Source organism: Morone saxatilis, unplaced genomic scaffold, assembly GCF_004916995.1.
Source record: "Morone saxatilis isolate NCDOM2014 unplaced genomic scaffold, NCSU_SB_2.0 Contig5, whole genome shotgun sequence".
Lineage (NCBI taxonomy): Eukaryota > Metazoa > Chordata > Actinopteri > Moronidae > Morone > Morone saxatilis.
This window is the reverse complement of record NW_023340095.1, coordinates 12,782,974-12,841,138: the sequence shown is the minus strand read 5'-3', so window position 1 is coordinate 12,841,138 and position 58,165 is coordinate 12,782,974. Positions and strand designations below refer to the sequence as shown.

Genomic DNA, 58,165 nt, shown 5'->3' with positions numbered 1-58,165 from the left:
CCTAATTATATTGACCATGATTTCATGTATAAAAGAAACAAAAGGGTGAAACATCCAAGGGGGGTGAATACTTTTTATAGGCATTGTAAATATAGGGTTCCGCCATTGCTGCACATCTGTGCTCACGAATAAATCACATAAATGCTCAGACAGGTGCGACACAGTCTGTGTAGAAATTTGTAAAAGCACCTTTTTAGGCGCGAGGACATTGCATTTTTAGAGTTTATGATCATATTCTGAGGAAGTAACACAATTAAATTTGTGATTAATCTTATTAATTGTCCTACCATTACATTTTCAGTTGGTGACTTAATGATTATGGAGTGCTTTATTTTTTAAGTTGTCACCTCCTACACTGTTAAAAGTAAGCTACACTTCCCAGTGCGATCACTGGCAATGTGTAGTTCAATTGCCAATGTACATGAGTAGGTGGAGGAAGGCAACTAGCTGGCAGAAGCTGTTGTCGGACTCAGAGTGGGTGGCTGGATCTAGTGGAAGCAGGATGTACCACTGTAAAACCGAAACATATCAAACTTAAGAATGGTTTGTTACAAAATGTTTGTTTCAGTTTGCAGTTACTCAAAACCTCTAAGTATATCTAAAAAATCTTGGGACAAACTCGGAAAAAACTCTCTAGATTGACTCACTGTGATACCTTTCCAGAATAAATACATTGGATTTTAGTCTCATTATTTTCTGTAGCAGAGAACTCCATTGGCCATGACAACACACCTGCACCCAGCAGGCCACCTGAAATAGACACACAAATGAATAGCAGGTGGTATTTTTAGCTGGAATTATCACAGAGAATGAGAAACAGCTTAAGGGTGCCTGAAATACTGGACTGGCTCATTTTATTCAGCACAAATAAGGCATTTTATCCATTGCACTCTACCTGACCTTGTTTTTCCCCCTAATGCTAGCTGGCTGCAGGATGAGCAGCACTTCTCTGTCATTTTGTGTTTTTGTGGCTTTGACTTGTCTGAAAGGATATGACAGGAAAATAATGTTGGTGCAGCATTCTCTTCAACAAATCCATATAAATAGCCAAGAAAAATTCAGTTTGGTGCACCTGCAATGTCTACTGTGTGACTGCTTTTACTTTATCCCTCATCACTCACAACCTGGAAAACAAATGCTGCCTTACTACAGTAGAGCAGCACAGTAACCCAGGAACATAACACGTGACCATGTCTATGTGTATTTGAAGGAATACAGGTAATTAAAAGGTTATTCAGCGTTACCAAATTTTGCCTGATGCCCTAAATATAGTGCTTGGATGGAATCTACTCATAATTAGATTGACCAAATGAGTGTGATACAGTCATTTCCACAGTAAACGCTGAATTCACACCTCCCACACAAAGCTCATTATCACTCCAAGCAAGAGCAGCGTCTTTTCGTCTACTACTCTGGTAGAATGTGTTTCCATGCCTTAAGCATATCTTAATTTGTCCACCGTGGAGCACAAGCTCCATCTAGTGCTCAGTGAGGCACAACTGAGTGTGTTTTCAGCCATTACGTGATCAGACTTTTCAGCATTCAGCTCCTTTTTTCTGTAACTGTCTGTCTGTCTGTCTTCCTCACTGTGTTCCTTTTTCTGTTCTTTTTTAGGCTTGAGTCTCAGCTGATGTCAGATATTCACACCATCCTGCAGCTGCTGCAAAGACAGCCGACACTGGGACCTCCAGCCTACAGCACTGTGACTGCCAGTCCGGACTATCACAGACCTGCCGTGAAGGTCCAGCCAGTTGCTCTGACTGCAAGCCATTTCTTTAGCCATACAGGAACTCAAGTAAGGAGGTTTTAGAAGGTAGAGACTGTTTTACACACACACACACACACACAGAATGAGTTATTTTTGCACATATGTACATGAAGCATTGCATTATTTCTGGCAGAGCACTGATGCCGTGCATCAGCTGGCTTTTACAATCACCAATCAAATTCTCACCAGTGATGTTCGAGGAGACAATGAGGCAGTTTCTATAATCTTACAAGCTCCCACTGTTTCATAATGCTTTGCTCCTACCTGCCTCACACTGTTACTGTTGAATGTTGTGATTGATTGGTTTGTCTGGCACAGTGTTTGCCAGAAAGTCTGAACTATCAGAGGAGATAAACATTGAGCCATTGCCACATGTTTTCTCTGACTTACCTGGTAGAGCTGCTGCCCCATGTACCAAGGCTGAGTTCTTTCTGCAGCGGTTAAGGGTTCGAATCCAACCTGCAGCCCTTTGCTGCGTGTCATTCCCCTCTCTCTTCCCCCCTTTTCTGTCACTATCAATTAAAGGCAATAAAAGACCAACATATAAATAAATAAATAAATAAATAAAATTATAAATCTGGCAATTATAAATTACATTTTGACAAATCCTTTTACTACAAATAGGTTACACATTTGAAACAATGTATTGAATGACTATAAAATGTTGGATGAGATGAATAAACCTGCTAAATACAGTCAGTTTATCTCAGTGCGGGCAACTAAGTTGTATATATTCTGCCACTTTTCTTCTTAGGGCCCCAACCTCAAACTGGAGAGGACCATTCAGGAATCCAAAGACTCCCTGTCGAGCTTGGCCAACATGAATGCACCCATAGAGGACAGCCTTACAGCATTGCTTGTACAAAGACATACAGAGCCACAACAACAACAGCAGCAGCAACAACAACAGATCACAGGGCATCAACAATCTGCATTGATCCTTCTTCCAACTGAAACCTCCTCCACCTCCTCCTCCTCTTCATCCCCATCCCCTTCTGACTCCAACCTCAACACCACTGGACTCCACAGACCTGTCTCAGACCCAGAGTTTCCAAGGCCGTAAACCTTACATCTGCACAGTGTTCTAATATCTGGGTTGTAATGCTGTAATTACTAAGTAGCAGCTATTTATCAGCATGTTGGCACAGACATCTGTATTGTTAATTTGTAATGGATTGGTAATAGAAGTAAGATGTGTTTTTTTCATTATGCATGTGGATAAAATACTGTTCGCTGCAGTTAACAGTGTGTTAACAAACTGTTTTCTGCAGATATCAGTGTAATAACAATGGTTACATATTGTAACAGTAGTTCTATCAATACAGAAGCCCTCTGATGGACTCTTTTAGCATCATCACTCATCTTTACAGATAGATTCATATGCTCAAAATGTACACGCCCCAACCAATCAGGATGAACCTGTTCAACCACACATAGAGTGTCCCTGTAGGAGATTTCCTCATTCACTATGTCTACAGCTTCTTAACTAAATTCTGCTTAATCGGCAGGGATGATGGTTAAAGGGCTCCACCTGGTTGTGATAGAACTAGCACACCTAACTTTCAGTCTCACCCAGGCTTAGTTCTCTAATGGGCTCTAGTGGGCTCTTTTCCCTTTTCTTGTGACTCTGTTGCAACATTTTATGTCCCAGCACACAACTGGTCACACCAAGGATAGAGTCAGCGGTAAAGAACATCACATCTGTCCTTCTGTTTGCAAATCTGGTCTCCGTACATTGCACTGTAACACAAGCACCTGTGCACCAGTCGACCTACAATCAAAGCTTTATTAATGGACCCAGGCAGGAAAAAGTCCTGACAACTTTGTCCCTCCCTCCATCATTACTTGCAAGAAGAGATGACTGACCTACCTCACAAATGACGGGCCCCAATGTCCAGTACTCGAGGCATCAGTTCATCACAACATGTGGGTTTCTTCCTGGTGTTAGACTGGCTCCCGAACATCCAGGCCATAACCATCACAGCTCACCAGTCTGTGCACTAGATGGAGGATGGAGAAACAAACCAGGAAGTGCATGCACTGTATGACTCAAGCCAACTGCTCCTCAACATCCCCAGATAAGGTACCTGTGGGTGCTGAGCGTGCTTGGCAAGGATCCAGGGAGAGACCAAAAACACAGACTTATGGCTAAGACAGTCAAACAACTTTTTCTTGGTACTGAGCGAAGAGAAAGACGAAAGTAAGGAGAAAGCAAGGTAGAGGGGGCAGTAAAAGGCCACACACAAAGGTCACCCCACTGTACATAAGAGAGCTGGGGCGTCCAGGATAAACACTGCCAGGAGAATTCCTGTCCATTGACTAATATAATTGTGGAATGTGCTTTGCATAGTTAACAGTGATCATTTCTTTGGACAGGAATTTGCCACAACCCTGTCAAGCCTTTTCCCACCCTTCCATGCCTGTAGTCAGCAAAGAGAAAGGTTATCTCTCCAAAAAACGTGTCAACAGAGAGCAGCTACTGTACCACTCACTGCCAAAGTGGCCCTAGAGAATGGGCAATGTAATTAATCACTCAGCTTCCTATACTATATCCCGTGTAACAGCAAGTAGAGATGGAGGCCACGACTAAAGATTGTAAATGCTGCCACCAAGGCAGTCTGGCAGCTGGTGGTCAAAGACATGTTGTCCAGGCATTTTGCAAGTGCAACCTGAGACTTGGAAGCAAGAATGTGAGCCAAAGCAAAGAGCTCGTACTCCGTGTCCTCATTTCCATTGTACATGTATGAATACCTAAAGCATTAGGAAAATTATGGCACAGTGGCTGAAATCTTTGCATAGCACCTGACTGTGAGACACTGACAACGCCATAGGTGGAAACACATTCTGTAAATTTCCTCCACTGGGACAGAAGATCTTGCCGGATACTGACCACATGGACATCCTCAACAGTCACTGATGAACCTATAAGAGCCTGTTAGAGTCTAAAGCCTGAGAGCAATACATATCCAGACTACCACAGGGACTGAGCCTGCATATAAATTAATTATACAAACGATTTCCTGCAGCTAGTGTCGTGTAATACAGCATTATTACAAAGGTGTAAGAACAGTTTTCTTATCCTTAGGTATGCCTGTTTTCTCTGAAGTGTGACTCAGGGGTTATGGACAATTGCACTGCAATACACAGTACAGTATGAAGTATACTGTAGTTTTCTTCTTTAAACAATGTGCATTATTACTGAGGTCACTGACGTGCACCTACTGTACAACATTAAGCCAACAGAAGACACCATACATGCTTGTCCGGGCATATCGTAACAGGCAGATTTAAGAATATTCTGCTGTTATCCCAGAGCTAGGCCTCTGACAAACAAGTATGATGTAGGTATTTCTACAAGGCAGTGCATGTGTTATATATATGTGTGTATATATATATATATATATATATATACTGTTTTGCACTGCTTATGAGCCCAAAGTAGCACATTACAGTAAATGATGTCAGCATACTAGTTTCTTTTAGGATGCACTTACAGGGTGGGTTGGGTACTTACAGGGTGGGTTGGGGGGGTGGGGGGGGGGATTGGGGAACACATGGGAAGATAGTACTTGCGCATAAACAGGCCCCAGAGAGGGTCTTGTGCCTATACAACCAATCCAAATGCTAAGTCAGCATCTTCATGTATAACCGACATAACATCAACGATTCATATCGTTTCCCCGTACTGTTTTTGTTGGCAATGTACATTAAAGATAAAATGTTGTTAGACCATTGTTAGAAAATAAATACATAATATTGCCAGATGTAAAAAAAAAATGTATTTTTTTTAACTGAGTAAATTATATGAGAAAATATTTAGCAAAACAGTAGTACATATGTTTGATTTGAAGCTGTGGGAGCAATAAATGAAAACACACTCATAGTTGTATCACTGGTTTTCTCTTTTTTCAAAGACCATATAGCTGTCTTTACAATGAAAATACTACTGTTATTTATACCGTATGAATTACCCAGGGGGCTCGGGATGTGAAGACGATGAAAGGCCATGGATTATTGATTTGTGCATGCTTTGTTGTGCTTGTTGCTAGCAGAATTGTTGGGTGGAGGATGATCTGTTGTCAGAGAGCCCAGACCATCACCACCACCACCACTAGAAAGAAACTAACTAGTATAAATTGAGAGGATACTTGGGTAAAGAAAATTAGATATACATTTGGCTGTGAGTTCTATAATATAAATAAAATAACACATTTTATACATTTCTTTGAGGTGATTGTGTATATAATTGACTGGCATTGTTGTCTTTGTAAAAACAGAACTAGGCATGCCGTACACAACACTAAGCGGTGTTGAAAGAAGGATTTAGAGCCCATTGGCAAAACCACGATCAAGTACTTCAATATTACTCAGATTCTTGCACTTAAAATATTACACAGATAAAAGTAAAAAATGTATTTATCAAAAGTTGTTTCTTCGCTTTCATAGTCTTAAATTATTGATAAGATAACCTGCAGTGTAATACAATACAGTTCCATGTCTGATTACTGCCCTACGTTGCTGGGTATCCATAGCAATATATCATTATTCATGAGTTTTTAGTTTGTCTTATAGGTCAGTGTTGGTCGGCTAAGTTACAAGTGGGCCGAACTACAGTTGTTGAGTAATGCAGTGAGAAAAATATGTCCCTTACATTGAGTATTTCTGCTTCTAAATAAAAATACTCAAGTAAGTACAAATAACTCTTAAATGCCCTTCCAGTAACAATGGTAAAGAGTGAGAGGTGAGAGTGAAGGAGAAATCAATAATCAAATAATTAATAATCAAATCATTTTATAATATTATATTGATATAAAGAAAGATACACAAATACCTCAGTCATTATAGGTCACTGTTAGAATAACAGAAAACAGCTGAACATCTCAACCAGTTTCTTTAAAACGTGTGCAGGCCTTGTTGTGCATGCAAAGACCTTCCTACTATGTTCCCATACTGACACCTAGAGGCCAGTTTAATTAAGGGGAGTTTTTGGAGAAACGAAAGTGAAAGAGTTGAGTTTTCCTCGACTCAGTGAATCATCATTTTTGTTTCTGCTAGTAGTCCTTTAACCGACCTGGAGCTGTTGTACAGTGTTGTAATCAGTTGTATCGGTTAGGTGGGTCGTAATGGCATCTGATAACGATGAGGTGAACGTGGCTGTCATTGAAGATTTCAGGCCGAGGTTGCGACAGTATATTGTGGTGCAGCGGGTTCTGGATTACATTGACTTTATCGGAAACGACCAAAAGGAGCGGATCAGACAGAAAGACAGGACCGAGGGTAACGGGGCGGCTGTGGATCTCCTCATTAGCTCGGTCACAAAGAAGCCACATTCACCCGGCTGGTTCAGGGCATTTGTCGACGCCTTGGTAAATGCAGGTTGCGAACATGCAGCGGACTACGTACAGGCCAAACTCCCAGACCCTGAAGTGGAGGCAGAGAATGATTGCTGCGTCCGGCTTATACAATTACTGTTACCCAGTCTAGTGGATATGGACACTAAAACTGTGTGCACACACTGTTTCTCTGCGGAGCTACTCACCCAGGATGACACTGAGATTGTAAGTACGCAGATTCCCACCTTTCCAAGAGAATAATGAGTCTGAAAGGCTCACAATGTTTCCTTTACAGTTTAGTGTGTTCACAACTTCAGTGTGTGTACTTATTCCTGTTCAACTTGTTTAAATAGAAAGTTTAGAATAGATGTATTTGCGGTCACTGACCACAAGATGGCAGACAAATGCACTCATCTGTTTTGCAGAGGACTGAACTTCACTCTCATTGCATAACCAGTCTACTCCAGTCACAATGCTCATGTTTCTAGATTACAGCTACAATAGAAAATCAAGGACCCCAGAGTGGAGCCAGTGAACTTCTGAGAAGAATCGTGAGATGTCCACCAGGATGGTTTTCAAAATTTCTCAATGTTCTGCGTGATACTGAGCACCCCCGCCTGTACAATGAGCTGAGTGGAGTCTCACCTGACTGTGACATGCAAGGTGACTAACTCTGCTGGAGCACACACCCATTACAGGAAATAGCATTATTCAGTCTTGTGTTGGATAGAGAGAGACCTGTGCATGAGTGACTACAGCGCTAGATATACTTATTCCAACTTTGATATACATTATTAACGAAGACGTTATCAATTATAATAACTTCCTGTGTCTGATGTATTTATTTCTTACCAGGCTCAGATGAGAAAATGCTTTCACTGAAAAATGGAAGTGAAGCTTGCACAGAGATGTCAGCAGCAGAGGAAAGCTGTGATAGCATACAGTTTATGGAGATCAGCACAACCGAGAACCCTCAGGATGAAGCCACAGGTGTGACAGATCAACTCTGTTCAAGCATCAGTGAAAAAATCTATGGATGTCAGTAATAACAGCTGACACTGTAGTCAGTGCATTTTGAACGAATTAAGTGAAATAACTGAATTTGGACACTCATACAGTCCAGTAGACAGTTTATGGTTCAGTTCACCCAAATCACACAAAGCACATATCTTATCACTTAACCCTCAGTGGTGTTTGTCCATGTCGATCATTTTCATTTGATGTGCAAAAGTTTTGTGGGGACATGAAAACTGTTAAATCAACACAAAACACAAACGAGTCAGACATCAAATGTAATTTTACAGTTCTTTAGGGACCACACACAAATTTTCAATCCCCTCTTTTGCATTGCAGAGGCAGAGATGGATATCTCAAAGCCCTAGCAAGTAAATCTGAAACTATCTGTATGTCTAGACACCACTAGGGGTGAATGCGGAAATTTGCTTTTTGGTAATCTGGGTGAATTGACGCTTTAGCAGCTGGTATTCCCAACGCTGTGAACAAGATTAAGATTTATCTCCTGCCTTTCTTGATATCTTTTCAGACCTGTATGAGGGAGCAAGCGTTGAATCAAAATTGCCTAACACCTTGGAGCCTTCACAACCAGGTGGGACTGATTCACTCTCATTCACCATTGATACTGTCGACGATGTTGAAGTATTTAAAGTATGTTAGTAATCTAAAAAGCTTGTTACTGTCCTGCCTCAGTAGGCCACACATGAAAATATCATACTCATCCATTCTGGATCTGTAGATGTTCTTTCGTTTCATAAAGGCAGATTGAGTGTGTTTTGGAATGTGTTGTAGGTGGAAAAATGTCCTCCCTGCCTGACACCAAAGAATATGTTCCATGTGTGTACCATGATGAACCACATAGAGGTCAAACAGGACAGAGCATAGCCAACGCTTCAAATGAAAACCACATGCTGACTCTATAGTGTAATCTAAAGAAAAGGTTTAATTCAAGACTCTGTGGAGTGGGGCCTTCCTTTACACCTCTAGGCTTATTTCATGCTTAATTTGTTTATGTCAATGGCTACTGCAGCAGCATCATCTCTCATTGCGCTGTACTCATATAAAGAGCCTCTCTGACATTCACATAAAAAATCATTGCTTTAGGGATAATCAGCCCAGAGCAGAGAGACACTGCACAAAAGCAGATGCATGTGGACTAATGAGGCAGTGGAAATTATTTTATGAAATGAAGTAACAGCGGAAGTGTCTTATTTTCTTAATATAAGGTTACAGCACAGTTTGTCTCATTAATTTGACTAATGCCATGAGCCTGACTAGTTGGCCACAGTGCATGGTTTAAACAGATTACATTTAAGATTGTTCCACAAGCCTGTGAAATGAGTTGCATGTGCAGAATTATTTGTGGGCCTTCTGAAATTAGCTGAGTAGCACTGAATCAAGCTGAAAAATAAGCCTAAGGGTTTCCTGTTCTTCTTGCAGTGGTATTAAACATAGCTGATTGTTGACTTTCCTTTTTTTAATAAGTTTAATGTCTGGGAACTGCTGGTAAAAATTCAGTGGGCTACACAGGCCACTGTTGACTTCTTTTTGTTGTTAAAGCTCTATCTCTCCATCGGCACAGACCTGTATTTATTCCTATGTAGTGGCTTGAAACAGCACTTTCAACCTCTGGCATACCAAGTCTGAGAAGGAAAATTAAAAGCTGTCTGCACTGAGAAAAAGAGAACTTTCTGGGGGTTTGAACTCATAACTGGGGGGTAAATGTAGAACTCCAAGTCGAGGGGAAAGGGTAACAGAGAGGGGGGTACATGCGCATTGTGCATGGCGCCTTAGTCATGTTTTATCCCCAGCCTAGACAGGGTAAATGAGTCATAGCCTGCCAGCGACTTAAAGTCTGACTGAAGTGGATCATAGTAAGTCTGCTGTCCTTGCAAACAGGAAAATAAGACAAAATGGTGCCACAATAGACATCAAGAACAGGGAAAACATTACTGACATGACGTGAAATCATGCACTCACAAGGAATTTGAGAAAATCTTGATGATGACTGATAAATACATGCAGATGTTAGCTTGTGCAGCGAAATGCACTGCCTGACGTTTGATTATTTATTTTAGGAAAATTTGTTTCTATTTCAGGTTTAGATTTGTAATGAGGTACTAAAAGGCCAAATTACATTGTATTTGTACTCAAACATTAACATGTGTTGCACACATTGCCCTGCTTCTGACAGTTTTTGAATCTTTGGACTGGTTTAGATTAAGCAAATAGGATACAAAGGTGCCTCTCAGTGACATGATAGTGTTCATATCTTCACTACCTAAGACTTGTGGTTCATAATGTGCTCCATTGTGGTTTAAAATCAGTGGGTTAGCAATGAAAGTGCAAAATCAGTCTCAATGCTCAGTGTTTATGTTTTAAATTTAGAACATATTCCACAAATTCAGCACATACATAATGCTTCTCCTTTTTAATAGCAGCATTAAGAAAACATTCCATTACAGGACTTTAACCACAAACAATGACCAGCACTGTCTTTTCCTGCTGGTAATGCCTGTAATAGTGGGTTGCTGACATGGACACAAGTTTTATCTGTCTGAACCTCTGCTCTGTTTTACAGATGGAGCTGACTCAGAAGCAGCAGCCAGAGTCCCAGAAAAAGCTGATATTGTTCTTCGAGATTATCAGATGGAGGTCGCCAGACCTGCCTTGGAGGGGAAAAACATCATCATATGCCTCCCGACAGGAAGTGGTAAAACCAGAGTTGCAGTTTATATTACCAAAAAACATCTGGACGGCAGGAGAGCAGAGGGGAAATCAGGGAAAGTAGTCGTCCTGGTGAACAAGGTACTGCAACCCAAGTCGGCTACACCTGACTCACTGTATGGTTTTTTACTATTATGATAACCTACTTGTGTCCCATTCAAATCCAAAGAAAACATTCTGTCTTTCAGTCAATTTGCACATATGGGTCACCTCACCACTAATTACATGGCATACGGTTTAGATATAGCCCCTGCACTTTGTTACTATTTGGCCCTGCATGTGATCTGCTCCACACTGGGAAAAAAAATCTCTTCTGATTTAAAGCTTTTCCAGCTATAAAACGATTTTGTGTTCAGTTTTAGAACAACCTGAGAAATAATGATTGTATGTGACTGAAACTGAGCCTAGTGGTTCATTCTTCAACACTGGAAAGAACAGAATAATAACTTCGGTTAGTTGTGTGTCTGCTGAAAAAGGAGTGTCTTTTTCTCATCCTCAAACAATGAACAACAAAATCTTCTAAATCATTCCACAAGTAATTTGAAACCCTGCCTTAACCAAAGCAAGAAGAAAAAAAAGTCCCAGACATATTTATCTGTGCCAGACTGTTGTCAACAAATTCATAACACTGTAGTTACTGTGATCATAAACAAACAAACTCTCAAATCATTGGTAGCTTTGTAGTAGTATAAACAATGCAGACATATGTTTATTTTTATTTTTCATTTCTATTCGCATCCACATAATGAAATTGAATGTGCTCTTGTGCCCTGCAGATTCCTCTTGTTGAGCAGCATTATCTTGCAGAGTTCTTGCCATATTTGAAGCAGGCCTATAAAGTGGAAAGAGTCAGTGGAGACTCGCAGCTCAAAATCTCTTTCACAGAGATTGTGAAGAAAAATGATGTCATCATTTGCACAGCCCAGATCCTGGAGAACTACTTGGAGAGGTCTAACAAAGGAGATGACGAAGGGGTGAACTTAAGCGGTATGATTTTTACTAAAGTTAACAGAATCCAGCATGACACAAGAACATAAATAACTTTTTCCTGCCTCAGTTATTTCCTTTGGTTTCAGCGAACCTAAAAAAAACAACCATAAAAAGAAAATAAGGTCACAACATATTTAAATTTTTTGAAAAGAATGTTCCTTAAAACCTTTAGTTAAAATCTGTCTAGGCTCAAACCACAGATACTGACAGGTATTGGAATAGAAAGCCACCCGGAGGACTCATAACATCTCCCCTGATAAAAACCTGACAGGATCTTGTCAAAGTCTTCCAGCTCTGCTGTTCACTCTTGTTGGCACTCACCAGTCCAAGGTGGAATAGCCACCTCAGTGGAACATATGCTGTTTGTTGAAAACGCCTGAGAGCGTGTCCTTTTTTTTTTCCTATCTCTCTCTAGCTTTCCAGGCCACACGTCTGTTCAAGCCATCAGCGTGTGGCTGTTCAAATTCACATGAGAGTTTCTATCACCCTCAGTACAACAAGCTGCCACTCTCCATACTCTTTCCCTCCAGGGACAAATTTGTATCACTCTGGTTAAACTTGTAGATTATTATAATTCACCTTGTTTACACATTTGTAAAAATAAAAAAATAATACATATATAGTTGAATCTATTTTTGAAGTAGACAGTTTTCTAGCGTATGCTATTGTGTGGCTTAAACTGCAGTGTCAGGTTCCTAGAAAAGAGCTGGTTTGTGTGGGAGGATCTCTCATACAGAAAGATGTTATCATCTGTGAGTGAAAATCACCTCTATTTATTTGAGAAACGTAAATAAATGACACAAAAATAGCTCTGCTTGGTTGAGAAAATTGTAGTGTTTCTTAAGATGTATGCAATTTTGTCCCTGGATGATAATGGTAGAGTGAGAAATGCAGAAATGTAAATGTTATTGTTTTAAAAGAGCAAGCCAAGAATCTCTAAAGACACTATTTATTCTGCTTGTTGTGATCCTGCAACCCTGGCACTGCAATAAACTGCATCTTTTGTTCCTCCGTGTTGCTTTTTACAACTAGCATATTATCCAGACTACTACCATGTACAATGCATTAGTTCATATGTCTGTTGTCTTTTGTAGATCTGACACTGATCGTAATAGATGAGTGTCACCACACTCAGAAAGGAGGAGTCTACAACCACATAATGATGCGCTACCTGAAGCAGAAGAATAAGAACATGAGGCTGAAGAAGGAGCAGAAGCAGCCCGTCCCCCTCCCTCAGATCCTGGGCCTGACTGCCTCACCAGGGGTCGGGGGAGCCACCAAAATGGAGAAAGCTGAGGAGCACATACTGCGTGTAAATACCATTCTCAGCGTTGTGTCTGCACCTGTGTAGACAAGAATGTTGGCACATATTAGCCTGTGTGTCCAAAGTAGTAGCTACACTTTACAATCAAATGCTACTATAACAACACTAGAGACTGTGGCTAAAAAAATCACTGAAGAGTTGAACTTATTTTGACATCGGATTGGATTACATTTCACAGCTGTTTTAATTGTGTCCTGACAGATTATATTCACATGCCACCATAGACCACCTCATCTTCCCTTTAGTTTCACTTTTTCATCTTGTGTTCATTTAACTCCTGTCCCAGTTTCTCTGCCTTCTGAGTCATCTAGAATCCTGTTCATCCAGCCAAGCTGTTTCCAATGTTCCACACTGCCCCTGCACACAAGGGCAGCCGTAAAGTTTCCTACTGCTACAAAAGAAAAAATTAAAAACAGCCCTTTGGCTTTAACTGTCAGACATGCAGAAATATATTAGAAATAGTGTGTATCACTAAGAGGTATGATTTTGATTAATTCTAACACTGTAAATCTGTGTCTCTGTCGTAGATTTGTGCAAACTTGGATGCTTCCAAAATCATGACAAGGAGCCTTGGGGAGTTCACAAAGGAACAAAGGAAAATAGTTGTAACTGTTGAAGACAGAAACGAGGTACTTGTGTTTAACAGGATTAATTTTTTTATTAACTTTATTTAATCTTGTAGTCTAGTTCTCTCTAAGCAGTACCCTTAAGAGTGTTATATAACCAAATATCCTTTTCAGGATCCCTTTGGTGATGTAATCAAGACAATTATGAATGCCATTCATAATCATGCTGAGCTGAGCCCCACCTGTGACCTTGGCTCTCAGAATTATGAACAGTGGGTTGTTCAGAAAGAGAGAAAAGGTGAGCAACATGTTTATCTTCACGGATATTTACCCTTTGTTCAGTGTCCCTTTTTGATAACAAATTACCTGTCTTGTAGGGATCTAAAAACTTTGTCTTGATCTATTTTAGCTGCAACGGAGGAAAATCAGAAAGTGCGGGTTTGTGCAGAGCACCTTCGACAGTACAGCGAGGGCCTCAATCTCAGCAACACCATTCGCATGCGTGATTCGTTCAGCTTCCTGAACAAATTCTATGACGAGGAGATAAAGAAAAAGACAACACCAGATGAGGAGCATACCATACATATCACAGATACTGAGAGATTCCTCTTCAATTTATTTAAAGGTACTTTCTTGTTGTATTACCAAAGAATTGAAACAATGACGTTCTTGAATAATGTTATATGTAACAGAATTTTAACACTATTTGCTTTGAAGATGAAAGGATTGATATCACTCTAATATCTGTTTGGTAAATGTACTGTAAGGCTAGCTGCTGGTTAGCTTAGCTTAGCATAAAGATTGGAAACAGAGGAAAATGGCTATCCTGGCTCTGTTCAAAGGTAACAAGAATCAGCTTGCGGTATGCGAATGCAGTATAGTCCTTATCATCTAACTCTATGCAAGAAAGTGAGTAAGTGTATTTCTCAGAATGCAGAATGAATCTTTTAATCTTTTAACCACAATTTACTAAAATTCCTTCAAATCTATGTCTCGCAGACAACAAAGAAGAGCTGCAGAAGCTTGCAGAGAATCCAGAGTATGAAAATGATAGCCTGTCAAAACTAAGAGCAAAAATTCTGCAAGAGTTCAGTACTAGGGATGCGGCCAGAGGGATAATTTTCACCAAAACACGTCGCAGTGCCATTGCTCTAAGTCAGTGGATTCAGGAAAACCCCAAGTTTGCTGACATTGGAGTGAAAGCCTCATATGTCATTGGAGGAGGAGACCAGAGCGTTGTCAAACCTATGACCTCTGTAAGTGCACTTTATATTGCAAGTACATTTGCTTCTAGCATCAAATCCAATTTACATTTAACACTCTCAAAACAAATTTGTGTTAATCAGGCAGAGCAAAAGGACGTGTTGACCAAATTCGGCAATGGTGAAGTCAACTTGCTGATTGCTACAACAGTGGCAGAGGAAGGTCTGGACATACCAGAGTGCAATTTTGTTATCCGATATGGCCTTGTGACCAATGAGATTGCTATGATTCAGGTCAGTGATTTCAGTCGTCAAATGTGTGTCACTTCTGTGTCCAGTTATTAAAGCATTATTATACTATTACAGTAAAATATTAAAGTGGTTACCACCTTTACCTTTTGCAGGCTCAGGGCAGAGGAAGAGCTGAGGACAGCAGTTACACTCTGGTCGAGGTGAAGAACTCTGGGGTGGCTGAAAAGGAGTGCGTCAATGAGTACCGCAAGACCATGATGAACAAGGCCATTGACAAAATCCGAGCCTTAAGTCAAACTGACTATGACAAACGGGTATGTTCACTTCAAACTGTTTTTAAAGGGTTACTTTAGATTTATTGAATTGGGGTTGTGTGCGGTAATGTGGTCGGCACGCACCCCCAGTTTGGAGTAACAGCCAGGAGGACCAGCATGGAAGTTAAACAATGCACTGTTGTGGACAAGGACAGCAGAAAATCGTATTTTAGCCACCTAAACAAAGGCCCAACTACAAACTAACAACTACGCGTTAAGTGTACAGTGTACTATATTTAGAATATTTCCACCGCTTTCCCTTGCCGTCAGACAGCCCTTTCCAATGGGAAACCATAGTCGCTCTCTCCAAAGACTCCTTTGACAAAAACAGTCATTTTACCTTGCAGAACACAAGTTCCTTCTGCAAGGTAGAATTACTCTTGGTAATACACTGACTATGGATAAAGACCTCATACACACCCACTTAAAAGATCAGAACTAACCCTTTAAACTAATACCCATAGTGTCCTCAGTAATGTTTTTTCCTTTCATCAGATCATGGAGTTTCAGATGCAGTCTATAATGGAGGAGAAGGTGAGAATGACAAAGAAGAAGCAGAAGGGCGTAAAGAATGAGAACCCGTCTGAAGTGAAGTTCAGCTGCCGAGGCTGCAGCAAACATGTCTGCACTGGCGAAGACATCGAGATCATCGAAAATATGCACAGAGTCAATCTTACACCAGAGTTTTGGTACAAATTACTCGACTTTTACATTATGCTCTGATGATAACTTGTAGCAAATTTGTCCAGAATCAAACCAAACACTGATTTTCTTTTTGCTTTTTTACAGTGAACTTTTCATTCGGAGAGAAAACACCACTCTTCAAGAGCGACTTCTTGATTATGAGACCAATGGCTTCATAGCATGCAAAGACTGTGGGCAGGTAAATGTATTTCAGGATTTTCAGTTGTTTTGGGAAATAGGCTTATTTGCTTTGTTGCTGAGAGGACTGATACCACTTTTAGTGTGTGTCCATTCAATATAAAGCCAAGTGCCCCATGGCAACATTCAGAGGGACTACATTGTGTTTTTAAACAGAATAAAAGGAAAGGGGAAAATAACTCAAGACCAGTCAAAGAAAATGAGTCAGAAAATCACATGAGATACAACTTCCTAATCTTTTTATTTAAGCCCATGACTCCCACATGTAATTCGTTTCTGGTTTAATTTTTGTTCCCAAATTATATTTCCGATATGTAAACATTAATTTGTGTGGCCATTGAACAAGCCTTTGCTTACTCGATGCACACTTTTATGTTTTTACATCTAAATCCTGTTGCAGAGATGGGGTTCCATGATGCTCTACCGCGGGATCGAGTGCCCATGTCTCCATGTGAAAAACTTTGTGGTGACACTTAGTGGAAAGAAAATAAGCAAATGCACCAAGTGGAGTGAGCTTGCCGTCAAATTTTCCGCCTTTGACTACGCCGAACACGCGAGCAAAGTGGCAGAGAGCTCCGATGAAGAAGAATCTATGACCTCCTGATACTGATTTCTGTTCTTATCTTAAGTGTTTTGCACTGCATGAATTACTGCACCTATTCACCCATTTACCCCTGGTTAATGCAATGTTTCCTTTTGAGTCACTGGTGGATTTAAATGTGTGCTGCAGACAAGTTTGTCCAGTGCATGTACGATATTTCTATCATTTTATTGGTAAATGGCTTATTTCATAAATATGTAAAATTGTCTAAATGTAAATTTGCCCTAGGATTGTTGGTGTATCGGCCCTCTACAAATTGAATTTACAGCTGAAATTCTGTAAAAATCATTTAATAAAAAAAACATCCTCTCAAACCCCTGTTGTCTCGTGAGATTGGAGCCACTGAGCCTGTGATAGCCCCTCAGAGTCCACCTGTCAACACACATGCAGACAAACAAGGGCTGGTGAGTTTCCATTAAATCCAACTGGTAATGAGTCACTACAGTGCCAGTCAGAGCAGTTATTTATAGAACTATTTTTTTTAAGATTTGTTTCCTCATACAGATAGATACCTGTGTGACAGACAGCCTATGGCTCTGACTGTCTGCGACATACAAAAATGGTGCAAGTTGTACAAATCCTAGAAACATAAGTGTGCCCATTATCTGTCTTTGTATTATTATTATTTTACTGCATTTATATTCTAATTAATTAATCCACAATATAAAAAAAACTGCCCTTTCCTTGAGAGTGAAGTGAGAAAAACACTATTATTATAGTTATTTTCACTGGAAAATATGAATAAAAACACACACACTGCTTTGTCACATTTGCTGAGTGAATGACTTGCGCCGTCGGTGAAAAAGCCACTTCCTAAATACCAGTAAGTTGTGCGCTCTTGGAAAGTGGAAAGTTGTGCAGGCTGCTGACTTCAGGGAGGCATCTCTGTCTGGTGTCGGACTCCTCTCAGGAATGCAGCGGGAAGTGTGAGAAGCACTAAAGTAAGACGGAGCTTTAGTGTAAAACCACTGTTACGCTTGTTTGTTTGTTTTTTATTGGTTTTTTGTATTGAGAGTATTTGTTAACGATGGGCTGCTTGACCAAGAAGTCACTTTAAACTTCACATCATCGACCCTTCAAGGATTATTCAAGGGCTGAGAGCTTCACGACGACTTCTTCTTCTTCTGCACCATGGTCAGTAATCGATTTACCATCAACTTCAGTAGTGGGGGGGATAAACTTTAAATAAAAAGAACAACATTTGTAAATGCAGGATTACTTACTGTGGACTGCGGGGTGAAGCTCGCTGTCGGGAGAAATGAATAGACCTTGAGCAGATTACTGTTGTGTGATTTCAGAGGTTTTGTTTTGCAACTTTTGTGTCACCTTTCACAGGGCTGCAGCAAGGTGCTGTGGGGGGTGGTAGGGGCGGCTGTCGTCATCACTTTAATAACAATCCCAGCAGTTTATTTCAGCAGTAAGTTATAGCTCAGGCCTGTTTGTGCATGTCTTTATCTCTGTGTCTGTGCTTCCTGTTCGAGTCCAGTGTGTAAATAACCCTAAAGCAGCTGGTGGAACACTTAAAACCATTTTATTCATGAATTAAATTCCAACATACTTTTTTTTTTTTTGTAAGTAGCTTGCATTTTATTATACTTGTTTTACATCTTAATGCACTGATTTGATTCATAACCAGCTTGTGAATGAAAAGAGAATGACGATATGATTCATAAACTCCTCTTATGTGGGTTATCACTGTAAAAGTAGGCAGCTGGTTGCAATTCTTATAGCGCCACCGCGTGACGCACTGATGCATTTTATTTTACATTTTACATTTGCAAACTTTTAGATTTTCTGATACAGTCAACAAGCACTGGTGCCAACTAAATTAACTGTGTGCATCATTTCAGAATCTGATGGTATCAAAAGGCCATACACCTTTGAGGATTACTTCAATGACACCATTAGGTGGAAATCCTACAATTTGTATTGGATATCAGGTATCACTTCTATTGTACAGGTTGTTCCTTTGTCCCAGATGATAAATTATTCTTCATATTGTGTGCAAATTTCTCAATACAAGCGTATTTATTGTCTTTTATATCTGCAGACAAGGAGTATCTACACAAAGAAAGAGATGGAAATGTCTTCCTCCACAATGCTGAAACAAAAGAGGAGTCACTATATTTGAGCAATTCAACCTTTGTAATATAGCTAACATATATTTTCACATTCTGTAATAATAAACACTATTTTCTGAATCCTGAATAACTCATATTTTACACTAAAATTTAATCATTTATAGGCTCAAGTGGATGCCAATGATTACATGTTGTCAGGTGATTATAAATACATTGCTTTTGAAAGCAATTACACAAAGGTAAGAAACTCCCAGTGAATGAAACGTTTTGACTTTTTGTTCACCGATAAGTTTGATCATAGAAAAACATAATAACAAAAGTCTGAAACAAGTTTTGTGTTTGCAATCCGACAGAAATGGAGGCATTCATTCACAGCCTCTTACTCCATCTTTGAGAGGGAGAGTTCGTAAGTTGACATGTTTTATTCTGATAGTATCACTAATGAACTGCAGGATATAACGGACATTATCTATGATTATATGGACAGACGTACGGATGTCATACTAGTAGAAACTGATCACCCTAAATTATTTTCATATTTCTTTCCAGAACATTTGTTATGCCTGTGAGTCTTCCGACTGTTGTGCAATACTTTGCCTGGGCCCCAACAGGAAACAAATATGTAAGTTTATCACAAATTATCACGTACCCTTGTCGTCACATTCAGTTACAACAACATTAAAAACATTACTGACTTTGAAATATGCTTCCCTGGTATGTGAGGAAACACAGGACTTGTTTCATTTTGCAAAATAAATATCAGGTCCTGCAAGACTTCTGTAGAACGTGGATTTGATGAGGCAAAGTTATGAATCTGAGGTATGGATTTATACTAAAATCATCAAAAACTATAACTACATTTTGTCTTTGAAGGCTTACGTCTCAGACTTCAACATCTATTTCAAATCTGATGTCACTGCTGAAGCTGTACAGTTGACCTACAATGGGAAAAAGAATGAGATCCTTAATGGTGTCCCTGACTGGGTATATGAGGGTAAGTAGTTACTTTTTTAGAGGTGTGCGTCTATTGAAGATGGTTACAGATTTATTTTTTTATTTTTCTCCAACAATTTCAGAGGAAGTGTTTGCATCAAACGGGGCAATATGGTGGTCAACAACTGGAAAATTCTTGGCTTATGCAGAGTTTAATGATACAGACGTCCACAGAGTGGAGTTCTCTTGGTATGGATCTGAACAGTATCCTCAAACAGTGGCTGTTCCTTACCCAAAGGTGAGGAAAAAGTAGATTGCATGCAATATTCTGCACTGATATGTATTTATATAGCACACATTATATGGGCATCATATAATATTATTTATTAAGAATGTATTTGGTGCAGGCTGGATCGCCCCTTACCAAGGTGAAACTGTTTGTGGTTGATACCACAGACCCATCCCGCCGCACACAAGTGGTTGCCCCAGCTTCTGTTGCTTCTGGGTCTGTTTATTCTTTAGTTTATAGCAACACTTCAATCAAACACAGGCAAATGCGATGTTGTCATGTTCTGTCTTATCTGAAAACCTTGTCACTCTCTATTGCCTTTTGCTCAGTGATCACATTTTGTGCTCAGTGAACTGGCTTACAGACGAACGCGTCGCTGTGCAGTGGCTCACAAGAAAACAGAATTACGTGGTTGTACAGACGTATGAATTTGATGGAAGCCGCTGGAAAGAAACACAGGTAGGTGTCACTTCTTGTTGTTACCTGTCTGGTCAGGAACTCATGAATGGTCTCCAATTAGATTATCTAAAGGCATAGACATATGTATTGACTTAATGTTCATGTGAGTAAACGCTAATTAACTTTAATAAATGTCTCTACTCTGTAGAAATTTGAGCAAACAAGCCAGACAGGATGGGTCGGCCATGTAAGTTCCAAAAAGTAACCATCATGGATTGTTAACTGTCAATTAATTGTTTGATTTGGTGTGTGACTATAAAATATCACTTTCTTTCAGTACGTGCCCTTACCTCTTTTCTTTGCTGAAGATAAACTCAGTTTCTACAAAGTGATGAGTGACTCTCAGGGCTACAAACATATCCATTATGTGAAAGATGTAAGTATTTTTCATTTATATTTGTGGATAATATACTGCACGGCAGCTTTCCTCATGTCTTTGGTGTTGGGTGTTATACTCACTAAGGGCATTTCGTTAAGGGCAAAGCAACACCTATTACCTCTGGGAAGTGGGAAGTCATCTACATATCCAAATTAACCAGAGATGCCATGTGAGTGATGATACCATACATATCTGGGAGAAATCTACATAAAGAATATTAGAAAATAAAGACATGTAAATCTGATTTGTGAAATTCTTTTCAACAGATATTATGTGAGTAATGAGTACCAAGGAATACCTGTGAAGAGAAATCTTTACAAGTAAGAAATTCTTCTTATCTGTGTGATGGTTAAACTAATTTGTTATATTGCTTCTTTTTTAATTTTATTCGCTCAGCATTTTACATTCCTCATTAGTTTTCATTTTGTACCAGTTAATTTCAATGTACGTGTGTATCTGTGGACCCCAGTGAGACTAGCAAACACATTAGTTGAAGCTAATTGGGATCCTATCAACAAGAACAAATTATATTACAATATTACAATGTTAGCATTAACTGGCATGAATTGAATGAGTTGCTACTTGTTTGTTTATCAGGATTATGATTGGAAGCAGCCCTTCTGCGCCTCAGTGCCTCACCTGCGGACTGAATGAGGACAGGTGTCAGTACAACTCTGCTTACTTCAGCTTTGATGCCTCTTACTTCCGAATGGACTGCTACGGTCAGTTACCCATCTACATTTCCTCTTAAGCAATGAGTCATCCACGGTCTGTGTGTTGGGATTTTCTGTGGTGGGGAACATCTGTGAACAATAATCTGAGCTAAAACAGTCACTTCTGAAGTTCTACAGAAGACTTGATGTATAATCAACTATTTTCTATTTTTGTTTTTTCAGGACCTGGGTTTCCCCGCTACTCACTCATGGACAACAGGGGCCCAGGTGCAGGTCTGTAACAACATTTTAATTGAACTGGCATAATTTTACAGTTAGTTTATATTGTCATCTTACTTTGTGTGTCATATAAATGTGCACCAATGCAGTCTTTTTTTATTATTCAGTTCTGTACTGACTGTCATTTGTAACACATAATTAAATGTACACCAGACTTTCTGTTCTTGTAATCAGAAATAATAATAATAATTACACAACGGTTAGGGACTGATGCAACTCTCAGTGTCAGGTAAAGGCCATCATGTGTTTATGATGATATTTTAAACAAAACCTCCTCTCTTTGGCTCTATTTCAAATAGTTGTTTGTTATTATTTTTCATATTTTCACACATTAAAAGGCTCATAAAGCTTAGCAAATCTGTGAAAACGCACATTTTCAAACCATACTAGAATGCTGAATGTTTGACATTGTGCATTACAGGCTGTCCCTCATGTTATTTTCATGCACTGGTCACAGTTTGTAAGCACATGTTCAGTGCTGTATAGATTGACTTGAACATACAGATACAGAACAAAAGGCTATAAAAAAAACATTGTCTCATGGGAGCCCCAATGAATGGAATGGCCCAACTCCTATTTTTTGTTTGCCACAAGCAACAGCCCAGCCCTGCTGCATACAGTGTATATATATCAGGGAGGTTTAAGTTCTTAAAGGTTACAAACAGTCTTTGTGCACAGTAATCAGTAATTTCCAGTATGACAATGGTTGTTATTCGATTACCTTGTTTTTCAGAGCTCTCCGTTCTTGAGGACAACAAGGATCTGGAAAATATTCTGTCACAATTCCTAATGCCAACAATGAAGTATGGCACACTAAAGGTTGCAGGATTTGGTGAGACAATACATGTTTAAATATCCCTCCAGAATCTTTGAAGACATAAAAACTGCTTTGAATAATAATCTGTGAATGTTATACATATTTATGTAGATAAATATATGAAAATAGCATTCTAGTGTTAAACTCTGTCCATACATCATTCTGCACAGTGAAAATCAAACATACATGTGAAGTAACAGATAAAATAAGATACACATTTGTCATGTAGGGAGCTTTAAATTAGGTTTTACTTTGGTGGATTAGTATTGAGGCATCTTGTCCTCTTGTTGTAGGACACCTTAGAACAGAAACAGTAATATTTATCTGATATTGGAATGAAACCTTTGACATAAATATAAATGTCTTTTTAACATTTAATAACTTTTTTTGCCAATAGATCTTTGGTATCAAATGATGTTACCTCCAAATTTCAAGAAGTCTAAAAAATATCCTCTTCTTATTGATGTGTAAGTAAACAACACTCCTCAGTGCTGCATCCAAGTTAGTTAGTTAGTTAACATTTAATAATACATGCTGTTGCTGACCTGTGCAGGTATGGTGGCCCCTGTAGTCAGCGGGTGGACTATCGCTTCAAGCTGAACTGGGGCACGTACCTCTCCAGCTCACACGGGATCATCACAGCCAGCTTTGATGGAAGGGGAAGTGGTTACCAAGGTGATGAAATAATGCACGCAATCTACAGGCGCCTTGGGACGTTTGAAGTTGAAGATCAGATAACAGCTGTGAGGTAAAGCGTGTCTGAACATTCAATCACCTGTGCAATATCACATGCACCCAATTGTATGATAAGCAGTAGGTAGTTTGAGGGGGGATTGCATCGCCCTTGTTAATCTTCTATTCCCCCTCTCCATCCCCTAGTCGCAGAAAGTGTGCTGAGGGTTGGTTTAGTTGATTATGTTTAGTCTAGTCTGCCTAACTCACTGATCCTTAATGAGGTTTTTGTTGTACAAGTGTACAATAATCAGCACCAATGGGTAGACAGACATACAGTGCAGCATGCCGGCATACTTGCATTGAGTGTATCCCCCATGCTTTCCCTCAGCCCCCATACACCCAAGAAAAACAAAAAGCAATAAACAAAACAACAAAACATTATTTATTTTAGTATACCTCATATATAATATATTCAAAAGGTACACTAAAATATAATGCTATGTTAAATTGAAACCACTTAAGTGTGTTAAAAGTTGTATTCAGGATGTGCATAAATATAATAAAATGCTACTATTGATGTGCCCTTGAATACTCTTGTCTACCAAAATAGTACACTTGTGCAAGTAAGAATCTATGGCCTCAGCCATGGCTCTGAAATATCTGTAGTCTAACTGAGCTGTGTACTGATAAATACACGGCTCTGTCCATAGTACTGAAGTAGTGGACGGATTTTTTGTTTCTCTCATTCACGCACTTGTGTCAGTTCGTCTTGGATCTATAATATTCTCTAAACTATTTTCTATAAATACTCACCCACCTCACACTTCACCTTCATGATCAAAGTACCAATGTGTAGAAGAGTAAGAGCAAGAGCATCATAGAGACACACTGCTGCTTGTACTATTCCTATTATATTACTTTAATGTTTTATGATCATTCAGTAGCGTCTGTGCTGCAAAAAAATACACCCCGAAACCCTGTTAAAAATCAACATATCACTGACCGATGATGAGCTAAGTTAATGTCTCCTGTTCATAAGAAATTATAAAAAAAGGCAAATGTCTGATTTAGTGGATATCCAAGCTAACAACTAATAACTTATTTCTGTGTTGTAGGAAATTCATTGACATGGGTTTTATCGACAAAGACAGAATAGCAATATGGGGCTGGGTAAGTTGTTGATCTTTTTATTCAATGTTTTTCATTCAGTGCATTTACTAAATTTAGCCTATTCTGATCTTCAGTCATATGGTGGTTATGTCACCTCAATGGCCTTGGGTGCAGGAACTGGACTCTTCAAGTGTGGAATAGCAGTTGCCCCAGTAGCCAAGTGGGAATATTATGGTGGGTGTACATACTTTCCTCCTTTGACATCTTTTCCACAGTGTACTTTAAAGAACTCCACCGATTTGTCATTGTCAACTTTGACAGTTTGTTTTTTAAGTATCAAAATTGATGCAGCAGAACCAGAGATATCATCTTTTTTATTCCATGCATTTGTCTTCCTTTTCAAAACCTGGTGCCAACATTACCCACAATGCAACTCAACCACCAACTGTCCAATTTAGGTATGCTAGTAGCAGCTAATGTAGCAAATGTAGCCTTGATCCTCAAGCCTCAAGCAGATGAGGAACAGGCTACAGGAGTCTGGTAATCACACTTCTTTCTAACGCCACATCCCCAGATTTAGTTTTGAACTTGTAGTCTTCTTTCCCTCACCAAAGGCAGTTCATCAGACTACAGAACTCCCTCTGTCTCTTTTTTCACATATGCAGTAGTTACTCCTCAAGACCTGTAATCAGACTTTGATGTGTAAAATCGGTGGAGTCCCCTTTGAGGATTCAAATCTGTATTTAAATATTGTCAACTTTGAAAACCTTTTTCCTTCTGTTGAATGAGTGTGTTTGTTTAGTATGTACTGTACAATTGTGGTATCAAAGTTTAAGTGCTCTTTTGCAGATGCTGTGTACACTGAACGCTACATGGGCAAACCCACGGAGAATTCAGATGCTTACAAAGTAAAAATTATACAATAATATTTTCAGTAAACTGCACAATTCAGACTTGAAACATACAGTTAAGTGTATCTTTTATTCAACAGAATTCCTCTGTGACGGCCAGAGCAAAGAACTTCAAAACAGTAGACTATCTACTGGTTCATGGCACAGCAGATGGTACGTTCAGTCCGTTCATCCAAATAGTCTTCTTTTCAGTTTTTGAGCATGTGCTAGCCCTGTTTCGCAACAGTGTACCAGGTAATGCAGTAAAGCCTTGCGCAAATAGACTCTGTTTGCCTTGATGGAAAACTTGAGCTTTGATGTTCAGTCACGTACTGAAAGTACTGCTTTTTCCTGTAGACAATGTCCATTTCCAGCAGGCGGCACAGATCTCCAAAGCTCTGGTGGACGAGCAAGTGGACTTTGAGGCGATGGTAAATATTGGCTCAGGGAAGTGGGACTAATATTGGCCTTGATGGTGTTGATTTAATGAACGTTTCAAATGAGGAAAAAAAGGTCATTTATTATTTTTCACTCTCTAAAATATGTATACTTTTAAATGTGTATCATTTGATAATGTTACATGGAATAATAATTAATTATAATCTAATTTTGCTGTTAATTTCAGTGGTACACTGACAAGGACCACGCTCTCAGGGGATCAGCTTCTCGTCACACATACACCCTCATGAGTCACTTCCTGCAGAAATGTCTCCTTAATCCCAAATAGATGTGAAGAATGTGACAGCATTTATAGTGAACATTACCACAGTTTTGTTTAATTTGTGTATATTTTATCTTACTGATATTCTGAAGTGTCAGGTTGAACTCTTTTTTTATGTGCAATGGATGTTCAATTTCTCGTACAAATGAGTATTTGTATTTTATGTGAAATTATGGAACATTTGTCAAAATATGTGACATTTAAAATATACTAAAAGCCACTGCATGCATTTATGGTTGAAAACATATATGTGAATATGATGACATACAGAAGCTGAGTTGCACTGCACTGATTTGTTGTGGAGTGTTATCATTTGTGTTGCAGTCATGTTCTAATGAAAGTGAAATAAACATTGTTTTGAAATATAACAGTTTCATTACTCATTAAGTATATTATAAATATCCTAACTGCATAAACAGTTCAAAATGATTACATTATCAGAATTAGAAATACTTTATTGATCCGTGGGGGGAAATTTGTATTTTATATTCATCCAACATGGTCATAGAGAGAAAACTGGAAAATAGTATTAAAAATAAAATGAAAATATACAGTAGCTTTATTGTTTATTCTTGTTTAACTATACTTAAAACAAAAATATTCCAAATAACTTACAGTTATTGTTTAATGACACTGGGACACAGTAATTCAAACACATATGGGTGCCTGCTTTCGTCAGTATTTATTTAGAGGTCATGTTTGATTGTTAACACCTAAAGCAGCAGCTTTTAGCTCTCAGATATTGCTTCTTCTTTTTTCTTTTTTTCGAACAAAGTCAAATACATTTAGTTGACTGAGACGGAAGCTGACTAATGGGTTGAGAGTAACAGAAGATATGCTGAGGGTTTCTGTGACGGGGTAGTCACCTGGGAGAAAGCTCTTCAACTCCACTATATAAAACTGAGCACATCAAGAAGGGACCATGAAACAGCTTCAGAAGCCAAGAGAGAGCCAATCAACACATTTTACAATCCCTCTTTCAGACGCTTGACAGAAAGGAGCACAGGTGGGTTTATTCCTCCTCCTTTCATCCAGGATGTCAAACTAACTTTTTCTTTTAACATCATTTATTACGCTTTATTGAAACATTTTCTCTCTCTCTTTCTTTGCTCATATTTCAGAAGCTCAAACAATGAAAAGCGCTCACACCTTGGCTGGACTCCTGCTCCTCATCATCATCCAAAGCAGCTGGCAGGTGCCTGACCAGGATACAGATCGAAACTCCATGTAAGATCAACTCAACTTATTTTTCCTTTTTGTTTGTCTTTCGTTTTTGTTAGTTTTTTGTTGAGAGGGGTCCAGTTGGAAGAGATGCAAAGTACACTTGTGCTTGCAGACTGCATTTCCATTGACAGCTCCATGTGTTGCACTCAGAGCTGTTGACATTAAAGGGGAAATGATCTGCAGTACAGATAGAGCAAATGTAATCTATTGTTATGTTATTTTAAGTTTTTTATGTATTTTAATGCCTTCCTTTTAGTGTTATTTCATGTATGGGCATTCTGATGTTTATGTTTTAGTTATAACAGGAACTGTAGCACTTTTTGATGCTAAACTAAATTTACAAAAGTATTGCATAGTGTAATTGAGTCTTTTGAGCAAGGATCACAGCATCAATGAGATTTTTTTTAAATACTACTAGATATGTATATTGTATGTATCGTAGTGATTGGTGGATAAGAAAGATGGAGCAGTGAAGACTTCAGCAAGTAGAAACCCTCCTATGGGACCCTGCAAGAGAGGGGAAGAGCAGAGAGGCTAAGGCACGGAAAATTAGAACAAAAAAGTATGCAGGTCAGGTAGCCATTTACAAACATATGGCAGGAACAGGAGTGTTTGAGATGAGACTGTGTGACCTTAAGCTTAATTATCTATCATTTCTAGGCTATTGACTGACAACTCCATGCTGACCGAACCTTTTGAGCTCCCAAATATGAAGAGACATTCAGAGGGAACGTTTTCCAACGACTACAGTAAATACCTGGAGACAAGAAGAGCACAAGACTTTGTCCAGTGGCTAAAGAACTCAAAAAGAAACGGGTGAGTCTGTCCTTTTTTTTTCGGATCTCTTTAACTTGGTGTCATGCCGTGAAATTATATTAAATATAGAGTAAGTCAAGTCTGTAATATATTGAGAAACTATTTCTGTGCTTTTAAATCAAATCAAATTAATTCCAAAGTCATGTTTTTGTCAAAATAATATGAATGGAACTCAGCCTTTTGCAACACAATTACAATTACAGTTGACCATATCATCTAAATGTGTCCCTTCCTACAGGAGTCTATTTAGACGCCATGCAGACGGCACCTACACCAGCGACGTGAGCTCCTACCTGCAGGACCAGGCAGCCAAGGAGTTTGTGTCCTGGCTGAAGACTGGCCGAGGCAGAAGAGAGTAAACTCAACCAGAGTGCCCCAACAGCTCACTGAATAATGCAACAATTCACACTGACTCTGTGCTATTATATGTTTCATAATCTGTACTAGGCTTTTTCTTGGTCATGCTATTAAATCCCCTTCATCAGAAGCTAATTTTGCCTTCAGTGGTTGAAGGAAATGTTGTCAAAATGCAGAAAAGTTAGTATGTTTGAAATGTGTCTCAATCATAAATGCTTTGTGAAATTTTTATCAAGCATTCACATCATGATTCATTCTTTTCACACTTCACATTTTGGCATTCTCATCCTCACATAAATTTGTAAGAATATGTTACGATCACATTATTGATCTAAATTGCAACTTCGATAATTACGTCTGTAGATAGTCTCGATTTTATTATTCAGATAAAAGTCATATTTAGTTTTCAATAAAGAAATGTGTACAATCTATGAGTTCCCTCTTTAAAAAATCCATTTTGATATATTGGTTTGACAAGAATCTATATCTCAGTGTATACATGGCCACATCTACATACAGTACGTACAAATCCCAGTGTATACATGTACATCTACATACATAAATCTACATGAATATGATGTTTTTGGCACAGTATCCACCTGTTTTTTAATCAATAGTAGTTTCACAGAAACATTTTTTTACCCAGTCGACTGGTAAATGGGATTTTAAAGATTTATCCAGTATAATTGTTGACATCAGTCTTAATTTCTGGCCATGAAACGTGGTCTGACAGTTGGCACCACTTGTTTTTCTGTCATGCTCTCTAAATCCTTCTGTTTATGCAGGCAGAACAAAAATCAATAAACACATCACTCTCCAGGGAGAAATGTGCTGTGGGATTTCTAACAGGTACCAGGATGATGTGTGTCACTTGTCAGCTGTTCACTGGAGAGGGATTTCTCAGTGATGCTCTGACAGCATGCCAAGGAGGGTTATGCTAAATGAAAGAACATGCAGTCATGTCAATCAACTCGGACTCGTTGGGAACACTGACTGGGTCGACACTCTTGAGTTCCTCCTGGCACTGAGACAAAACAGTAATTCACATGAGCCAGCAGCTTGACATGCTTTGGGATGTGCCACCTCTCTAAGCTGTCATCTGTAGCACATCAAACCATCTGTTGATTACAAGAACCTCTGCCCACTTCAGTCTATTTGTAGGCCAAATCTCTGAGGGTTATGAATTGGATGTTTATGCTTAGCAGCATTGATAATGGATGTTTCTATCATGTCAATGCATGTGCACCCCCCTAATCATTTGACTGTTCATTTGAAATGTGATTTAAGCCTAAATAATCCCTGTTGAGTCTTGCGGATACAATGAAAGAAGTTGTAGCAAGGGTACAAAAACATGCTTCACTACTGTGTAACTATTGTATGAGTCGATTGCATTTAATGCATGAATTAGTGTCATATCAAGATGTGTCATGAATGTCTGTTGCTCACCATTAAAGGCACTGTGAGTTTATGTGATTAGGGACAGGACAGAGCAGGAACAGCCATAGGTGCCAACCTTCCTTGCATTCAGGACTTATACATATCCGTCAGGAAAAGTCAGGAAACATCACTGCAGGCCCATCATACCTTTGACACAACCTGTTCCAACTTGGCCCCTCTAGTAGGCGCTACAGAGAACAGTTTCTTTCCACAGACCATCACTCTGATGAACAGCTAAATTAGTCATGTAGTGTCCTGTAACACTAAAACATCCACTTACCCACAAATAATAAATTTTACAGTTTAAAAATACACACTGTGCTTTAACATACATATCATCCATCATCATCAACACAAATCCTGTAAGCTGCGTATACTGTATATAAACATGTATGTACCACACACTTCAAATGTATTTATTCCTTTGCACCATTTGTATTGTTTAGAATCTACTTGTATATAGACATTATCGTTGGTGATTGTGGCTTTTTACATATTACAGCTGTTTTTTACCTACTTCTATCTATAGAATAGTTCAATGTTTATGTTTTATCTTTGCTCAGCTAGGTCAAACATTAATCTATATGCCATCCAATTACCTGGACTCCAGTTACATAGGGATTTTCAGAGCCATACATTTGATCTGCCTCTCTAATAAACAGAACAGTACCTGCACATACTTGATCATTTCATCAACCAGCCAGATGAAAAAATCTACATGTTGCTGTATGACCCGACAGTCTTTGTTTATGCCAAGGAGCGCTGTTGTTGAAAGAAGTGGAGTATAACACGGGAGAGACTGGTGAACTGAAACCATTTTGATTGATGAAACGTTTCTAAGAGAAGAGACATTTGACAGATCAGTTGAGAACAGACAGACATGTTTAAGCAAACATAGGTCTTCAAAATAAAGTAATAGTGGGTGTAAATGAGACATGTTTTCAGTTACCTGGTTGACTTGTGTCCCCTGACAAGTCTTGTCAATTTAGTAATTGGTAAATTGTTACTTAATGTACACAAATCATAAAATTGAGTCATGATGCATAAATAACCCTTATCATAAAATGTTACCCATCTTTCTGTTGTTGCTGTGTACACACGTATGACTGACTGTGTAACAATGACAGGACACACAAGAGTGCTCATAGAAATTTATTACGTTAAAATAACATTGACAAGATATACATAATATAACATTTTGTTTCTTTAGTATTTTTAAAAATAAACCATTTATTGTAATCCTCAGATGTATAACAGATTTGGGACATTTTAAGGGGGTTAAATGTCTTAATGGTTTAATTTATGATTCACTAAAATGTATACAAACATTAAAACTAATTATGTTTTTTTTTTTAATTTACAATATTGTAATATGTTATTTACAATATAAGCAATGCACTGACACCAGGAGGCAAAATATCTCTTAGTGTCTCTTCGGCTACAAAGTATTCTGTAGCAAACATAGTCATTTTATTGCACAAAATAAAGCTAGATAAATAATTTCTCATATAAATAGAGTATTGAGATTCTGGCAGAAAGTGCTATTGCATTTGGTTCTTAAGAGATGTATGTATATTGCCCTTGTATCGATCACTTTAAAGCACTCATTCCCGTCAGTCAAAATCATTACATTAGATTCAAAATAGTCCTAACTGATAAACAGACATCAGAAATGTGTATTTTGCAAGCTTTTCATGTTATAATGTTAAAGGGGTTTGTACAAATGTATGGCTTTTCAGAGGGTTTATATATAGTTATGGTCAAGAAGGACCATGGGCTTTTAAAATACTTACTAGATGTTTATATTTAACTTAGCATCATATTTAATGTCTACAGAGAACTTAATAGAGAAGTTTAGGGAATCAGTATATAAATAGATACAGAATCTAAGGATATGTTGATATGACTGTACTTCAAAATACAAAGTATATAACAAAATAAACACAAATTGATCCGAAGACAAAAACTTGAAAACAGTCTCTTAGCAAGACCAACCTTTTACATTTCTGTTGTTTACATTCAGTGTGAGCAATACAGTATCTACATTCAGAAAGTAGAAATTTGACATTAACAACAGAAGAAAATAGTGGGTTTCACTGATTCATGAAGAGGCGGAATATTTGTGACACATTAAATAATAGTTATTCACTTACACACAGAGATTTACAGGACTAAACTTGAAGGATTAATAAACTGCAACATACAATACGCATTTTGTTTACAGGCACACAGAAGAGACAGTGACAAACACTCACACACACACTGTCCTCCATCTTCTTCGTTTCAAATTCCTCATCTTGCACTCCAGTGTTGTGAAATACTGTTGCGTTGTAGTGAACTGTCAAGAAAGAAAACACAATGTATAAGTAGTAGGTAAACAAGGAGACTTGTCCCTAGCAGTGGTGGATAAGTACTCAGACTCTCTACTTAATGTTAAACCTACTACAAGGAGTCTTTAGCTGGTTAATACTGATGCCTCTATATGACCTAACGAAACAAATAAGATCAGTAAGAAGATTGGCTATTTCTAGGTAGTTATTCTTAATACCAGGTCTGATTAGGTCCCCTTGAAATCAATGAAACAAGGCAGTAGAAACCTCCTTCCTTGGCTTTAAAGGTCCAGTGTGTAGGGTTTAGTGGAATTTTGCAGTGTAGTTACTGATTGAAAAAATGCAAAAAGCCTGACAATAGATCCTCCTAAATGTTACACACTGGAACTTTAAGTAAAAAATAGTAATATCGTAGTGAAAACACACTGGAGTATTATCAGCACAATGTACTTAAAGCATCAAAAGTAAAAGAATTCATGCAGTAGTGAGTGTTATATTATTAAATACTGTATTACTTATTACATCACATGTTATGAATGAAAACTCTAAATCTGAAAAGTAACTAATAACTACAGTTGTTAAAAAAAACAATGTAATGGAGAAAAATATAAGTAACATAAAGTAAACTAAAGAACAAGTACCTGAAAATTGTAGGCTACTTAAGACCCATAAAAATAATGTATGATGTTCCTTGTTCTTTCCCCCACTGGACACCTGTTGCATTTCATTTTGTGGCAACTGTTGGTGTTGCAGCCGGTGATGAGTTACAGTTTCACTTACTGAACTCTGGTGCAGATCTGTTTTGCATATAGATTACATCTTCTTCAATTTGCAAATTCCCTTTATCACATTTTAGAGTTAGCTGAGCATGCGAATGTTAAGAGGTCCAAGTTGAGGGGAAACAGTTCTACATTTTGAGAAATGTCATTACTCACTTTTTTGTGAAGAGTTACAAGAGAAGATTCATACCACTCTCATGACTTTACAGTAAAATTCTCCAAATTGTCAAACTATTCCTTTAAACCTTTTCAGTGCATTAAAGACACAAGAATGGACATGTTTTTTAAAACATGCACATTTTGCACATCACTTTTACTTGTATTTCACACAAAAAAGATGTGCCTGATTTGGAATGACTCATAATGCTCCCTATACAGATTTCTGTAAATTAAAACAGATAGATAGATATACAGATATATATAAAGCATCACAAGACGAAGCCAAATATTTAATGAGTTAATGGCAGCCAACCTTGGAGATAAATACTACTGTAGCACGATTTCTTTATTGAAATGTTTACCTAAGCTTATTAGTGCCCACACATAGTGTCTAATTGAATTACCACATATTTTAATGTTTCTTTTTTTAGTTTTTGAGTTGAAGTATGTATTTGAGTCAAAAAGATGCTGCTTTTATAATTCGCAATAAGAACTCTATTTTCATCTCTGTCAACACAACATTATCCAGATAAACAATGAGTGACTGTATATTCAACACAGCAAAAAGTCTTACCATAATGTTTTGAGGTCTTTCTCAAATGTCTTAGGTTGCTGTCCAAGTATTTCCAAAAGAACCTTTTGACATTTCATCTGTGATATTGATGATGGGTATTCCTCTGTTAAAAGAGAAGCCAGGTAACAATTTACATCTTTATGCAACAAAGTAATGTGCTGTACATAAAATGGCATTTAGAAAAACAGTCACAGTTGAGTAAATGTTACTAACTTACTTGTACCCTTCTAATGGCACTTGCACTACTGCCTCATCTTCCGCCAGTATACTCTGCTCCTCTTCCTGGAGGTTGAATAAAATAAAGTTTAAATGTAAAAAATTGCATGCTGTTCTATAGCTGTTTGTTTATGAGAGAAATAGTACCTCTTCAGCGTCCTCAAGCTTCTTTTTCTTACTCTCTGGCATGAGGTCATCCAGCCAGCTCATCTCTCTCTTGGTAAAGAAACAGTCCATGAGCTTCCGGATGAACACCAGAGCCAGTACCTGCAGAATAGAGACACAGAACTGAAACATCTAAGCACACAAAAAATGGCCAAATAAAGGAGTAATGCTGTGCTGAAGAGGTAGATGGATTAAAACTAATAGGAAGCAGACACTAGTGGTAGCATGAAAGACAAATCAGTTGAAATGGACTCCCTTATTGTTTAGATATAGTCAGCATGTTCCCTGTGTTATTTTGGGAGTAATATGAAATAACTAACAAAGCCATAACAACAAAAAAACAAACAAACTGCTTTGGTAAACAGAAACTGCTGTCACAAAAAATGAAACAAACCCACAGAGCGATGATCCTGACCAAATATTAAGTCTTTTTGAGTTTACATTATTATAAGGCTTATATATTATCATATAAGGCCTGCATTAATCCCAGTGTATATGGAAGGAGCCCTACTAACCCCAGTAGCATACCTGTACTCATATACTGAGCCCTGCTAACACTTAGATTTGTGGTGAAATGTATGCTGCCTGTGTAATGGTCCTGCAGAGGGTATAATTGGACTGTTTACACACCATCATGGGAAAAACAATGGCAGCCTTGGAGGTCTTGATGACCCAGAGCATAATCAAACAGCTGAGCTGGATAATGGTGAAGAGGTGCACCTTCCTCAGGGGTACATGTCGTAGATAGATGAAGTCTGGCTGATGCTTTGCTGGCATACCAAACAGTGTCAGGCGGTCAAAGAACTGGAGGGGATAAATGATAAGCAATTATTAAACCTGCAATAACTGTCTTTTTTTGGGCCACTTGGGAGTAGGAAGGGTCTCCCCAGCATCAAACAGCAATCGTTATTGACTAGCTGGTGGATAAAATCCATTTATCAAGCTAAAAGTTGCTCTGCGTCTGCTAGATGTGTAACTACAAAAGGCTGGAGCTCCTGAAAAGCATAGAAGGACACCTCTGCAATAAATATCTTTTTTCCCCCAAACACATTTGTCTTAATTTAAATATAATTTTCCAAACCAATAACAGTAAGTACTTCAAAGTGAAGAAAAAAAAGAAGTAAACAGGGCAATTAAATAACAGTCAGGTGTTCTGTAAATGCTCGGAACACACTGGAGGCCAATTAACACTTTTTATCTGGGCAACCAGACAATATGGAGGCGATTCCCTATCATGGTTTAATGAGAATTAACAGTCTACACAGATTATCCGGAGCGTCTACAAATTAAAACTTAACCACACAGACCAACTGTCTGTCTAATCTCAGCCATGCAGATAATCTAAAAAAAGTTTAATATTTACAACAGTAATTCTGCACAGGTTCTTAAGTGTTTGATAATCACATTTTAATTTTGTGAGTGCACAGCACTGTTTTCATTCCTAATGTGAGCATTAAGAAAATGTATGTGATACAAATTTTTGTGTGATTCAATTTACTTTCAACATCAGTTAATTACATTTAATCGACTAAAACCAAAGACAATACCAGAGTCAGTCATATGAGGCAAGTGTTGTATCACCATGTAGTCATACAGTATAATGTGAGTGAAAAAAGATGCATACATTAAATACAAAATCATTTTACCTGAATGCCTTTGAGAGAAGATGCTCCCATGTACAGGAACACTCCATACAACACGGGCATAGGAATAAACTGAAACACAATAAAAATGTCAGTAACAGTTCTATTTCAGCAGACCAACTGTACTGTACTCAATAATTAACCAAGGAACATTAAATGGCTTCAGGATGAAGCACAGAAAAATGCATAGAGCAAATACAGAGGGATACTTTACATCAGATTAAATAATACTGGGAGAATAACTGCACACAAATCAAAATGCACAAATAACAAAAAGACAGTGTCTGACCTTCAGCACAGATGTCATGAAGACAGAGCATCCCATGAGGGTGAAGATCATGAGGCCAGTGACGCGTTGCTCTCTGATGCCGAGGAACTTGGGCTGTTCGCCGGGAGCCGAGCACTCTGACTCAAGCTTCAGGCTGTTGACGTGGGTGATAGACAAAACGGTGGCTGCTACGAACCAGGGCAAGCCCATCAAAGAGCACACACCGAGCATCACCCCCACCATGAACAGATCCAGGTGGTACCCACAACCTTTCTGAAAGGGGAAAGCCCCAGTAAATAAAATGTAAGTCAAGCAATTTTGCAGCACTTTCAGACATGCTGAATTCAGATGCTGCACAAACCATTTTACTAATGCAGTCTGCAACCAGAGTTCAAAGCTGGGACAGGAAAGTACCTTGAGTTTGTGTTCTTTCCTGTTGATGATGACAGCTGTGATCTGCTGGTCCATGAAGATGAGGATGGTACAAAGCAGAGCTGGGACCACCGTAATGACGGCGGTCCACCAGGGGTTGGGCCCCAGTGGGTTGATGAACCAACCTCGATCATCTCTGGTTGGCTGATTTTTTTTTTTTTTTTAAAGGTTGTTGTTGGTTAGAGATAAATATTAGTAATTAGTAGAGAGTTGAAATTATGATGTTAGATAGCAATTTGTTCATATAAATCTGGCAAACTGTTTCTTTTGAGGAGTGGCTCACCTTAAACACACTGGGAACCTTTAGTTTTGGAGAGGGGATCCCTAAGGCATAGTCGACTAAGACCATGGTAAGGATGGTGAAGCAAACAGCAAAGTCACTGATGATGGACCTCACCTGATGAAGGGTTAAACATGTAAAAATGCATTTAAATCATTCAGTTTCATTTATTTTACCCAATGTATTGAGAAACAAAAGGGTTACAGGAAACAGGACTCCTTGTTTCTAGTGTGCAGTACCTATATTTGACCACTAGAGTGTACCACTGCACTATGCTTCATAACCACAGCCATGTTTAGCAGCTGTAGCAGCTTTGTCTACATGCTTGGATCATAATGCACTTTAATGGAATGATAATGTATGAAGAATAATACCTTTGTGGGAAAGTAATTACTGAACTTGAAGTCCTTGAGGAAAGCGGACATGATGACGGTGGAAAAGAAGAGAATGACACACCAGAAGAGGACATCAGGAACGTAGGGTCCATGAGGGCCGCAGGCACTGCCCACAAACTCCCCGCGCTTCTCAATACAATCCTGCAACAACAGGTAGAGGGTAGGTATTTATCCTTAGCATATGATTAGCAATAAACCAGCATCGGCAGACTACATTTCCAGAAACAGGGTTTATGTCCACAAAAAACTTAACTGAGTACAAAAAAAATGTGCTTTCATAGTGATTTGCCGTGAGTAATCCAATATAATCCAGCCCACATGCCCTTAATCTCCTCTGTTCAGCTTCCTCCATCTGGGAGAGCATGCCACTTTAAGGTGGAAAACCTAAATGTAAGCTTTTCAGTCTGTCTTTGTGTAACGCAAAAATTCATGACCGACAGATTTGTTTTTGATTTTTTAAAAGCCGGTGTGGGTAGTACCTTGGCCTCCAGTGCTTCCCAGTAGATTTCTGAGGCAGTGACATTATTGAGCTCCCAATATTTCAGGGTACCATTGGTGGGGTCAGAAGGCTCAACGCATGAACATCTGTGGAAGCAAATGAGCATCTGGATGACTAAATAATCCCTGTAACCATACAGGATTAACAGTACCTCCAACGAATGTATTTATTCTTCTTTTTAACTACTTTCAAAAATATACTGTTTGAGAGTATTGTAGGAATAAGTGTCCACATACGAGTACATGGTGAGTTTGTCCAGGTTGTTGTTCTTGTTGAAGGGATAGTGGTCTCCAAGGTGGATGAGTTTCTCCAAGGCTTCGTAGATGAAGATGATGCAGATGAGTGAGGCGAAGGCTTCCTCTGTGAAACGTGTGATGTAACAAACGAGGGAACTGGCATCTGTAGCCACCAGTACGATACAGAGGAAAGCTGTCCACAGACCAATACAGGTTCTGAGTGACAGATAGGACAAGCCATACTCCCTAAGTGGAGATAAAAGAGTGGGACATATCAGAGATCAAACCATGTTATGTATTGACTATTTACTCTTTGTAATGTGGAGGATTGGAGGAATTCATTATTACAAATTAAATGTCAATACATTAAGAGTATTTAAAGGTCTATAAGAAGCCAGATGTTTGAGAGACTCGTGTCCACATATCCCGCAGAAAAGCCAATAAACGTCAGACAATGTAATCACAAAATTATGCAATGTCTAGATTAAACAAACCTGAAATCATTGGTCATTTAGAGTGATTATTTATAGTGTACAGTCAAATAAAAAGACAACATACTTGCAGAATTTGAACAATATCTTTTCAAATACAAGCACTGGCCCGGTGCTGCCGAGAATGGTGAGGGGCTGCCCGGCGAACAGGGAATAGGCTATTCCAGTCAGCGAGGCTCCAAACAGCGACTCAATTGCACTCTGGGGAATGAGAAAGGACAGAGAGATAACTGATGGACAGTTACTTTAGAAATCATCACCATATTGAACTACAACTGTTGTCTAGTACAGTGTACAACGGTGCACAGCCAGTCTTGGCAGAACACTGTGAACATTTAGAGGAAAGGGCATGTGATTTACTATGCGTCCTTCTGTTGCCTCGCCCAGTAGTCCTCCAAAGGTGATGACAGGGGACATGCAGGCACAGTAGAGGAAGAGGAAAGAGGCCACACACTGTAAGCTTAAAGCATCAGTGTAGTCGGACAGGTAGTGGGGTGCCTTGCGCTTGATGTCTAAAAATAGACCACCGAACCACCTGGAAATATAAAAAGAACTTATTCACATGTGAAACCTTCTTTAAATAAGAGATAGCCTAATAACATTTAGCAATATAAATTAATCTTCATTTTGACAGCATTGATCTTATAAAAAAATATATACTACAATTTGTTTCTTTTTCCCTAACTTGCTTTACCTCCATTCCCAAGTATGGCTTAGTGTGATAGGCCTCTGTGATAGAAAAGTCTAGCTGCAAATAGACATCTCAAGACAGGATGTTTCTATGGAAACCACTTTATGACTACAACTACAGACCAAGTTTAACAACAAGTAGCCAATCCACTTTGCATTGTACATTTTGTAGAAAAGTGTTATTTTTCAGTTTATTGGCTTGATTTTAGAAAAGTCTATGTACATTTTAGAAAACTATAAGGAAAGAGTGAATTATGTCATTTATATACATAAAACTCTTCCACATCTGGCATCATTAGCCAGCATTAGTATTCTTTCGATTAGGTCCATAAGACAATATTTTTGCCAATATTTCCTTTTGCTTAAACAAAAAACACCTTTGTGATTCCCCACCTTCCTGTACGCTGCAGTTCTGGACCCCCATGGCCACCTTCCTCCTCTTCATCATCACCTTCTACTAATCCGTTTGGTAAAATGTTACTTTTCTTCCTCTTCTCCTGTTTAACAAACAGTCCACAGCAGTTAGGTTGTTTTTCACATGCATTTTTTTTTTTAAGAAAAGAAGACAACCAGCTTACTGAATTCTTACCAACCTGAGAAGGTACATTTTTTGGAGGCTCTATCCGTATGGATGGGTCCCATTCTCCTGGAGGCAGGACTGTCACTTGATCGAGGAATTCATCAATCCCAGCAATCAGATCATTGCGGTCTTTAGCTTTGTAGGCAACATCATGGAAAACCTGGTAAAAGAAAAACAAATAAGAGGTGGATTACGGCTGCACTCCTGACTCAAACTTTGACTAAGTCCGGTGCATATGCTGCACTCTATGTGCAAGCCTCACCACTCCCATTGCATTTGACATCCTTAAAGATACATGCATGTGTATACAAACATGTGCAGAACATACCGCACAGCCAAGTTTAAGCTAATCAGACCTAGGACCTGCTCACTATGAAACCACAGCATTAACCACTGACTCACAATTATACCTTATAAAACATGCAGTTTCATCAAACTGACTGATTCCAAAGAGAGTATAACAAAGTTTGGAATTCGTCAAAGCCCATCTTTTCCTCAGTGTTAATGGACGGCAGCCTAAATCCCGGACAAAAAGGAGGACATGAGGGCTGACTAATCGCCAAAACATGTCATAAAAGCTCTGTGCTGTGTCTCATGCTGAGAAATGTTCTATCACTTCAGGAATTTGTTTAGTTATGCTGGACTGTGAATTTATGCAAAAGTGCCTGTAGAAAATCGACATCTGGTTGACATTCAAAACAATTCACCCTCCTCTAAACATTAATGAATAATAAACCCTACAGGTGCTAAAACGGTAAAGTGGTGAATTCTTACATCATCTGTCATAAGTGTTGCAATGGACCTCCCAATCTCATGATACTGAGAGCCTCTCCCCATTGGCCCTAAAAGAATAAACAAAAACCTGAAGGCAAAAACAGATATTTTTTTAATACGCTGTCAAATCAAATCTGAATCAGAACTAACTTCGATGCATATTTACTTAATGGTAAGGTTTAGCAGGGTAAATAAAGAGATATGTATAGCAAATTTAGTTGAATCAGCCTGCAGGAACCTTGTAGCGATGGGGACTTCAGTCAGCCCACTGAGCAGGACCGCCGGTGAAAGGCGGACAAATGCCACCACCGGCTTGTTCAGACATTCCAGCTCTCCTACTAAGACATTACACGCCTCAGCCCCCGGGGGGATCTTTTTCATGAAATGAAGGTCAATCTGAAAGAGGACACAAAGTACAGTGTTAAGAGTAACATATAAAAGACCTTGACACCCTTTTCCCGTTAGCTTAACGTCTAAGCTGCTTTGACTGAGAGCATGCTTTGAAAAGATAAAAAGATCATTCATGTTTTAAAAAGCAGTCTATAAATAAATAATTATTGTATCCTCACATTAAATCTCAAATGAAATGGTTTGACTGGATTCTAGTCGAAATTGAGTGCGCATGTCCAGGCTTTGTGTTTCATAGGACATAACATTAGATAAGTCACAGATGTGTTCAAATAAAATACTACAAAATATCATTTAAACATAGATGTTACCCTGACCTGTTGCATTATAACCCATAAGGATGAGATATAGTTCATTCCCCCAAACTGTGATGCCTAAAAGCATATAAAAGTTGACCCTGACCATGAAACTGATCCTCTTACAGTAGCTAAATCTGATTTCCACTCTTTTTGATGCAGTAGACCTCCATTGTACAAAATATTTTGGAATATTAAAGGTGTTGATTTTTCAGCGATAATTATGTGGAGTTGACAAGTGTTGACTGGAGTGTTGTTTGTTCCTTCATAGAGTTCATGTGGCTCTAGGGCGGTTGTTCACAACTATCCAAAAATTATTATTTTCTTGATATATTGATGGGTCGTGACTTACATAAACACTGGTAGAGTGCTGTTTTGCTGATTATTCTTTGCTGTGTGTACACTCCATATATGTCGAACACACTTTGTCCCAGTGAACAGGACAAAAGCATATAAAAGCATATACATTACGCCGGAGGATTTTATCTTTGTCTGTGTTTTGAGGGGTTGTGATGTTCAGATCATCACAGCCGAATTACTTTTATACTTACTTAACATGGTTATAATCCTAATCCCTTACTAGATGATTGTAGGAGCAAGAGATGCATTTGGGCATTTGGGCTGCACGCCTGTCATTCAGTCACTCATTCAGTAGTTGTGTGTGTGTATGAAGGTGTCAATCATCATATTTACTGTATATGAGGACCTATTTCTTGCATGTAAAATCTTATCTTGCAAATTAATTAGTAACTATACCTGACAAATGAATATAGTAAAAACTACAGTATTTCCCTCTAAAATGTGCAAAGTAGAAGAATAAAGCAATATGAAATCAAAATACCTAAGTAAAGCACAAGTTTTCTTATATTACACACATAACTTTAGAAACACAGTACTCTATGTCTGTATTACAGTGCAACTGCACAGTGTGTGTACTGTACCTTGCTGAAGTCCACAGAACTGTTCTCTCGACTGGCGTCAACTTTCCCATCTGAACCAGCTAACTGAGACTGGGAGGATGACATCTGACCTGGATAATCCAGACGGGTGAATTATGAATCAATTCCAAAATAGTCTCAACATTTCAGCAACTGATGATTTCCTGATATACAATGAGAATGACAAGGTATAGAGAATATCTCTAGAAAGGGAAACAAGAGTGAGGATCACACACAGATCACAGAGGCCAGCTTTTACGAGTGCTGTTGTGGATAAAACCACCCAACTATTGTTGTCTCAAAAAATCCAGGCTCACGTTAACGTGATTACTGCCAAGCTGCCTGACCTGCCTAATTTCTGTATGCATTATACAACGGGGTCAAAAATTGACACTAATTATACTGTTTAATACGCTCACAAAGCATGACGTGGAGCTTACCCGAGATTGTTGCTTTGAAATTAGCTAGAATATGCCACACCAGTGAAATTAAATTGCTCATGATGTGCCACCAAGATTTCTAGTAAACTAGAAAATGATTTGCTGCGTTCTGCGTAACTAATTTTGTCATGTGGAGTGTTGGCAAACCTGATGCTTACAAAATGTAGTTGGCAATGATGTAGACAAGTAATTCTTCCAACTACAAGCCTGTCTGTGACTAAATTTAGCCCAAATTTGAACCAAATAGTTCTCCTATGCGAACATCAACAGAAAACAAATGTGTATATTTATATAATTTACTTTTGAAGTTTGTTTTTTAACCTGCTCAACCACTTAAACCCAATAAAAGCAAGCTATTTTGAGTTGCCACACAAATCATGAGGATACTCTCTACAATATGTTATTTAAGTATAAGCTGGTAAAAGGTGTATAAACCAGCACCTGGTGACTTTAGTAAGGCTATGGCAGGTGGGTGGGCAGATGGTGGGTGGTAGACCAAAAAAAGATAAGAATATATGCAAGTTAAGAGCATATGCTTATAACACACACACACACAGACACACACACACATTGCACAAGTATCCCACACTTAAACACTACAAACCAGATTCATTAAAACAGTGGTTTGACCTGTGACCCCTTAAAACAAAGTTATGTCAGTTCACATTGTTAATTACTTAATATTATGTCAACATGTTTTCAACCAAAAACTGATTCTTCTTCTAAGAATGATTTATTTAAATTATAAAGGCCTGAAGAAGTAGAATTTTCCAAAAATTGTCCAACAATTCACAAGACAAAAAATACAAATTTAGAAAGAAGATCCCTCAGATGTATCTTGCAACATCTTAGACGGTCCCCAAGGTTGGGAACCACTGCAATATAGCAGCAGCCTTTGCTATCACAGAGCCATTTTGGCCAATAAAAAACAAAAAACTCAACAACTCTAAAAAGTCAACATATAGTTGAGCTTTATTATGCAAATTTCTCACCACAGATCAAGCATTACCAGTGACCCAGCAGCGTTGATGGTGAAAGCATCAAGATGTAAAGTATGACATTACATCTCACATTTTAGTTAAACGTTGTTGTCTTTTCTGTGTGTAATGGCTACACGGCTTTACATTTATTTATTTCCATCTAATTTTTTGTCGAAGCCAACGGGAACCACTAGAGAGGGGTTAAAAGAGCTGCTTAGGGTTCCAGAGCTGCAGGTTGCCCACCCCTGCAATAGAGGAACCACAGCTTTTCGGTTTTCTCACCATTCTTGTCCAGGTGGAGCTCCGATGTCCGCCGACCCATGTCAGCAAAGGAGCGCACAATTGGCAGGCGATTAGCCAGCTTCTTCTGGTTCTGGTGATGGTGCTGCTTCAGCAGTGTTTCACGTACTTTCTTTCTAAGATCATCTCCCAGTGGTGAGTATAGCTCCTGGTGGTCCAAGATCATGTCTAAGGTGGACACATAGAAGCATGTTTCATTCATGTTTCAGGGTTCTAGCTGAGGATTTTGTCCAGTGCAACTTGATCTTAGTGCAAAGAATAAGTACACTAATATTCCTATATTACAAACAGTGCATCAAACAAATGTAAGGAGCAGAAACTTCCAGCATTAAGAAAACAAATAACATTAACTCTGTGTCTCATAATAGTAGTTACCGGCAATCTCTTCTATGGTATTAGCCCTCATGTCAAGCAGCACAGTGCTGTTGATAATGCAGCTTCGCAGCTCAAACAGGCTGTGCAGAGACAGAGTGGCTACATAGGGCTTACTCCATCGCTCCCCTCCGTCCTCAACATCCTCCTCGAACTTCAGCCACCTGTAACAGGAGTTTGACTATCAGTCAGAAGAGGCCAGCAGACGGCAAAACCGGCCAGCCATCTGTTCTAGCTGCAAAAACAGCACTCATACATTCTAGGTCCCTCTCTCCTCCGATTTAGCTCCAATATGTCTTTCTCTCTCTCTCAGTTTTATCCATTTATATGTCACCTGTATACAAGTATAAATAACAGAATACCATAATTCAGGCAATGGATAAAGTCTACTTTCTCTGATAATAGTCAGTGTAATCGAGATACACTGACTATTATCAGAAAAAGTAACAAAAAGTTAATGTCCTTTTAGTTATAACAATGAATTGCAATTACTTAATGTAATGGGAATACAAACATTAGACACACAGCTACATCTTTCATCAGTATAAGTGGGATCATGTGTATGGCCGGTCTATTCAATCAGAGCTTTCAGTAATGGCATGTAGGTCATTAATGTGTGTAGACGCTACGTTATAGTCTACCTGGCACTTTCCCTCCACTCAGGATCCTCTCCATCCCTCACACAGATTTCATCCATCTCAGTGAAGAGGTCATGAGGAATATGCTCCTCATCATCATCCTCAGTACCCAGCAGGAACTGCACTCTCTGGGAGGGAGTGTCTGGGAACGCAAGGAGTTGCACAATTGAGTGGTTCGAACTGGAATGCTTCAGTTAGTAAGATATATCTGTCTGTGCTATAATGCATGCAAGTCTATGACTGTGGAGAAATACCATAAACAGGAGATTCTCTACCCTCCACCAAGGTGAGGGCCCGGTCACTGGTCCTCTTCTTGTGTTTGTTTCCATGGTGACGGTGCCTGCGATGGCTGCGGTGCCTGGTACTGCCCAAAGGGACATGAACCCCGATGTAGAGAGTCCTGTGGCCTGGAGACACACCCACACTGGTTAGAGGAGGATCAAATGCCTAAGTCTGTCTGTCTGTGCGTGTGTGTGCGTGTGTGTGTGTGTGTCTGTGTGTGTGTGTGTGTCTGTGTGCCTTCAAAAGCTTTACAGATAATCATTATGATTTAACTGATCGTGGTTTAGCACTACTTCTTTGTGTTAAGCTTTATATTATTTATTATGGGTTTCTGCTACATGAGGAGTGTTTTTATTGTGATGAAGTGCATCATAGATATTATGTAATAATATAATGCTTACTGCTGCTATATAATGTACCATACCACATTGAGCATCAAATTAATACCACCTGTTATGGATGTACAATAATACATTATCAGAATTATCTCGACTTAACAACAATAAAGAACGTGAAACATTTACTAGTAGTCACATTTGGTTCTGTATAAAGAGAAAAGCGACTGTTGTTGTTTGAGTATAAAAGGTTTTTATCTTTTAGCACCTTCTTTTGCTCAAAGATTCATTGAAAAGATACTTCATTTTGAGTTGTTCCTTTCTAAAAAAGAGCCACACTAAACCATCGTACCACCTTCATGAAAAAATCTAACTCTTTAGTAGTCTACATCATAAATAATCATTTTGTCCCTAAATATGTATGAAATAAAACAGGACATATCATGCTCTCCTCATGAAAATAATAGTTTGGTTATTATACAGTATGTGTTGACTGTTCAAATGTGCACTAAACTAAACCAAGTGTGAAAAAAAACACATGTCTAAATAGAGTTTTTGGTGATGGATGAAAAATATTAAAAAGTTGCGGCATAAGTGATCTGATATACAAACATACAAATAAATGATCACTATTTGTATGGCATGAAATTACAGAGTGATCTAGTGAGGTTATAGTCTATATAGTATAGTATAGTATCTATATACGTATAGTATACTTTAGGCAATACATGAAAGCATATTGCATAACGTGTGACAAGAAAGGTGTGAATTTACGGTTCAAATACATGACGTGTAAAATTGAATGCTACAATTATCTACCAATGAGAGATTTTTTTTTTATCTGCCGTCTTCTATGTAAATTAATATGCATATACTCTGATATAATTGTGTTGCCTGGTTGTTAATTTATGCATCCATTCTTCTACCTTGCACAACTATGTTTGCATGCCCATGTTTGTTTTCTGTGCAGGTATGAGACAGCGTGAGTGAGAGAAAAAGAGAGCATGTCTGTGTTTGCACTTGTAAGTCAGCCCACTCAGCTCACTGCAGTATGACATGAAAATTCACCTCATACAGCACATACAGTGCTCTCCAGAATGATTGGTACAGCTCTGCCAAAATGCTGGGCACAAGTAATTAACCAAGATATTCTTTATTTGGTATTTTGGATTTAAAACTATGGGCATAGGGTGTTGTTCTGAATATTGACAATTAAAAAGCACTGTATTAGTTATTGACACCTGTTCAACATCATTTTATTGATTAGGTCAAATCAACTTGGGTTTAATATAGCTACATTCTTTAAATAAATGCCACACACATTATAATATTTTTACACTTCTCAAAATAATTCTCATGTATTTTGCAGCTATTTTGGACAACTTTTTATTTTAAAGTTTTGTGGAGGAGCTCTGGGAAGAAATTGCAAAGAGGAGCCGTAACAATGTGCCTGATAACTACTATTTAAAACACTGAAGTCTTACTGATGAGTAAAAGTTCAGTTCAGTTGAGTGCCATCAAATATGCAAAGGCAAGTTGTTTACAAACCTACTGAAGCAATGTGATTAGCACACACACACACACACACACACATGAGATACACACTACTCACACTTACAGTAGTGTCAGGCTTTACATCTGTCCATCTGCATTATGGCAATATTTACTATTTATACACTTTTAATGTGAGTGTAAAGCTAAAGCTGAAAAGCTGCGTATTGTTGACTGTGTCTGCATATATAGATGGGGAAAGCTGTTGGCCTTTAGTTACCCAAAGTTACTCAATCTTACTGTTTGTATCTTTGTTTTGATTGTCCATGTTTTTCACTGGTTATGAAATTGCTGATGCGAACTCAGCTCACCCACAGTTTTCTACCTCCCACTCTGCTCTTATCTTTTAACTATGAAAAAGCTGTCAAGAGGAAAGCAGCAGTTGCAAGTACAGAGTAGGCGGACTCAGCTACAGCAGCCTTTCACTGCTTGAAGCTTTTTGTATTCCAGATGCATTCGGTGTCCGTCCAGGTACCTTCTAGATCTTCCTTCTCAAAGTTGGTTCCCTGTTGGGATCGGGTTCCTCCTCTGTCCACCACAGCCTCGTCGTCATTCCTCTGTTGGAAACATATTGGCAAACAGACACACACACACACACAAACATATATTCAATATTATAAATATTATTCAAGAGCACAGTCATTCAGTATTTTATCATCTGGAAGTGGAACATAAGACAACATTACTACACTAATGTGTCCTGAACATAGCATGAAATTCAAAGATTCAACGTTATTTTATTGTCATTTAGAATGCAAGGCTGGCGATGAAGTTTAGATATAGTTCCCTTTATGCTACTTAAAAAATAAATTAGATTAAAGAGTCATAAAAATAATGCTGAGGACATTGTGAACAAACACATTTTCCAACCAAATAGCGCAGTTGCCATGGATACTAATTGCACATCTAATATTGAAAAGCATCAAACAAAAAAGCTTTTTATAATGGGAACAATAAATTACCCACCTACAGTTAAAAGTTTTACTTCTGTTTTGAGGAGCTTCCTTTGCAGTGACCTGTACAGTTTTGTTAATGAGAGCCAAGCTCAAAAAGTGACTCACTGCTTGACTTGAATTACAAAAAGTTTGGTAAAGTAAGTTCAGTATCATTGATTTATCCATCTTCTTCTACCCACCACCCACACTACTCCCGTTACAACCACAAGATACACTTGTAATTTGAGGAAAGAAATACAATTATTTATCAGGCTATATTCCAAATAAATAAACCAGTGTGTGGTTATAAGCTTTGATATTATGCTACTAATTCTCAGTAACGAAGACACGCAAGTTATGAAGTCATGTGGGGTTATCCAAACTTTCACATGTTAACAGGCTATGCAAGCGCAGAGTTTTTGTCCAATTACAAGAGAGAATACTGAATGGCCGCTAAGAATGTCATTAAGGCTGTCTGAGCACAAGAGATTTCCCATAGATCATCCTGTTCTACTGAACCAACAGGATTTTACGTCCTCATAAGTACTGCACAGCCGTTTCACATGTGACAAAAGTTAATTAGCAGTTAACCACAACCACTTAAATTCTGTGAAAGCTCTACAAGAGACCTGCAGTCATTGCCTTGGCAGGAGATGGCCTAGAGCACATAGATCTACTTGATTAGCGTCAGATCACTGAGACAACCAGCATTCTGTGGTGTGAATGTCAGTCTGCTTATGTATTACAGAAAGAAGATGAGAGGGAGTAGGTGGTAAGAGAGAATCGGTAAAACCAACAGAAATCATTATTTGTCATTTAGCAGTGCAGGCAAGAACAAAAACTCAACTTTCCAACATTACACAGATGAATTTTTGATATCTGAACACCAACACACGATCACAACTTGGCATGAGCATTCGCAGCTAAACTGTGCAGCCTCAAACAGGCACGCAGGAGAGGAGTGGAGAAGTACATGAAGAGGCTGAGTTGGGGTACAGAGAGGTCACTGCAGTCTCTATAGGAACAAAACAAACAGCCCGCCCACTACCTGTGAAATGAATGTGTCATCATGGTTGCAGGGAAAAAAAGCTGAACATTATGAGGCAAGTCTGGGAGGATGTTAGCAAAATATTAATACATACCTTTTTTTTATCTAGGATAAAACATTTCTAAATCCTTGGTAGGCTGAATTTCACCTTTGACATGCATGACCCATTTCAGAATAATGTATATCATTATAATTACTGATACAGTATAATGTGCACATCACTTTGATGTTGCAGCTGCTAAATGTGGAGCTCATTTCATCAACTTCATATACTGTCATGTAGCTTAATCCATAATAATACATCATAATTTTATGGTTGATTTATGTTATACTATTAATTTTAATCTACAAAGTAATTAATGTTGTCAAATAAATCTGGAGTGAAAAGTACAAAATTGTCTTCCAAAATATATCAACTATTACTATAAAGTAGCATAAACTGGAAATATAATAATTCGATATTTTGGGAAATTAAATTATTTGCTTTCTTGTTTGATAAGAAAATGAAGAAAATGTATACCTCTGGCGTTGTCTGCTCGGTAAATTATCTTAGTTCAGTCAGGACCACTTTTGTCAAAATATCTTTTATTCCAAAGCAGAATATTACATTTGGCGGTATGGCTCTGTTCTGGGACCTCCTTGTCCTTCCACGTGCCTCATGGAATAGTTAAAACAAGGAGACGGCAGCAGAGACCCCCCCCAGCTGGTACAGAACAGAGCAAGCATCAAGGCAATCAGAAACATTGACATTTGATAAAATTAGAAACAGCATAAAAAGGAGGAGCTGGTGGTGGAAGGTGGTTGCAAAAAGAAGGCTTGTAGAGGAAGCAGCAGAGATATGGCAGGCTAAAGCAGCTTAAATAAGCGTACAATTGATTAATTGGATGCTTGAGGGAATCAGGTGAGCTGTCAGCTGACTGTGTATGGTTTCCAATAGGAAGCTTAGAGGAATCAGCTGATCCATCAGCTGATGTATGTTTATGACTAGCTGTGATCATATGATATAGCTGTAACTGAGAGCTGAGCCTGACTTCGTGGCCTGCCTGAACTAACTATGCTCAATTTTAGCATAAAGACTGGAAATGGCTCTGTCCCAAAGGTGACAAAAAATTTGCCAACTAATTAACATGCTTTATCCTGTTGGTTTAATCAGCGCAAAAACCTTAGTGCAAATACAACAACGTGTAGTAAACCACATATTTTTATATTCCTTTTACTTAACCAATTGCTAATGGTAGCAAACTAACAGGGATTCAGTTGCTTATGTTGTTATACACAATAACTGACACATGCAACTGTGATCAATTGGTGGTGCTTGGTTAAAGGTCAGGGGTTCAACTATTGATCCTCTTTGGACTATGAATGCCTACACTAATTCTCAATTTTCACTCTGAATGAACATGTTGGACTGATAATGCAGAGCAACACAGGTAGTGTAGTTTCATCATATTTTAAACTGTAGCTGATTAAAAATAAATGCATACAGAAAAGAAAAAAGAAAAACCAACATTACTACTGCAAACAATGTTTGCTGAACAATCTGTGGAATGTGTGACTTATAAACACTGTAAATATTTAGACACGATTACTTATCGGAGCTGGGCACCATGCTGGTGTAGATTAGTGCGCCAGTGGTATGGACTTAAGAGTAAAACTCATTTGTCACTGTCATTTACTGTAAGTCCAAGCAGCAACAGCTGGGATTGAGAAAGCAAAACAAACATACAACTGTTTTTACTGCTGGAGTGGCTTCTGCAGGATCAATCCTTTCTCCTGGAAATTACAAACAGATTCAAAGCACTTATTACAGCAGGTATTTTTATCCTGAAAGCTTGATATCAGCTTTTCCCTGAACCATCTTGGCCGCCAGTTGACCATCGAAGCATTATGATAATGAAGGGCACTGCTGTTCACAGCTGCAGTGTCACATGGGCTGGCCAGACCACAAGGCTGATGTTGATAATCTGTCTACAGATATACAGGGCATGGATCAACATCCCTGCTCAGATTAAACTGCCAGTATTTGTTACCAACACACCAGCCGCATAAACCCACATTAAACCTGCACTGTGCTCACATACAGTGGTTACATTTCTAAAAAACGATATCATAGTTTTTGTGTAATTGGTTGCACGCATTTATTAATACTGAGTTCAACTCTTTACACAGTCTGCACAACAGAGGTTAGTGTGGATTAAATTGAGGATCACTTTTAATTTGCTTGACACAAAATGCATTCAGTGACCTCATCTTTCAAAATTCAGAAACTTTTTTCCACCATGAAAACTCAGTATAGTCACACTCCAGTTTGCACATGTTTACATGGCTGCTATTGTCAAAACTTTACATATCCAAAAATGACTTGCTATATTCTGCTACATGTACACCTGACCTGATGTTAAAATGTTTAAATTGCTAATAAGGAACACTGAGCGCCTATTTTCATTCCTATAAAAAAGACTGAGGAAGAATCCATAACATTATGTAATTGTATGGGACAATATGGTGTTCCACCAGTCTCTTCCAGTCACATAGTGATTTACAGCCTATCCCAGTGTCACTTTTCCTTCCACCTTACTCTCCATTCCTCAACTCCATATAGAGGAATTCTTTTCCTCATGAAGATGGAAAGTTGATGACCACCAATCACATCAGATGTGCTTCTTAGATGCAATTAATGATGGGTGTCTGGACATTATCAGGGATCAGACACACAAAAATATTCTTTGCCAGTTGTATTGCAGAGGATATAAGGTGAGATGTGGATGATAACTTGTGGCCAAATGCAGAAGAAAGTATTTCTACATTTGTAGCTATCCTGTACAAGTATAATAAATATGTATAGTTTTGCTTTGTATTACTGGAATACTTTAGTTTTATTTGGTGCATTTGTAAATACTGTATGGCAAAAACAGCTAAACAAATAAAACATATTGTGGCACTTCTGATTTATTCCTGGTCACACTGTAAATTAACACAATCCATAAAGAAATGCCCTTCCTCTTGTAATGGCATTTTGGTTTATGCTGAATACATAAATAAAAGATACTTCAAAGACAATAGTGATACACACTACAATCCTTCCCATTGTTAGTGTTGTTGTGTGCTCAGTGACACAGTGTTGCTGTTGTCAGACATATGTTGTTAGTGTTCTGGTACAAGAGCATTTTGGATGTGAGATTAACTGTTGGGCTAAGCTGCATGTCACTAAAGAGAACTTGAAAAGATATGTTAGCAATTCTAAAACGACTATAATGTCCCCTAGGGAGGATATCTTACCCTCATATTCCTTAATAAGTGCACTGCACTCACTTAATGTAAGCCCTCTGGAAACAAAGGTCCACTTGAAGCAAATTCCATGATGGTTTTGTGTATGAACAGACTCATTTTGCCATTCAAAGGGGTTGATTGGACAAAGAGATGTCAGGATTTAACATTAACACATAACCATGACAGATCTACTCACCAGAAAAATCATGTTAAAGGACTGGCAAACCACACAGCTGAAGTGATATCACAGGATGTGGCACATATTTGGATCTGATCCCTACAGATGGCTGTGGCAATTTTGGAACCATCAGTGGCAGCAATATCATTAGCTGCAAGGCTTTCATGTGGCACTGTAATCCTTAAATGTTTCTGCCATAAACTTCAACATCCTGTAAGAGGACACATTAGTACCACTTTTTTTTTCATAAATGCTATTTAGGTGTTTTACAGCTTTGAGTTCTCATTCTGGCAGCCTTAATATCTACATCAATCTCCAAGCAGCATGATGGATCAGTAGTGGTTAAAAAGCTCTTTTGCATTTTGCCAGGATTTTACTCTCATTTTGGTCCATCTACAAAATGTCCACAAATTCTGTCCTGTGAAACACACCTTGCCCTCGGTTAGACACAACAAAGAAATCCTCAATCAAAGATGCACTTAAAGTCAATAAACCAGTGAATACATTAGCCATGTTGTCACAATATTGAAGATGACGAGCAAGTGTCTTCCTACCTGATATTTGAAGCCCCAAGGAGCCTCCAAGTTTTCAGAATTCATGAGCTTTCCCTTCTGTGTCGTCTGCTTTCAGTTTAGACCGAGTGCAACACGCTGAGCTCTACAGTGCAAACTCCTGCTGCCCTGCTCACACCATGCCTGGTAGCTGCTGATGCCCTTCTGCTGTGTCAAACAACTGTAATTTCTGACTGAGCATCTATCGACAGAGTCACCAGTCTCTCATCGTGAGATTACAGCTGTGACATCATCGCCGCCGCCCAACAGCGTCTTATCAAAGACAAAGCTTGATTGCTATAGATGAGCTTGTTACGTCACATCAAATCAACTTTGTCACTCCAAGAGTGTTTTGCAGCTCCACCAGTGAGTCTTCCTTCTATGTGCAATCTTAAAGAAAACCTCAGTGCAACATAACTTGATCACAGTTTTTAACTGTGATCCTCGTAAAAGGATCGTAACTCACCAAACTCCTACGTCCAACTGATGAGCCAAGGAAAGAGTTGACCTGAAAGATCAAAAATGATATATTTAGTTTAACAGGTTGAAGGGTTCATATACATGTAGTATATATAAACAGTGTAATTTAGAAATGAATCAACCCCTCCAGACATTTTTTTCTCCAGATCAGATAAAGATTTACTCTGAAATGTTATTTTTAAACTCTTAAATGTTTAGTGAGTTTTAAGGTCAGGTTGTAACCAAAGCCATGTGGCTTTCAAAGTATTGTACAAGGGCAAAGAAACTCTCAGTCTAAAAGCCTGTTTGTCTAAAACCTCTTCAGCTAAATGGAAAAATCTGTTTTGATGAAAACAGCAAATGGATAATGACAACAAATCTCCTCCAAAATGATCAGCAAAGACCAGTGGGGATGGGCCCACGTGTCTCTGAGAACATCCCCTGAGATACTTTATTTTCTTTTATATGAATAGGATTTAAATTTGTCCAAAAAAGACTTGTAGAAATAGAGTTTGTTTGTGAAAGGATATCTGTGTGTGAGATAGCTGCCTGAGCATGCACTCGTACAGCATCACCCAACCATACATTTACTGCACTGCACATACATCAACCTTAATCTGTCACAATTTCATTACAGCATGATGAGACGCGATCACTTCCTCTGAATTTACTATATTAATAGGACATCTGTCAAAACAGGGATTTGTCATATATAAAAATGATATAGCACAGTGTAATTGGACATTACTTAATCACTCCAACAGTGTACTTGTTACTTATCAAACATCAAACTTAAACATGAATAACTGGTGAAAGCCTCCTGGTAGTAACTTTTGCATCTTACTTCTTAAGATTATGTCACATTGTGGCTCACTGAAGAATTGATTAGACTAAAAGAAATTATAAAAAATAATCAGAGCAGGCTGTCAAACCTTTTGAGCCAGAGAGATAAAGTCAGTTTTGTAAGTTCCTGCAGTTGAGCTACAACCCCAAAGCTCACACAGGTACTTTATCCCCTATGGAGACTTAAACATTTTTGCATCTGCCTCCTGAAGAAATTGTTGCCTTTTTAATAACATATTTCAACATTTTAACATTAGTCTTCAAGTAGTATAGCACATAGATTAAACTTGACAGTCTAAAAAAAAACCGACTTCCTAAAATATTAATCAGTAAATATTTGTCCCCAGGGATCAATGCTCTTTACCGTCGGTAGCAGCGGCTCTATCTGAGCACCTTGGTCCGTGGTATCCATCTTCTTCCCTCAGCAGTTATCAGAGAGCTGGAGCAGAGACCTATTATTATCCCGGCAGGTGTAGCAGTAAGTGAGCGACCACACATGCAGTCACATGTTTATAATCGTCGTCGGTCAGCAGCTCGGGGATGATTTGCGCCTCTTCGTGCTGTCCTCGTTCATAAAACACATGCGCATCTCTGCTTCCTGACGTGGACGCGTCACTGTTGAAATGTTTAACCTTTGTTTCAGATGCAGAGCTGAGAGGAGACTGAACATCTAATCAATATGAAAACAGCAGAGACCATATTTTCTGCGTAAAGTGTTCCGTGGAGTGTGTGCTTATCTGTCATCCCAAGTTATGTAACAGTTTCATTGTGGTTTTTATTAGACCCGGTGGGCTCACGAGGACCATTCTCTCTCTGCTCTGCAGTGTGTGTTTTACTCATATGTCCATATATTTCCAATTCCATACAAATTCTCACTCATACATGGAACTTAAACTCCAAAAAGCCAAGTAAGAAATTGAGTACTGATTAAAAAAAATATCATCTGGTCATATTTACAAACTCTCTGTAGGAAATTACTTTGTGTTATAATGATGTCTTTCCCATTAAATGAAGACCTTTTTCTGAGACATCTTGTAATGTTAAAATGAACTTGGACAGATGGAAAGCAGATATATTGCTATTGAATTTAGCAGCACACTGTGGATAAAACTCAGAGCAAAGGCACAAAGTAAGAGATTCTCATAAGAAGTGACAAAAAAGTCAGAGAAAGACATTATCCCCATTTTATTGTTTTTGGGGTGTTATGGTGGAGCAATAAGAGCATGCATGTGATTTACAATAACAAGCACAGAGGAAGGTCTAGATTATGTGCCTCTTCAACTTGAGGCCCCTGAAATTGACACATTTAACCCAATTGCAAGGCAGCAGTGAGCTTCCTGCTGTACATTCAAAGGTGCTGTACTACATCTTAGAATCAGTATCAATTGATTAAATTAAAGCTTTAAATTAAAACTTAATTTCATAGATATATCAAATTCTTGCTATAAGGCTTTGGGGCCTTTACCTAGTATAGAGGGTCCCACTTGGTCCATATGGGTGCCGGGTGTGTTCACACCACCTATGTCAATACATAAAGTTTATATAAGGATATAGTGAAATATATAAATGTGACATATAAACACATATCTGTGTTATTTGAGTCACAATCGGTGTAACTTTGGTTAGTTGTCAGGGAGTGTGTATGCATTTTTGTTACTGCAGTGCTTTTCATCATCAGGGATTCCTTCCACTGATATAATAATAGTAAAGTATCGCCATCTGGTGTAGATCTCATTCCATGTGTGGTTGAATCCAGGAGTAAACCGCTGTACGGCTTTTAATTAAGTCATAAATAGAAGTTCGTTTATTAATAAATCTGTAGATTTGTCATTGCTGCTGCTGGACTGCACTCACCTCTGAGCCACATAATGAAGAGCTGTTTGATTACAGGACCTGCATTCAGTTATCGCCATCTGCTGTTTATTCCTGGGAAGGCCTATCACTGACTGTCACACACACACACACACACACACACACTTTATGACAAGCTAAATGCCACACGTCTTAACTGACAGCTGTGTGCATCTCTTTCACACTGAAATTCCAATTAAGTGCACATTGAGCTTCTAATGTATCACTTTTAATTATATTTCTTAACTTCATAATTTGATTGCAGTGTTCAATAACGTTTCAAAATGACGTAATTAAAAATCGGATCATTCGGGAACCATTCAATCAGCAATTAAGCAATCAATCTGCAATCAATTGAAGTTTTAAAACAACTTTAACCCCATATTTTATTTAGGTGTATATCCTTACCCCTGTCTTCTGCGGGTTTGTTCTGGTTCACATTCTCACACAGGCAAGACTTTCTTTAGATGTGTCACTTCCTTTGGCTGCCGAACAGAAAACTTGTCAACTTCACAGTTCTTTTTTTTTTTTTTTTTTGGTGGGGATTTTTTTTTTCAGTGCGACTATGACAAAAAAAACTTTTCGCCCTCTTAGATTGGCAAACAAACTCATTCCAACCAAATGCTGCTGCAACAATCCTTATTGTTGAGTCAGACAAAAATATATAATCCATTCAGTCAGGTATTTCATTTTTAACCACCTGGATCACTTTGAATGGAGACGAATATAAAAGTTACACATTGGCATATAATAGTCGGGCTCCATTCACAGGGTTCCCGCTATTAGGCAGCCATTATTTTTGTGCCCTCTTTAATTTACCATTTTTAATTTTTTTTTAACTGTGCCGTTTTTGCCACGTGGAAATCTCATTAAATTGGCTTTGATATATATTTTTTTCACCTTCATATTCTAGACCAATCAGTGGAGACACAAGAGGGCAGGGACTCCAATTTAAAGAAAGTGTCTCTGGGAGCCTCATAAGAGATAGGATTGTCTCTCTTGAGCATCACCTAATTGGGATCATATCTAATTGATCCGAGTGAGATTTAAATAATTCTTCATTTTTGTTCACTTTACTTTGGAGCGCGTTCACAGAGTCCTGATGTGACCGCTTTAAAATGACTGGAAAGATGCTCCACGTGATGCGTTCACGGGGAAAAAAAAACAGTAAACACATCATTTGTCTGGTTTAAAGACATTTTAAATGCAAACTGGAGCATGCCATCAATATATAAGAAAAAATTACTTACTTATCCCCATGATAACATCATTTATTACGTTTCAATCACATTACACCAGATACAGAGATTTTCACAACAGCATAGCATACAGGCTATGAAAAATAAGCGGCTGAAGGGAAATAAATAAATAAAAAAGACTCTAAGTCTACATTACCAACATGTATAACTTATTTAACCACAGTTTTTCATGAATGTAGCAGTGATCAATAACGTCATAAACTTTTGGTAGCCTACAGCCTTGATAAAGTACAAAATACATATTTTTTTCACTGACAGGGATTATTATGCCAGCATATGCTACACAAGAACGTTTAATGTACATATTCTCAATATCTTTCTTTACTAACAGTTTAGGCTACGTAACAGAAGAGGTTGCGCTTTTTAAAACACTACTTATGAATCAGATTTAATCTATTTTGTGTACATCCAATCACTATCACCAATTGTATGTACATTATATTCATAATTACAGTGTTTTCTTACTTAACAGTGTGGACACAAGGCGCCCGACCCATGACAGAAGAGATGAGTGGAAGAATTTACACTTTGGCCATTAACTGTGGAGGTGACAGTCCTTTTCATCTTTTTTTTATTGGTTAACCTGTAGATAGATAGATAGATAGA

The 58,165-nt window shown here is 38.5% G+C and overlaps 5 protein-coding genes across 9 annotated transcripts in view; 4 read left to right on the top strand and 1 right to left on the bottom strand.

Annotated features, from left to right (window-relative positions):
• The window catches only part of LOC118339165 (potassium voltage-gated channel subfamily H member 7-like), a 34,747-nt gene extending 31,916 nt beyond the window's left edge, over positions 1 to 2,831 (top strand). The window contains exons 16-17 of the mRNA XM_035676722.1: positions 1,615 to 1,795; positions 2,523 to 2,831. Of these exons, the coding sequence (XP_035532615.1) occupies positions 1,615 to 1,795; positions 2,523 to 2,831 (490 nt within the window). The remainder of the gene's footprint in view (positions 1 to 1,614; positions 1,796 to 2,522) is intronic.
• A 3,919-nt stretch (positions 2,832 to 6,750) lies between these two features.
• On the top strand, positions 6,751 to 17,287 carry ifih1 (interferon induced with helicase C domain 1). Its single transcript, XM_035676864.1, has 16 exons — positions 6,751 to 7,326; positions 7,590 to 7,764; positions 7,957 to 8,091; positions 8,645 to 8,707; positions 10,697 to 10,923; positions 11,619 to 11,829; positions 12,927 to 13,144; positions 13,684 to 13,785; positions 13,897 to 14,020; positions 14,132 to 14,347; positions 14,722 to 14,978; positions 15,069 to 15,218; positions 15,329 to 15,490; positions 15,986 to 16,179; positions 16,280 to 16,373; positions 16,773 to 17,287. Exons 1-16 carry the CDS (start codon positions 6,892 to 6,894, stop codon positions 16,974 to 16,976), a joined length of 2,967 nt encoding a protein of 988 aa, XP_035532757.1. The 5' UTR covers positions 6,751 to 6,891; the 3' UTR covers positions 16,977 to 17,287.
• Positions 17,288 to 17,802: 515 nt separating this feature from the next.
• fap (fibroblast activation protein, alpha) lies at positions 17,803 to 26,648 on the top strand. The gene is made up of 26 exons (XM_035677257.1): positions 17,803 to 18,107; positions 18,309 to 18,390; positions 18,824 to 18,913; positions 19,024 to 19,118; positions 19,219 to 19,293; positions 19,408 to 19,460; positions 19,604 to 19,676; positions 19,928 to 20,048; positions 20,131 to 20,285; positions 20,395 to 20,492; positions 20,606 to 20,735; positions 20,884 to 20,922; positions 21,013 to 21,111; positions 21,213 to 21,283; positions 21,381 to 21,434; positions 21,712 to 21,836; positions 22,011 to 22,061; positions 22,801 to 22,899; positions 23,282 to 23,351; positions 23,438 to 23,632; positions 24,675 to 24,729; positions 24,804 to 24,903; positions 25,519 to 25,577; positions 25,661 to 25,733; positions 25,917 to 25,990; positions 26,185 to 26,648. The coding sequence occupies exons 1-26, from the start codon at positions 18,105 to 18,107 to the stop codon at positions 26,284 to 26,286; spliced, it is 2,241 nt and encodes a 746-aa protein (XP_035533150.1). The 5' UTR covers positions 17,803 to 18,104; the 3' UTR covers positions 26,287 to 26,648.
• A 764-nt stretch (positions 26,649 to 27,412) lies between these two features.
• gcgb (glucagon b) lies at positions 27,413 to 28,679 on the top strand. Its single transcript, XM_035677256.1, has 3 exons — positions 27,413 to 27,507; positions 28,165 to 28,320; positions 28,559 to 28,679. Exons 1-3 carry the CDS (start codon positions 27,413 to 27,415, stop codon positions 28,677 to 28,679), a joined length of 372 nt encoding a protein of 123 aa, XP_035533149.1.
• Positions 28,680 to 33,964: 5,285 nt separating this feature from the next.
• On the bottom strand, positions 33,965 to 54,988 carry slc4a10b (solute carrier family 4 member 10b). 5 transcript variants are annotated; one of them, XM_035677250.1, is made up of 25 exons: positions 54,801 to 54,988; positions 51,252 to 51,268; positions 47,641 to 47,722; positions 45,252 to 45,404; positions 45,001 to 45,139; positions 44,363 to 44,523; positions 43,970 to 44,155; positions 42,271 to 42,359; positions 40,864 to 41,021; positions 40,626 to 40,713; positions 39,865 to 40,011; positions 39,665 to 39,768; positions 38,942 to 39,116; positions 38,649 to 38,782; positions 38,091 to 38,336; positions 37,835 to 37,940; positions 37,335 to 37,496; positions 36,964 to 37,077; positions 36,663 to 36,824; positions 36,270 to 36,521; positions 35,984 to 36,052; positions 34,968 to 35,141; positions 34,320 to 34,439; positions 34,174 to 34,238; positions 33,965 to 34,059 (listed from the first exon to the last, which is right to left on the bottom strand). In XM_035677250.1, exons 1-25 carry the CDS (start codon positions 54,859 to 54,861, stop codon positions 33,987 to 33,989), a joined length of 3,237 nt encoding a protein of 1,078 aa, XP_035533143.1. In that variant the 5' UTR covers positions 54,862 to 54,988; the 3' UTR covers positions 33,965 to 33,986. The 5 variants fall into 5 exon arrangements, with proteins under 5 accessions (XP_035533143.1, XP_035533144.1, XP_035533148.1 ...); XM_035677251.1 differs by lacking the exon at positions 51,252 to 51,268 and adding an exon at positions 50,875 to 50,897 and having other exon boundaries at positions 54,807 to 54,988; XM_035677255.1 differs by lacking the exon at positions 51,252 to 51,268 and adding an exon at positions 43,029 to 43,031 and having other exon boundaries at positions 54,814 to 54,988.
• Positions 54,989 to 58,165: the final 3,177 nt, after the last annotated feature.

What these genes read in the sequence shown, in the direction of transcription:
- ifih1 (XM_035676864.1), top strand. Translation starts at nt 6,892, where the DNA reads ATGGCATCTGATAACGATGAGGTGAACGTGGCTGTCATTGAAGATTTC. An exon ending in ACCTGACTGTGACATGCAAG is followed by an intron (nt 7,765 to 7,956) that starts GTGACTAACTCT and finishes ATTTCTTACCAG; the next exon opens with GCTCAGATGAGAAAATGCTT. An exon ending in CTGTTGAAGACAGAAACGAG is followed by an intron (nt 13,786 to 13,896) that starts GTACTTGTGTTT and finishes TATCCTTTTCAG; the next exon opens with GATCCCTTTGGTGATGTAAT.
- fap (XM_035677257.1), top strand. An exon ending in ATTTGAGCAATTCAACCTTT is followed by an intron (nt 19,119 to 19,218) that starts GTAATATAGCTA and finishes AATCATTTATAG; the next exon opens with GCTCAAGTGGATGCCAATGA. An exon ending in GATCAGATAACAGCTGTGAG is followed by an intron (nt 23,633 to 24,674) that starts GTAAAGCGTGTC and finishes TCTGTGTTGTAG; the next exon opens with GAAATTCATTGACATGGGTT.
- gcgb (XM_035677256.1), top strand. Translation starts at nt 27,413, where the DNA reads ATGAAAAGCGCTCACACCTTGGCTGGACTCCTGCTCCTCATCATCATC. An exon ending in GATACAGATCGAAACTCCAT is followed by an intron (nt 27,508 to 28,164) that starts GTAAGATCAACT and finishes TATCATTTCTAG; the next exon opens with GCTATTGACTGACAACTCCA. An exon ending in AAGAACTCAAAAAGAAACGG is followed by an intron (nt 28,321 to 28,558) that starts GTGAGTCTGTCC and finishes CCCTTCCTACAG; the next exon opens with GAGTCTATTTAGACGCCATG.
- slc4a10b (XM_035677250.1), bottom strand. Translation starts at nt 54,861, where the DNA reads ATGGATACCACGGACCAAGGTGCTCAGATAGAGCCGCTGCTACCGACG. An exon ending in CAAAAAATGTACCTTCTCAG is followed by an intron (nt 39,769 to 39,864) that starts GTTGGTAAGAAT and finishes TTTGTTAAACAG; the next exon opens with GAGAAGAGGAAGAAAAGTAA. An exon ending in GTAATTACTTTCCCACAAAG is followed by an intron (nt 37,078 to 37,334) that starts GTATTATTCTTC and finishes ACCCTTCATCAG; the next exon opens with GTGAGGTCCATCATCAGTGA.